The sequence below is a fragment of the Dasypus novemcinctus genome, chromosome 2 (assembly GCF_030445035.2).
Source record: "Dasypus novemcinctus isolate mDasNov1 chromosome 2, mDasNov1.1.hap2, whole genome shotgun sequence".
NCBI classification, from domain to species: domain Eukaryota; kingdom Metazoa; phylum Chordata; class Mammalia; order Cingulata; family Dasypodidae; genus Dasypus; species Dasypus novemcinctus.
Window position 1 is genome coordinate 31,685,500 of NC_080674.1, and position 72,089 is coordinate 31,757,588.

At 35.1% G+C, this 72,089-nt stretch overlaps 1 non-coding gene and 2 pseudogenes across 1 annotated transcript; 1 reads left to right on the forward strand and 2 right to left on the reverse strand.

Moving 5' to 3' along the window:
• Nucleotides 1-38,781: 38,781 nt before the first annotated feature.
• Nucleotides 38,782-38,889, reverse strand: LOC111763800 (U6 spliceosomal RNA). Its single transcript, XR_002796603.1, has one exon. It is a non-coding gene; the product is annotated as a U6 spliceosomal RNA (small nuclear RNA).
• Nucleotides 38,890-40,248: 1,359 nt separating this feature from the next.
• LOC101414406 (nuclear cap-binding protein subunit 2 pseudogene) lies at nucleotides 40,249-40,731 on the reverse strand (annotated as a pseudogene).
• A 3,043-nt stretch (nucleotides 40,732-43,774) lies between these two features.
• LOC101414852 (small ribosomal subunit protein eS24 pseudogene) lies at nucleotides 43,775-44,110 on the forward strand (annotated as a pseudogene).
• Nucleotides 44,111-72,089: the final 27,979 nt, after the last annotated feature.

Below are 72,089 nucleotides of genomic sequence, written 5' to 3' on the forward strand. Positions count from 1 at the left end.
GGGCTATTCCTTGCTTCCAGAAGTCTTTGTTCTGGATAGCAGAACCTTGTGGGTGAGGGTTTTCCAGCAGCCATCTTGGGGGTTACTGATGTCCATGTGCACTCTTTGCTAAGTCACATCCATCTATTAATTCCCTATCTTACTAGCCTGCTTCACATTGTTGTAGAAGCAGAGAGTTTAATGATCGCATAATAAAGGCCAAGACTCAGGAATATATTCTCGAGAAGGAAAAATTTATTAACGACCAGTCCGGCCTGGGAACTCCTGTCCAAAAACTGGAGCCCCGGGTAGGATTTTTGGGTCCCTTTTATATAGAGGGTGTAGGTGTGGGGGAGTCTAATCGTGCTTTTATGAAAAAAAGGACTTTTCTTTGTTAGTTTCTTAGAATATTAAGTGTTTGTCTGAGTACCAGATGGTTTTGAATTAACATATCCCCCACATTCCAGGTAAGCTTGAATTAGCATATCATCTACATTCCATCTGTATTTAACTTTGAATACACATTGAGTCTACATCCTTTTTGAAAATTAAACCCTATAGGGTCTATATTACTTAATTGACTTTTTAGAAACTAGGCACACTTAGATATAGAATTAGATAATTTTAAATTCATGCACAGACTAATATTAACATCCATAGTTAAGTTTATTCCTAAATATTGGTTATTTTAGTCACTATTATAAATGGATTTTTTTCCCTGACTTCCACCTCAGATTGTGTGTTACAATTGTATAGAAACACCACTGATTTTTGCAAATTGATTTGGTATCTTGACATTCTACTCAAATTATTTATTAACTCTAGCAGCTTGTTTAGATTTTTCAGGGCTATCTAGGTATAAGATCATAACATCTGTGAATAGCAAAAGTTTAACTTCTTCCTTTCTAATTTGGATTCATTTTATTTCTTGTTTTTTGTCTGATTATTCTACCTAGAACATCTAGCATTATATTTAACAACAGTGGTGACAGTGGGCATCCTTGTCTTTTTCCTGATCTCAGTGGAGCTTTCAGTCTTTTGCCATGTGTGCTGTGGGGTTTTCATATACGGCCTTTATCATAATGAGAAAGTTTCCTTCAATTCCTATCTTTTGTAGTATTTTTATTAAGAAAAGATGCTGTATTTTCTCAAAGTCTTTTCTGAATCAATCTATAGGGTCATGTGATTTTTCTTCTTTGATTTATTAATGTTGTGTATTTACGCTGATTGATTTTCTTGTGTTGAACCACGCTTACATGCCTGGTACGAAACCCACTTGATCATGATGAATAATTCTTTTAAGGTACTCCTGGATTCAATTAGCAGGTATTTTGTTGAGGAGTTTTGCATCAATATTCATTAAGGAAATGAGTCTATAATTTTCTTCTTTTGGTAATATCATTATCTGGTTTTGGTATTAGGGTGATATTAGCTTCACGGAATAAGTTTGGCAGTGTTCCTTCTTGATCAATTTTTTGGAAGAGCTTGGGTAATACTGGTATTAAATCTTTGGATGCTTGGTAGAACTCGCCTGTGAAACCATCTGGTTCTGGGCTTTTCATTTTAGGGAGTGGTTTAACGACTATTTCAGCTCTTTACTCATGATTAGTTTGTTGAGTTCTACACTATACTTACGATGTAACTTTTCTGTAATCTAAAACTTCTCTAAAAATAAAGTTTAATATTAAAAACTCATAAACTCCAAGTTTTTAGTTTTTTTTTAAAATAACTTAAATATGTACATAATTAACTTCATCAAAATTTGGGTAAAGATTTAGCAAACACAAGATAAATAATCCCCATTTAATAAAATTGTTAAAAGATAACAATAAACCAAACCATTTCCCTTTCTATTCTTTACATTTTGGACACTTTGATAAATACTACCATCTCTTGAATTCCTCCTTTTCATGTTTAAATTCCCAGCTGTTATTTTAATTAAGTCTGCCACAGGCAAGAATCTGGCTGTCTATACCTGTGGAGAAGATTGTCATGGTATTTTAATGACATAACAGAGCCTAAGGAAATTAATGCTGGTGTGAATGTGAGCAATGATTAGTTCAAATTAGTGCCAAAGCTGTCAATTTCCAATTAAGAAATATATTTGTTCCTCAGCAATGTACCACCACAAATTGGGTTTTGACACTGTAAATTCATCTTTTGTTACCTGACAAAGTAAATCAAATGGCTTCCAGTAATTGCAGATAGAGAATAATTGAAGTTAAGCACAGCTGAAAATCAAGTTTAAAACTAAAGAAAATAAATTATGTACAGCAGTGAATATATATGAAAAAATAATATTTCTCTGTGGTAATATCCCCATCTTATGGCTTAACTGCATTCTAAGGATTACAGAATCTACTTGTAAGCATAGAACATTCTATTTCATAAGGATTCTTGGGTAGTTTATGTGCATAGATAAAAAGGAAAGAAAATAAGGGTGCTACGGTGACCAGTGATGAAAAATCATTAGTCATAGAAGACAACATAGATACAAATTAGCCCAAATTAGCATCAATCTATTTATGGTATGTGTGCGTATTTCTACACAGGTATGGCATAGAAATTTGGTAGGAAGGTCATAGTAAACATGATAAAGATAGATAAATTATAAAAAGAATACATTTTAACTTAACAATATTTTTTTCCCTAAAGAAGCAGAATATTTCTGCTCTACTTAGTAGTAGTAAGTATGACTTAATAATACTGAATTATATTAAAGTGCTCTGTGATAGAGAATCAAGAAAATCTATAAAGAGCAATGAATGTACCCACTACACCAAAATTGTATTTTCTGGATATAATACCATTATTATCATCATCATCAACACCACTATCATTCCTGCTATTTATAAACTACTATCTATGGGCTGTGTATTGGAATGGCTACATTTTTACATATATTGTCTCATTTAATTCCCACAATTCCCAAACAGATTAATGGCTAGTATTATTATTTTTCTATCTTACAGATGATGGAAGTGAAACTAAGAAAAACTAAGTGAATGGCTTAAGGTAAAAAGGTTAGAGAGGACTATGCTATCAAAATGAACTGTATGTCCTTCTGACATACATGACTATGCTATTTGTCTAAAGACTATCCAAAGTTATTTGAGGTGTTGATTCTCTTTGCTAATACTGGTGATTCATCTATATAGGTTATATTCTATATTTACCATCAATAGTATAAGTTATCTCTTGCCATATAACACTTCCATCCTAAAATTTGGTGGCTCAAAATTTCACAAATTAGGCTGATCTTGGTGGGACACTTCATCTATATTCTACTTAGTCTCAGCTGGTACATCTTGATTGGACCTGTAGGATACAATTCCAAGATGGCTTACTCATTACTTAGCTGGGAGCTTCTCTGGGGTCATTGGCCACAAGCTTCAATTCTCCTGTAAGTGGGGGCCTCTTTCTCTGATGGCTTGATTTTCCATATGGTATGACAATTGTTTTCTGAGAAAGAACACTAATACAGAACAAATTCAATATGAGAGCTTTTAGGAGACTTTGCTTACATCATTCTTGCTTATGTCCCATTCACCAAAGCCAATCACACAGACAAGCTCACTGTCAAAATGTGAGAAGACTGTTCGAGAGCATGAGCACTGGGAAGTATGGATCACTGGGAGCATCAAAACAAGAATCAACCAGAATATCGTATTTCCAACTTTGGTGTCAAAGAAATGAGTAACAATAATCCCTTTATTTATGGAGGGACCATATGGAATGAAGTATTCTCTTCCATTGTAATACAAAGTAAGCATTTAATAACTACAGTTAAAATACCACTTTTTTTGGATTAAATGTTTTACTAGAGGGTGTGATCTATTAAATTAATATTTAAAATATTTGTAAATATAATTTTTAAAGATTAAGATTTTCTTTTGAGCAAAGTGCCTTAGTTGAAATTCTCACTGGAAAAACAAGAAAAAACCTATAAAAAATAAAATACTGAAATATTAAAAACATTCCTTTAAATATAATTAATGAATTAATGCAGTTGATAAAATAATAAGGAATATTTAAGTATCAAAACTAAGTGATTATGGTTCTCAATTCTGGCTGTTTCATAAGGGATCTTTAAAAACAAGGTAAACTTAAGTTTCAATTTTCTTGGCCTTAAGTGATACGAGAGTAGTTGGCAAAACCCTGTGCTTGCCAAGCTGAGAAATCCAATGGAGGATATGTTGCAGTTTGAAGTTTTTGTGAACCACAGAAAATCATGACTTTAGTATTAGTCTATTCCTATGTGTGTAAGGCTATTGTAGGTTGGAACTTTTGATTAAATAACTTCAGTTTAGGACCTTTGATTGGATTGCATGACCCAAGGTAAGTCTTAATCTGCTTACTGGAGTCCTTAATAAACAAAGGAATAAAAAGTTAAAGATGTAGAAACAAGCTGCAGAGACAGAGTGGTCTTCAAAAGCTGAAATCAATGAAACCAGGGAAGAGAAAAGTCACAGATGGAGCAACCCAGAGCTGAAAGCACTGAGGCCCAGAGGAGAAGGGAGAGACAAGCGGATGCCACCATGTGCCTTATCCCTCATAACTGCAGCTTAGGAAGAAAGCATCTCCTGAGGATGGCTTGATTTGTACACTTTCATTGCATCAGACTGTAAGCTTACAGGTTCATAAATTCCCACTGTAAAAGCTAACCAATTTCTGGTATGTTGCCTTGACAGCCTTTAGCAAATTAGAATTAGGTAACTCACAAAAAGCTGAAACTCCAAATTTCTAACTACTCAGTATATAAATCTGTCCACCCCCAGAAAAATGAAAGAAAAATCCTTAGTCTCCAATCATGGTAGTAAGAGCTGATAAAATAATAGTTCCTTGAGAATTTATAAATAGATATATTATTTATAATAATTTGTTCACATCTAAATTCGAATTCGCTCTATAAAATCATAGGGGGCATTAATATCTAAGTATTGGAAGTCATGACTATATCATGACTCTATCATGACCATACTATATCAACTTTGTACCTCTTGAGTTCTGTGAAAGAAGAGGAATCTCCATGGAAATAAAATAACTGATATCAGACCAGAGAAAGTAAGTCAGAAACAAAATAAAGTAGTGAAGGGTCTTCAATATACTTCTCTTCATTAAAGGACAATTGAGTAATTTTTGCAGAGATTACTTAAGAACATCTGACAGCTATACTGAACATCCTAATCTATTTATTAAAAATACATATTTTCCACATACATTCTTCAACTCACTTGAAGAAAAAATCATGGGCAAATATTTAATTTTATAAAAAGGGAAATCCACAGTAAGAAAGACTAGGATACTACTCAAACTCACAACTCCTTGCAAATATTTGTGTGTATTTAAGAGATTATGTTACATTCAATGGTTTATAATTGGTTATTTCTTAACTACTCCTTGGCTTACCTTATCTCTCACCATAGACAATTGAACTCTAATATTTGCCAGATATATGACATGCAGTTTATGATGCTTACAATGATAATAGCATAACTCAAAAAGTAATTCTTGCACTAAAGGTAAATGCACTTTCACAGCTCCTGATTTCCATTGAAAGAAACTTTTCCAAAGCTTGGTATAAACATCCCATGCTGCCTTTGGCAATGGGTAGACAATTTACTACTAAACTTGGAAGTGTGGTAGTTGGCTTTCCTATAGTTAGCTTGACTTCTCCTTTTTGCCTCCATTTTCTCCAAGATTGCATATATGAGAAGAAAACCTGTGTCCAGTATCATCCAGAAAAGGGATATATCTATCAATTCAGGAGTTCACTTAACAGACCCTTGTTTTTTCACATAATATTGTGCTCTACAACTCTGATATGTGACCAATTTGCTATTTATATTTTTTCTCAATTATTTAGAAACCAGGGGTAGTGGTGGGATTTTGTTAATTGAAGGACCCCTGAAAGATGCCAATAATATTATTAATAGCATTAAAATAATATTAAAAGTGTATGAAATGAAATTATTAAGTTAGAGTTTTGGAACATAAGATAGATTATCCATCCAATTACCAATAGCCATATAATTTTTTTTTATTCCCCCCACCTTGTGGATTTTTGAGCACTGTCTACTCTCTGAATCCATTCACTGTGCGTTCTTCTGCCTGCTCTTCTGTGTTTTTGCTTGTCTCCCTTTTTTGTTGCATCACCTTGCTGAGTTGGCTTTCCATGGCACTTGCAGGTGGGGGGGGCTCTCCACAGCTTGTGGGGGAGCCTACCTTCACAAGGAGGCCCTGGGATGTGAACCCAGGTCCTCCCATATGGTAGATGGGAACACAACTTATTGAGCCACAGCTGCATTCCATTAAAAAGTTTAATAAAAAAATTAAAGCTGTGCAATTTATTTGAAAAAGATCTTGAGATTAGTAACCAGGTATTTAAATGACAACCATATTTTGAATCATCATCTGAAGAAATATTTTAATATAAATTCATATGCCATTTGATTATTTCATACAATAAAAGAATGAGCCAAAATATCTACATCTTTAACTTAACTCATATAAAAGGCATAACAAAATCATTTGGTGGAAATAAAGTTGTTGAATAACTTACTAGGAAATAAACCCAGAGAAATAAGTGATAATATATTTACATAAGCTTTCAACTCTTAGTGCAATTTTTGTTTATATTGTCATCTGTTTGTTCTCCTAGATCAGAAAACCTTGCTCAGAAAAATGAAAAGAAGACGAGGAATTTTTCAGTCATCTATATGCCACATTTACAACATGAATCAATAGGGCCTTCAAAATTTGCAATTGATTGGAAGAACAAGGCATTTTGCTGTTAAAGCCATCTTGAACTACTTGTGCATTTACTTCTTTATGATTTGGGCTAATCATTTTAACTTTCTGATCCCTTTTTTTCTCATCAGAAAAATGGAAATAATAATCCCTGACTACCCTCAAGCACGACTAGGAGCCCCTGGAGCCCAGAGGCTGTGGGAGAGGGCTCTATTCCCCCAGCATCCAGGCTTCTGCCTGAGCCGCTCCAGCCGGGAGGCATCTTTCTAACTGCCATCTTGTAGCTCTCTAACAAGCCCTGAACCAAGTGTAAACAATAAAGCTTTTGGCAGCAGAAAAAAAAAAAATAATAATAATCCCTGACTAATAGGGATACCAAGGACTAAAAGCATAGGAATAAAACTGCATAAGTTATATAATTTTTAACATATGTATGTTTTTTATTTCTTTATGTGTTCCTTTCTGTATGCATCGTTTTTCCTAATTAGCGGTAGACTTTTATTTTGCCTTTGAAAAGATAAGGACTATGGTAAAACAAAATAAAAATGATATAAAAGAGAATATAGAATCAAAATATCAGGGACAATAAGGCATTTTTTAATTTGGAAAGTCTTTTTCTGAATCTTTTAGATTTACAAACATAAAGAACTCAGAATATGACATACAGGAAATGCACCCCTATCTAAACTGCTTATGTAGAGGCTTTCTGATGGGAAATCAAAATTCACGTGAAGGGGATTGGTAAAGCATCAGTTGTCTTTGCTCCCTAATGATTCATGGTGAAAAGTTGACTCAATAATGGTAAGATGACTGACTAGAGGATGGAAACAGTGAAATCACATGTCAGTTTGTGTATATCTGTCTGGTAAAGATGCTAATAATTTCTGCCTGGTGAAAATAACTCCCCCCAAAATATACTGCCCTATGACATATTAAGCAATTTTGCATTCATTTAAGTAATCTTTTCTTAACACTCTTAAATTAAATTGTTGATAAATATTTAAATACCTAGCCCCCCAAATTCTCCAGTTTACATTCTCTGATAGAAAAAAATAAAATGAAAACTTCTATCTATTCCTTTCAAAAAGCCAATGGCCAGAACAAGAGAAACAAATATTTTTTAAAAACCCAACCAACAAAACAAACAAAATCTCCCCATATAGAAATATTAATACAGTAAGCTTTATCCAAGACAAATTTATTTATTTTGTGAAAATAACAAAGGAGAGAGTTGACTTAAAAGGATTAAATGCTAATTCTTTTGCTACTTAAAAGAGAATTCTACACATCGCATTTCTCTAGTAGTCTTATTAACACCACTTCAGGCCAAATACAATATCCATGTATCATCAAAGAATGCACAAGCATTTTCAGTTTTCTCAAATGTATTAACTGCTTTAATCATTGAATAATCTTTTTTTTTCATTCACATATGGATTGATTACAAGCTATAGTTCATGTTATTAGTCTTTTATTCCAATTCTTATCTTTATTGCCCATGTCACATCTGCAGTGGGAAATGTCATGTAACTTGAAGTTTTTATATATGCATGCTGATGTTATCTTCTGCACCTTCTGATTTTAATTATCATAATTATTTAATTTAACAAAGCTATACCACAACACCTCCATAGAATGTGCTTGAATTCATGCTTCAGTCATTATCTATTGGCTTATTACCATAGAATTTGATGACTTAACTTTCTTTCCTTCTCCCAGTCCCAGAATATGGAGACACATTTCCTGTTGGCCATCCTCCCCGAATGAGCACACCGTCATATTGGTGTTTTAGTTTGCTAAAAGCTTCTGGGAACAATATACTAGAAATGGGTTGGCTTTTATGATGGGAATTTATTAGGCTAAAAACTTGCAGTACTGAGGTTGTAAAAATGTCCACATCAAGGCATTATCAGAGCTGCTGTCTCATGGAAAGTTGGCTGCTGTCAAAGCACACCCGTCCTCCCCCACCAGGGTGTGGAAGAAGCTGAAGGTGGGCGCAACAATCTAGTCTGTGCAGGCCAAAAGTGGTTACCAGGAGACACTGATGCCGCTCTGTCCACCTTCCTTCCCTGTCAGGGGCCAGAATGGAGCCCCTGGTGTGGGTAATCGTCTAAGCAGTGTGGGCCAAATTGACCAAATTGTCCACAGAGACTGGTACAGCTCTGTCCACCTTCCTTGTTTGTTGGGGGCAGGACCAGAGTCCAGGCTGGGGCAGCAATAAGACCTGGGTGTAAAGAAATCTGTCCTTACCTTCCAGAAAGTCACCCTGATTTTCAATTAGCCCCTCCTGCTTTCCCTTATGATAGGAGAGGAGTTAAAATGAGGCTATAGGCTCTTTCTGACTTGGACAGATTCAAATTTCAATGGTACTTACAAATGGATTTTACCCAGCAGATCTTACTAATGAATAGCTGATATCAGTACCTGACCATCTCTCCAACCCCTGTTTTTGGGAAATGGAGCTTTCAAGTCCTGCCAGGAGTAGTGCGTCAGGCATTCTGTCCCATGAGTGGGGATGGGCACTGGCCCCTCAGCATGGAGTGCTCTGCTCATGAAACTTCACTGCAGATGACCATTCTCCTCCTTCTGTTCTTCCAAGGTGGTTGCGGGAGGTCTCCTGTTCCCCCCAAACAGGTGATATAGATAGCTTCTGGCTTATTACTAGCTGCACTGTAGAATGAGCTGATCCTTGGAGCTCCCTTCTCTGCTACCTTCTTGCCTCCTTCTTCAATAGCTTTCTTAAGAGCACACAGAACAAATATACAACATAGTCCCTGAGTAGATCAATTACTTTTAGTTCCAAGTGATTCTTTGAATGATTTATTAAATGAAAACTCTGTTCTTAAAGGCAGACATATATATATATATATATATATATATATTTAGAATATGTTGTAATCTTAAATTTGGCCTATTATTATTTGGTTTCTTTACTCTGAAAATGGATATATATATATATATATATATGATAAAACACCGGAATTAGGGGAAAAAGTGATTGGCAAAATTAATGAAAGAATTGAGTAAATAAAGGAATGCTTTATCTGTTGGTTGAGTCACCATTTCTCAGGGGAAAAGAATACTAAAAATGATTGATCTTGGTATAACAAGTTGTGATGGTGAGACTCATGTGTCCACTTGCCAGCTAATGGTACCCAGTTGTTTGGTCAGGCAGAACTAACCTAATTGTACTGTGAAGACATTCCATGGACTTAAATCATCAGTGAATTGATTGCATCTATGGCTGATTACATCTACGATTAACTGAAGAGATTGCCTTCAAGAATGAATGATGTCTCATCCTGTCATTTGAAGGCCTTAAAAGGAGAAGTGATTTCAGCAGTCAGAGAGAGAATTCCCATCTCTACTTCAGGCAGGCTGCATCTCCTGGGAAACTCATTGAGGACCTTCATCAGAATTCCTGGCTTGCAGACTGTCCTACAGAATTTGAACTCATGCATCCCCAAGGTTGTGTGAAACAATTTTACAAAATCTTGTAATATTTGCTGATACCTTCTGTTGGTTCTATCTCCCTAGAGAACCCTAATAAACACACTAGTATATTGACATTATATGGTATACCAAATATAAAGACTTAGCCCTGTTACCATTCAGGAAAATAAAACAATGCTGTCCTCAGTATTGTTCTAAGCAGTATTAGGTGTCAGAAAAAAAAAATAGAATTTTGTCCTGAATCAAACAACTTCTAGAAATTGTAACTGAATTTAACAACTTTATGTAATACAAAATTAATGTACAAAAACCAAATGAATTTCTATATTCTTACAAAAAAATCAAATATATTTGATAACAAGATCACAATGACAGTAAATTTTTGAAGGTGAGTAAAGTATTGCCATAAAACAATGTATGTGAGAGTTATAATATCAGAATAGTCACCAGTCAAGCTCTCAAGCACATGTATTTACATTTAGCTACATTTGTGCCATATATATTACATTTTATGTTTTTATCTAAGTCTGGGATATCAAAACATGTGTTTGATCTAGCTAATAGAGTTACTCTTGCCTAGTTCATAAATGCCCTTCTTTTTTATCGCACCATATTTTAGAAATAGTAAGGTCTCTATTGTCATATTCCTGAAACCAAAATCTAGGAGAACCCAACCACCAAAAAAAACACTAAGCCTCATAAAATATGCTATTATAGACATTCACATAAAATTTCTGTTGTTCCAGAGCATCTCTGTGCTGACCTTAGATACTGATATAATTCTGTTGTCAGGGTATAGCTTATGGACAGTCATGAGTTCTAAGAAACAAGGATAAGAATAGTTTGGAGATAATGAAGAATATCCAGAGATGGTTGTCTTCTAGAGTATTATTTAGGATGTTTTATTCCAAGTAACAGGAAACAAAAACAACTTGAAATGGTTTAAAACAGAGTAAATTTACAATTTCCATTAAAAGGAAGAATGAAAAAGAAGACAATTTTAGGGTTGATTAATGAAACATCTCAAAAATATCACCAGGTAAATGATTATATCAATCATTCACATCTACCATCCCTAGCAGGTTGACTCTTGTTCCCAGATTTAGCTTCCCATGTTTATAAAATGGACAAAGCATATCCGATAATTTCATAACACTGAAAAGTCTAATGCCATAGGGTAAGAGAACATGCTCTTTCCACATATCCATTTTTCAGAGAAATGAAAACTTTGAGAAGTGTTTCACCCTGAAGCATATTATTTCAACTATTAACAATGCCTGTCAAAAATCCAAAGAGGTATGCAAAATACCTGTGGGTTATCAATAAAATGAAAGCATAAGAGGTATATATGTAATATGCTTTTAAATTTGGATAATAGTAATTTTATAAACTTGAGATATTTTTAAATATGAAAAGATTGAATGTATTCAAAACAATACTTTAGGCCTTTTGTTACATTGACAAGAGCAAAAAATTCATTCTTTGCAGTTGACATGTCTAACTTCTGTTGTGAATTCTTGTTTCATAATGGTATTTTAAAAGGATGTCAGTTTTAAGTTATCTTTTCTTGAATTAATTCAAACCATCAAGCACTTCACTTTTATATTTGTTTTTCTGTTCTTTTTGTATGACACCTTATGTTGCTATAGACAATATATTTTGGAATCCAAAACAGAAAAAAAGTTAGTGAATCTTTTATTTATTCCTATAAATATCCAGTATTAAATATCTAAGTGAACATAAAGATCACTAGATTGTTCATTCAAATATATTTTTCAATTTTATGAATCATATATGTCTGACTAAATCTTATATAACTGCTTAAAACTAGCAGTATCTAGCTAGAAATTTTAAGCGGTCAGTTCCATCGTTATCTAGACAGTTCTTAAACATTAGACATTATTAAAATATTTATTTAGTAAGAATTGAGTAATTCTATGGAATAATAATGGATAATAATAAATAATCAGCATGTATATTCTAAATGCTTTATATGTACCCTCTCAGATAATCTTCCCCAAACAACTATTTTCATGCATTTTTGGTTGAGGAAGCTTATATTTGATAGTGTTATATATTTTTCCAGATTCACACAAGGTGGTGATTTCTGGAACACAGAATCCACAGTTTGTGTTCTTTACCACCATACTTTACCACTATACTTACCAGTTATGGTGGATTGCACAGAGGATTACTTGGTATGAAAACAAACTAATTATGAAAGCATCACTTATGTATGTTGATGTCCATTTACAAATCAATGAGTTATTATCTCTGATAGAAAAAGCCAAGACTTTGACTCTACTTCATAAAGTCATAATCCCAGGAATGGAAGGATATTTAATGTGTTTAAAAGTTTAAGGACATACATCTACAGTTACATATTGATTTGAATCATGGGCATGTCATTTACTTGCTTGTGTAATCTAGAGCAATTTGCTTAATCTAAGTGCTTTTACCACAACTGTTAATTTGGATAACAATAACTACCACTTTAATATAATTTTAACATTTATTGCATACAAAACACCTACACACTACTGGGTCCAAAATAAACTTTAACTCCTATGATTATACTTATTATTATTCAGTTTCAAAGACTGTGCTCAATTTGTCTTCTAACAGGCCTCTTTAACTTCTCCTAACCTGTGTTTTAGTAAAGAAACATCTTTAACTCTCTTTAACCCAGTTTCCTTTCTTATAAACCAATCTCTTTGAATTTGTAAACTTTTAATTCTTTTCTTTTTTAATTAATTTCTTTTTTTATATATAACATGCTTTCAGAACCCTGCTCTGCCCAACTTCCATGATCTTTTGGCTCATATCTCAGTATGCTCAATGATAAAAAATGTTTCTATCTTAAGTAATCTGTTCATCATCCAATATTTATATTGATTTAAATATACTACTCATCCTTTTATATGACATTTGAGTTTAGCTGATTATGGAAGGTCCTGAAATGGAAGAATGTCTGAAATTGTTCCATATAAAATTTTCACTATATGTATGCATGCTACTCTTATGATAAAAACAAAAGAACAAAAAAACTTTTGTACCCTCAGTCCTACTGTCCTAAACTTGGTTTGCCACACTTTATTTTAACTTTACATTACCCTGATTTGGCCCCATTTCCCCCAAAGTATGCTGAAGGGGGATTGAAAATATATTCTTAAACAACAACAACTCTGTATAGTACAAACAGAGAACCCTAGGTTACATCATGGAATATAGTTCACTAATGCAAGGCCTTAATAACAGGGTAGTAAATGGGAACTCCGTATTCTATGATTTTTTGTAAACTTACAACATCTCTACTATTTTTTAAAAGTTTACAAATATTTGAAAACATTTTTTGAGCTTTTTGAGCCTCTTTCACCATAAGTAAAAAAAGAAAAGAAAAAAATTACTATTGTGTTTGGGTCAGTGAGAGTGTGAGAAAGAGAATGTGTCTAAACATTGCCCAACGTCTTGCCATTTAGGAGACACTAACTAAATTTGAGCCTTCTTTCTTGTCTTTCTTTCAAATACCCTCAAAACTGCGTTTTATAGTTGTCCTCCTGCAATTCCCATTCCACCACAGGTCTTATATCGTCATCTCAGCAGGCAGTATTTATCCAGACATAGTCATTGAGTCAATCCTTTCTCTCTAAAGAACCCTTCTGGTGGATTTCAGCACTATTCACTGTTAAAATTTACTACACTGACAGCACTGGGAACACTTGGAGGTGACCAAAAGACTTTCATGATCAGTATTTATCTTACACCAACTACTACATGTATATTTTATCAAGTCAATTGATTCTTCTGAAGTGATGCTATTCCTGTTCTTAGTACACTTGGGTGGGAGTTAGGATTATATATCTAAATAATTTAGAAATGTAAATATATATGCCAATGTATTGAGATGTTGTAGCTTTATCTTTCATTCATTCAATATACATTTGTTAGGAACCTTTCAGGTAATAGGTATTGCACTACAATGTGGGCATACATAATAGAAAACAAAGACTGCAATATTGGTTAAAAACTCATTGGGCCAGAGAGAAGAGCAATAAATTTAAGATATGACTTGATAAACAGCATGAAAGTTATATAAACTTTTCAGACATACATAATCCAGATAGCTGGGGCAATTCAGAGAATTTCCTATAAACAGCAACAGTATAACAGAAAAAGTAATTAGTTGGACAGACAGAGGTGGTTTAAGTAAAAACAACAAGCCAAAATTTGTGAAAGAATAAAAGGATATGACTTTTGTATCATTCAGTGTTGAATCAGTGAAATAGAACCAGTAGGAGATACATAGATTTTTTTTTTTTGCAAGAAATTAGCTTATAAGATTGAGGATTATAGCTAGGTAGTCAGAAATCCACAGAACAGGCAACCATGAAGGATAAACTGGAACTGTTGGGTAAGGGATGACGTGTTGCCAAAAGCAAAATTTATTTTTCTTCAGGGAAACCTGAACTCTGCTTTTCAGAGCATCCAACTGTGCATTCAGAGTGCTCAAATTACTTTCCTTAAACTGATAATTAACTTTACTTAAAGTAAACTGATTATTAACTTTAAATATCTAAAACATATTTCCTAGCAAAACATCGATTAGAGCTTGAATATAGAACTGGGAACTGTAGCCTAGCTAAGTTGACACATCAAACAACATAGCTGTTCCTTCATTTACTTGGCACCCACACATATTCTTGAAGCCATACTTATTCTTCTAATAAAGTAAACAGTAAAATTACAGTTTTTGCCTAATATGGTACAACTATTCTGCATAATACTGAAAACATGCCTTGACAGTTTCAAGTTCTTTTGTAAATTGCAAAAAGAAGAAGATTATGCTTTTGAACTAATCCATTGCTGTGGGTGTGGGACGCTTTCAATCGGACGATGCCAGTGAGGCATGACTCAGGTTTAATCTCTATCGTCTCGCTGGGTCTGCTATAAATGGAGAAACAGAGAGAGACAGACACACATGGAGGAAAAGGAAGCTGCCCTATTAATTCTGCCATGTGTGAAGAGAGAACTACAGGAAAACAGAGAAGCCTGGAGGACTGAGATGTTCCAGGGTCTGAAAGTAGCAGAGCACATAGGCATGGAAAGAGGCCCCTGAGAGGCTGGACCCTGACTGAGAGGAGGTCTACTAAGAGACAAACCTTGCCTGGTTGACCACGGCTTTGCTCCAGGAGATTGCAGATTCTGAAGGGAAGGCAGAGATCTTGACCAAGATCAGTGGTCATCTTCACCACTTGACAGAACCCAGAATCAACAGTAGCAGACCTTGGTGAGAAAGCATCTCTGATGGTGCCTTGATTTGGACATATCACAGCCTCAGAAATATAAGCTTTTATCCCAAATAAATCCCCTTTATGAAAGACAGCCCATTTCTCATACCTTACATCTGCAACTTTTTAGCTAAGACACATGCTAAACCATTCTCAACCAGAGGATGTAATATCCTTTGGTGAAATTCACTCTTCTTATTTAATGTAATGTAACCTAAAGAATGTGACATAAATTTAGCTATTACTAATATATATTATGTTACATGATAAGGGACTACGAGAGGGAATACAAAATCAGATACTATACATAAACACATTCATAACAAAATATGGAAGATATACTTATGACTATTATAGTCCTCATTTCTGCAACTAACCTGGTCTTAGCTGGTATTTATAACTTCCACTTCCATGACCAGCCAGGAAAACCATTTGCCACAGCCTATTACTGATATAAACTCTTACCTCTGACCATTTACCCTTTCAAGCAAAATCAGGTGCCCTGTACAAAGTTTTACCCTGTAGGAGGATTTCCCCTCATCACTGTTTTCCAGGGATATTCTAGAGAGGGCCTTTAGTGCTACAGTTGTCTGCTTTCAGGTAGTATCTGAATATTATTCAGAACTGTCTGTAAAACAAACACAAATTTTCTATTTCTCTGTCAACTGGTTGAAGGAAACTCCTGATGATGTCATAGGTACGGACTGTGAGACATTGTTATAACAACAGTATAAGCCTGCTATAATGTAGGTGTTTGGGCCACTCTATTTTTTTAAGATTTATTTTATTTTTTTATTCCCCCATCCCTTTGTTTGTACATGCGATCTGCTTTCTGTATATACTTGTCTTTTTTTTAAGCAGGCACCAGGAATTGAACCTGGAACTTCACATGTGAGAGGGAGGTGTACAATCACTTGAGCTAACCCTGCTCCCTGCTTGTATCTCTCATTGCGTTTCCTTGTTGTATCTCCTTATGGATTCATCTTGCTATGTCATCTTTTTACCTCATCTTATTGCATCAGCTTTTGGGACAGCTCCCTGTCTTGCTTGCATTCTTTAGGAGGCACCGGGAACTGAACCCAGGACATCCCATGTGGTAGGCAGGTACCCAACTGCTTGAGCCACACCCACTTCTCTGAGTCACTTTTTGTGCAACTTGTGTCTTCAGGCCCAGATCAAGCCTGATATCATATATCACATACATCACTTTGATCTGATATTCAAGTGATGATTTCCTTGCCAAAATCTATGGCTTGGTTCATCAGACAATATCCAGTTCATGATAAGCAGCTCACCATTTTGTCTCTACTAAAGATGAGTTACAAACAAAGAGTAGCTTATCAAAAGAAAAGAGAAGAGCACCTTGTCACAAAATCCTGAAGGTTTTCACTCTGATTCTCCTATAGGGGTCTGCCACATAGCTTCTCTAGCTATGAATGACAGTTGAAGAAATACTGGAACTGCTAGATCATATGGTCCAAGCAACACACATCTTGTACAGCAGAATGGTCTGCTTGCAGAGACTTCTCTTGATTTGAGCCCCAGGTAAAGCTAGCAGATTTTGGGTCACTCAGTAAGTGGGCCAGGGTATAACACCCAAATGAATCCTACATTACCTCTAAAATCCAAAGAAGCCCACTAAGTTTTGCAGTTTTTTTTGGTTATAGAAAAGGCCAGATGCAACAATTTATCCTTCACCTTAAATGGAATATGTTGACATGCCCAAAATATTGAATGTCTAGAAATTTTTCTGAGGCAGAAGTCTTCCGAAATTTTGTTAAATGTATTTCCCATCTTCTGATATACAAAAGTGTTACCAATAAATCTAAAGTAGTTGTTAGTTCTTGCTCCCTATGTCCAATCAGCATAATGTCATCAATGTAATGGAACAGGGTGGTGTTTTGTGGAACTTAAAGGCAATTATGTTCCCTATGGACTAAATTATGTCATAGGGCTTGATAGTTAATATACCCCTGGTATAAGAGAGTGAAGGTGTATTGCTGGCCATGACAACTGAAAGTAAACTACCTCTGGTGTTTTTCACTAATAGATACTGAGAAAAAAGCATATACAAGATCAGTAGCTGCATACAAAATATCAGGGGAGGTGTGCATATGCAATGAAACCACATCTGGAACAGCAGATGCAATTGGAGTCAACACCTGGTTACATTTATGATAATCCACTACCATTATCCAAGATCAATTTATTCTCCACACAGACCAAATAGGTGAGTTGAATGGGGATGTCGTGGGAATTAACTCTGCAAATTTCAAGCCCTTCTTGGAGGCACTAATCTCTGCAATACCTCCAGGGATGCAGTGTGGATTTTCATTTATTATTTTCCAAGGTGGAAACAGTTCTACTGGCTTCCACTTATTCTTTTATTTTCCAATTCCTTTTTTTTTTTTAAAGATTTTATTTATTTCTCTCCCCTTCCCCCCCACCCCAGTTGTCTGTTCTCTTTGTCTATTTGCTGTGTCTTTGTCCGCTTCTGTTGTCAGCAGGAGGGGAATCTTTTTGTTGCGTCATCTTGTGTCAGCTCTCCATGTGCACGGCACCATTCCTGGGCAGTCTGCACTTTCTTTCATGCTAGGTGGTTTCCCTATGCGGGGGCACCCTGCGTGGCAGGGCACTACTTGTGCGCATCAGCACTGCACATGGACCAGCTGCACACGAGTCAAGGAGGCCCAGGGTTTGAACCGTGGACCTCCCATGTGGTAGACAAATGCCCTAACCACTGGGCCAAGTCTGCTGACCCTCCATTTATTCTTTACTCTCATAACGGTCCCCACCCACAGGTCAGGAAACAAATGTAGGGATTCTTAATTTCTGAGTATGTTTACTTCAATTATGCATTGAGAAACTTGGGAAATAATGATGTTTTGATTATGGTAACACACTGCGCTCACTGTTGGACAGACTTTGGCTAAAATACCATTAACCACCTGATTTCCATTACCACCTACTCTGATTGGTATACCACAGTAAAATTTTGTTCCTCCAGAAATTTGTAGGCAGTTGAGAGTCAGTGTCCAATAGTCCCTAAAAAGTTTGATTATATCACTTCCCTCCCCTCTCCCCCACCCCCCCAAAAAAAAACCCTGGTTAAGGGGGCCATTCCCTTTTGGGAAGGCTTAGAGAAAATGCTGGCAGTGTATCAAGGTCCTTCCTCAAGAAACCCTTCATTCATAGTGTTCTGGGTCTATAAACTGACTCAAGTCTAGAGAACCTTGATTCCTTGTTTGGGTATTTCAAGTTTGAATTCTATTCATTAGAGCTAGAACTCTTCTGCTTATGCAGATCAATTAAGAATTTAGTAGACTATTCATTATTTCTTTTTTAAGGACAACTTGAACCAAGAGCCAATGGGAAAGGTCTTTGTGAGCCAGACTATCGCTATTTCTCTGACACTTCTGTCCATTACTATAATCACAACCACTTTGTCTTGGCAATTCAGTCCCATCACTTGGTTTCTGCAATCCCAGGATTACATTATCCCCATTACATGTAGGGATCCATGATCAATGGCAGTAATTCTTAATGTAATTTCCAATCTACAAAGAAATTACCACAGAGAGCTTCAATGATGCAGATGTTCCACTAATAAAAATTCCCCACAGTACTGGTGAAAATAGTGTCCTGTGGACTCACCTGTGAAGGAGGAGGATTGTCTTTCAAATTAAATCCATTTTAATATTACAATCTCCTTAATCCTTTGGGTCCTTTCTTCTATAGTACACCAATGCAGTTCAAACATTTCAAACATTTCAATTTGATTTAGAATAGGTCACCTGTGATGGTTAGTCTCATGTGTTGACTGAGCCAGGTAATTGTACCCAGTTGTTTGGTCAAGCAAGCACTGAGCTAATTGTAATACAAGGGCATTTATGGACTTTAGTCACCATTGACTTTACTGCATAGATAGCTGATTACAATTACATCAGTCAGGGAGATTGCCATCAGCAATGAGCGATGCTTTATTGAATCAGTTGAATGCCTTAAAGGGGAAGTAATTCCAGCATTCCCAATATGTCTTTGGACAGCCAATGTCTCCCAGAAACTCATCAAGGACATCTATTGAACTTCCATTGGAACCCCTAATTGCACCCTGCCTTTGCAATCTGGACTTGTGCACCCCCACGGTCATATGAGACACTCTGATAAGATCTCTTACTATTGATAGATATTTCTTGTTGATTCTGTTTCCCTAGAGAACCCTGACTAATACATCACCTTAGATCCACGTTATGGCCAATTAAAGTCTTAGAGTCCTTTCTAACCTCTGAAGCTAAAACATTTAATTTAGAATCTCAGCTGAGTCCACACCAATAAATTTTAGCTATCTAAGCTTGTATTACATCCACCATTATCCTACATCTCTAAGATCTATTTCCATATTTGATCCCCCATTTGCATCTGTGTAAATTGAAAAAAATCATGCAGTTTTCTTGGGGGGTAACACACATCCTCATGGATTACCATTTGTACCTACTCTTTGGGACATGCTGGGATTTGAATTTAGTTAAAGGTCTAGAAGCAAAGAGAAATGACAGGGATTCATCTTGAGCAGAATCAACAGTGATTGTGAAAAAAATAAAAGTGAGATGAAATCATTACAGTATCTCAAGGAATGGAGGGAAAATATCCCTGGCAGTGGTCATTGGGAAAGAAGACTGTTGGAATTTAGAGTTTCCATGACAGAGCATCATTGGGATCAATGCATATGGCCCCATTCTAGTTTTCAAAACACGTTAATTCACAGTCAATGCCTTCACTTTACAGAAAACCTTCTGTGAGATTGGGGACACTATTTGTATTTCAATTCAACTACTCACAGGATGAGACTCAGGATTTGGTTTTCAGAAACCAAATATGACACTGGCTTTCCCTAAAGGTAGACAGGAAATCTTTCAGTCCATTAATGTGGAGCTTGAACTGGGAAACTGAAGCCCTTTGCTCATCCTTTTTTCCCCACTTTCTCCAGAAAAATTAGGAACAACTAACCAATGTTGTTATGCACCTACATTAACTAAAATGCTCTCATGTAGCAAATGCATGTTCACCAAGAACTTTACCTTATATAGGTTATTTGATTAAGAGTTTCTAATGGAAATAATTTATATATTGGTATTGCTGCTCCATGCCATGGTCTATCAGTGCTCTTCTTACCACTGGAAATAGAGTCATTTAAATGATGAAAGAAAGTCTTTAAATCTAATTCCATAAAATAAGGAATAAATTCATAAAATACATCTTTAAGATTTTATTCCTCTATAACTACTCTTGGTACCAAAATCTGCAACACTCAAGGTTCAATGAGAGAAGCAGAAAAAAGTAGAAGATATATATTAAGAAACTTATTGAAATGAGTTCGATCTTAAGATTGTGGGGACTGGCTATGTAAATCCACAATCTACAGGGCAGGTTATCAAGAATGGCAGACTTAAACTCAGGCACAAGCTGAAACTCCTGCCCGTAGGTAGAATTTCTTCTTCAGAGAGTCTTAGACCATTTAACTGATTAAGAGATTTTCAGGCCTTTCAAAGGTTAGCAATCCTAGAGAATGTGAAGGATTCTAGGGGTGGAGATGAGTGTGAGCAAAGATACAGAGGCCATGTCAATTGCTAGGAAGAATATAGCTCTAGATTGGAAATGATTGTATGGCCCTGAATAGAGTTTATCCTTATCCTTTGGGGAGAGGGAGAAAGCTTGAGGGGAACTCAGCAGCTTGCACTCCCAATTCAGGAAAATACCACTGACTTCTTGGAGTATGTGGTAGACCTGAACTTTGAGCTGAGGGTCACCCTGGACCAGAAGCTGAAATGGCCTCCAAGACCTATAACAAGGACTGCAGTGATTGCATTGGCTGCCTGAACATTGTGGAGGTCGGTGTCTGACTGTGGCACCCAAGAACCTGGGCACTTGAGCACTGCTGGGACTCTGCAAGCTGCCTGCAGGTGGCAAAATGAAGTGGAGCTTTCCCTGGGGCTTGGGCTGAAGATTGAAATTATTCAGAGTGTTGTTTTCTGACCACAGTAGAATTAAGCTAGAAATCAATATCAAAAATGAGAAGTAGAAAATACCCACATGCTTGGAAACTAAGCAGGGTCTCAGATCAATCCAGCTAGGTTTTCTCCCACAGACTATTAGAAAAAACATTAGGCCTACCCAGATTATCTAGGATAATCTCCTTCACTTGAAGTCACTTGACTTTAATCACATTTGCAAAATACCTTCACAGTCACTACTAGATTAGTGTTTGAGTGAATAACTAGGGACTGCAGCCTAACCAAGTTGACACATCTAAGAGACCATTACAATGGCATAGAAGAAGTGCACGCATTTGTAGGCAGATATCAGAAAATGAATACATTTGTATTCCCTGTTAGGGGGTTGGATTTTATCCTATGGATGGAGATGCTGGAAGACCTTAAGCAGGAAATTGTCAATATTTGAGCTTCATTTTATAGTGATAACTCAGTGCCTGATGTGGTTAATGACATGAGACATCTTTCAGAAAGTGGTATGGGATGGAAAAGATAAAGAATTCACAAGAATAGAAGTGGTTGGGATGTTTGCCATGGAAGTAGCTAATATCACTTCTTAATCAATTAATTTAATATATTATTTAAAATCACACTATTGAGTGCTTGTGATATATCTAAAACTATGTTAGTAATTATTGATGAAGATCCTGCTCCTGTCCACAAGGCTCCCAAGCACAGAGGCACTAAATGTGTAAAGGGGAAATACCAAAAAACCACTGAGATAGAGTGTAAGAGATATGCCCAGGATACTATGGGTGTGGCAGAGGAATGCCAGGGTGCAAGGGGTAAGGGAGAGTTCCAGAAACATAATGAATAGATTGAAAAAGATAAGAGACCTGAGGCAGAAACACTCTCTTTAACAAAATAGACAAAGCTAAAGAAATTGAAAGTTAATGTTGAGCTTAAATACTCAGGGGAATTGAGAGAAAACCAGTAGAGAGTAGTGCCACAGAAACTAAGAAAGGACATTTTCAAGAAGAAATTAATGGACCACTGATTGAATAGTGCAGTGAGGTCAAGTGAGACAAGAACTGAAAAGACTTCATTATATTTTGAAATCCAGAGGTCACTGTTGAACTGAGGAAAAACAGTTTTATTAGAAATGTAGAGGGTAGAGCTCTTATATAGCATGTTGAGGAGTTAATGAGAGGTCATAGAAATGATGATAATATTTTCAGACTACAGAAGCTGGGCTCTAAAATAAACTATATTAGACAAAGGAAAACAGAGACATGGTGAGTTTTGCTTCTGGATGGTAATTTAATACATTTTTAGGCTAAGTTAAAAGTAAATCAGTGGTCTGGAAGAGATGAAAGGAGCAGGAAAGCACCCATCTGCAAAATCAAAAGCTCCAAGAGGACATGGATTTTCCATTTGTTTTGCTTATAGTTCCTATGTATAGTAGAGGGAAATATTTGTAGATTGAATTAATTATTTGATAAACCCCTTTAAAAATAAAGGGTTAATAATATATTCTTTCTACAGCTGAGTAATATTTCATTTTATGTATATACTGCAATTTGCTTCTCCATTCATCTATTGATGGACATTTGGGCAGCAATGATAAATAACACAGCTATGAATATTGGTGTGCATATATCTGTTCATGTCCCTGCTTTTAATTCTTATATATATATACCCAGTAGTGGGATTGCTAGATCATATGGCAGTTCTATGGTTATCTTCCTGAGGAACCACCAAACTGTCTTTCACAATGCCTGCACGATCTACATTCCCACCAAGGGGTAAGTGTTCCCTTTCCTCCACATTCTCCTCCAAAACTTGTAGTCTTTTGTTTTTTAATGGCCACCAGTTTAATGGGTGTAAGGTGATATCTCATTGTAGTTTTGGAATCCTGAACATCAGCAGAGTTGCAAAACCAATTCTCCAATTCATTGGAGTCACCCAGGACAACTAACAAGGCGATGATGATAGAAATGCCCATCCCAAGGAATAGAGAAAGTCTGTAATTGCAAGCAAGATAGTTCTGTCCATCTACCCCATATGATCGAAGTCCCCTTACCCTAAAGATTGGGGAATGAAAAATGGACTTAAGTAGACTTAATATTCTTACTGACATTGTTATTCCAGCAATGGAAGAATTTGTATTATTGATACAAAGGCAGTGGCCACCAGAGATTCTGAGGGGAAGGAAAGCAAAAATTGATGCAATACGGGGGCATTTGGGGTAATTGGAATTATCCTGAATGAGGTTGTAATGATGGGCACAGGTGATTATATATTTTGTCCTAGCTTACAAAATTGTGTGGGACAGAGTGTAAACTATAATACAAACTATAATCCACAGTTAGTGGCAATGCTTGTATTCTTGTAACAGAGGTATCACACTAAAGAAGATGTTGTTAATGTGGGAAATTGTGTGAGGGGGAGGAAGTGGGGCATATGGGAATCCCCTATATATAATTTTTATGTACCATTTATGTAATCTAAAGTTTCTTTAAAATAGGTAATTAAGTTGATAGATAAATAAATTGTAACAACCTCTAATGCCAAAATAAGGTTAACAAATATCATAATTATCAGCATGTATGAAGACCACTATCACCCAGGTAAGAGAATGGACAGAAAATTATGCATCATGCAATATCTGCCTTTTTGCTATAGTCTGACATGTCTTTTAATTTAGTGTAGCCCTTGGAAAGTCCTGTTATTTAAATAGCATTTTCTGCCATCACTAATCATAAAATTGAAATTCAGAGAATTTAACAAACTGGAAAATTCAGAAATTTGAATCTTGATCATTCTTATTTCTCATTCTGTGTACTGAGTGCAATATATATATGCTATTAATCAATAGCTTGCATTTATTTCCCCTTCATTGTTTTAGATGGGAAAAATGCAAAGCACACTTATTGGGTAAAGTAAATCATAATTATGTCTTCATTATTTTCTGGTTTTAAAGATAATATATAAATAATCAGGCATATATGTCACCTAACATTGAGTATCATATATTTGATTTTGATCCATCTGTCCCTTTGGCAGAGAAGTCTTCTCGATCCTTGTACTGTGGTAGGAAACTATCTTAAATCCCAAACACAAGGATAGGTAACTCTCTTACATAGCACAATTTTCTTAAAGGATTGTCTGAGATGACAAATGGAATATCTTTACCTTTGTGTTTTAGATCTAGTTTCCTTGAAAGCAATGCCAAAACTAGGCTTAAGAGTGCATACTTTTGGTTTTTATTTGGGGGGTTGTAGGGTTGGAGCACTTGCAAATCAGGGAGAGTGAAGGAGACAGATACTGAGGCAGAGAAAGAAGGGAAACAAATGTACTAGTCAAAGCTTCATAAGCTGTCGATGGTTTGAGCTGGTTGCTGGGCAAGTGTGCTCTCTATTGATGTCTTCTGACAGACTGTGGCAGTTTGGTATTATTTATGAATTCCAAAAAGAAATAGATTATGTTTGTAAATTAGTCTGTTATTCTGGGTGTGATGCCCCGTGATTGTATTAAATTCAGTGGTTTTACTTTTACTCAAGACTAGGGTTTTGATTCAACCACATCTTTAGGGAATGCATGGTTGAGTCCCCAGCTCCAAAGACACAGCTGAGGCCCCAGGAAGAGAGATGAGACTGACAGCATTCAGCTGCAGCTTAGCCCAGAGAGCAAAATGCCCCTGGGAAAGAAATGGGTCTCATGTTAGCTTATAGCTGAGATCTGAAGAAGCTGGGACCATGGAGCCTTAAGAGGAAGAGGAAGACTAAACCCTTGCAGAGACTGGCAGCCATCTTGCTCCAAATGTGGCACCAGACTTTGGTGAGGAATGCAACTTATTCTTGTAAATTTAAGCTTTTACCCCAATAAATAGCCTTTATAAAAGCTAACAGATTTCTGGTACTTTGCATCAGCACTCCTTTGACTGACTAATATACAGGCCATACAAAAACTTGCCTCTAAATTGTCCACTGCAAGAAGGAATGGAGAATAATTTGTCTTTTTTTTCCCCTTTTCTTCCTCTTCATGGAAGTTTCTCCATGAGGAATTGACTCAGCCACCACCACCATGATACCACATACCAGGTACCATCACCTGATTTCAGGAAGCTTCTGGGGAAGCCAGATACCTTGCACTGTGTAGTGTTTTAACCAAGTTCTAGTCCCAGAACTTTGTTTAGTTACTCTCAGATTGTGGAATAATGTGGCTCTTCACAGTGGCTTGCACTGCTTATTCAGTGAAGAGAAAGTGGAAAAGAAGCAGGAGACAAGTGAGAATGAGGGAAACTGAGGAGAGGCAAGATATGTGTATAATAAAATTTATCTTATGTGTTTCATAAACAGTTATTTTACATATTTATTTGCTAAAAGGAGACACTATAGGGAGGGAGGGATCTGAATAGATTTCTTCTCTCCTTGCTGCAAAAGAAGGTATGCTATCAGCTTTAAGAAAGCAAAAGCAATAAACAGACATAATTATTATATTTGTAATTTTTTGGATAAATTCTATCATGCTTACATATGAAAATATGAAACAGATCTGAGGGAAGCATAAAGCTTATATGGAAAATATGATTCTGAAATAATTTTCCTTCATTAAACCAAACTGTGTTTAAATTATTTCAATACATAGTAGATTGAAATCTAATAAAAATTTCTGTTTAAATGATGGCCTCAATACCTACCTAATGTCTCTGGACAGAAAAAGGCCATTTAGTAGAAATCTAGTGCAGTTAAATCATGAATCATGAGAGAAGATTAGATAGACACTTATCATCAGCCATATTCATCTGGAGGATAAGAATCCTGAAAGCATAAAATTCTTCCATCCTGTGAATAAGATAAATTAATACAGATAATGGGCATTTAATACCACATCCTCTACTTTGTAGTTCAATCAATAAATTAAACATTGAAATTATTTTTGCTCATATTTGTTCAATTCAAATGGACCTCATGATTGAGTCAGAAATTATTAAAATATTGTGTCTTTTATATCTATTGTTAAAAGAAAATCTCTATAAGATGGTTCTCACACATTTTCCTCATGTTATACTGTCTGCCTTCTGATTTGAAGGAAAACAGAGATATAACAGCTGTCAGGTTCTTTGTCCAAATTTAATCAGGAATCAGCCAGAGAAAAAAGTCCTAATCCATCAACACCTGCTTGGGATAAGCAATAAACCCATCAGAGACAGAACCAAATATAGTGATTTAATTAATTGAAAAGCTTTGGCAACTCATCAACATGCTGTGTTCCAAAACAAGTTCTGGTATTCATCTAAGGTAAGACAGAATCCGTGTATGAATATCTCAAAACTTTAGTTTAATTTATTTAATTTATTAGGAATTTATTTTTAAAAGCTAATTTAGAACGATTTCAAAATGCCAGGTAGCCATACAGAAAAATATATACTTGATTTTTGTTTTAACTTGATGTTTGCTTTTCCTTACAAATTTTATATTATGAATTTCTGTAAATACTCATAGTTTGATGCAGGGCTATATTTTCATATGAAAGGCATATTTATGCTGCTAAAATAATACTGATTAAATTGATGAGTAGATATTCTAAGTCAAAACTATATTTATAGCTATTCAGGAGTCCATATGGATTTCTCTAAGAAAAATTATTTTAGTTTGTCTGGTTGCAAATCAAACTCATCATTTAGAAGTCTTTCTTATTTTTTTCCCTTATAGCCACTTGGCTGCTGAGTTATGTTACACTAATCCATAAAAGTTTTATCACATATTCCCTTGTTTTATTTCCAAGTAATCATTCAAATCATTTCTTCATTATTTCTTTCCTATATAAATAATACATTAATCACCCTTTTCTTGTCCTGGTCTAGGGTCACTCTTTTCTCCAATACACCTTATACGGCCAGAATTTCACTAACTAATTACTTGTATTAATCTCCCTAAAATTCAATAAATTATGAAGATATAACTAATTCCTATTGTTTTTGGAAAAATGATCCATAATTAGAGATCTACTTACATATTTTATTTTCCATTAAGACTTTTGTAATACCAGCAAGAAAAATCTGCTGAAGCTCACATAGAAATATGCTCTTTGCTTTTGGAGTCTAGCCTCCATTTTTGTTTGTTTTGTTTGCTTTCTTCAAAAATTTTGTTGTTTGTTTCGTTGGATGGATGAGGCTCTTAAATATATCTACTTTTGTTATCTCCCAGAAACATTGCAATCTTGGAAGACCAAGTTATTTTAAACTTCTTTTTGATATTCAGCTTTGTATCTCCACAACCTAGCACTGCCCATTACACAAACCACAATTTTATTATATTTTTAAATCTTTTGTGGCATATGATTGCAAATTCAATCCCAAATAATATGATAGAAAGTTCATATCACCTAAATATTTTTCACGAGCTTTTAAAACTGCCTTTCTCTAAAGAATATACAAATATACTAGTACATTAGTTCAAAATTTCATTTTTCCATTTTTCACTATTCAAAAATATTACAGTCATACATCTGAAAGTCACCTTAGCAGTTCCCTCATTCTGTCTATAACCAATTCCTCTAACATTATTTTCTTTTACTATCTTTTGGTTTTAAAGAATAGGTGTGTGTATAAATATATGGAATTAACTTGCAGTTAGATCTTTAAAATGTATTCTTAATCCTCGTTTAGTTCCTTAGTGCTCTTTTACTTTTCTCTGTATGTTTCCACCTGTCTAAAGGTTCTTATTCTTTCCCTCAACCAACTGACACAGTCTTCACTCATAATAGAATGTTCACTCACAATAAGAATGAACATATTACTTGATTGAACATTTTATACACATCTGTTCCACCTTGCAATTCTCTTTCTGAGCCAATTATTCTTCCTTTATTGCTTTAAAGAATAATGCAACTTTCATACTTTCTAATCTGGGCCCAGTTACTTGTACTCTTTTTAAAATCCCTATCATCTTCTCCAGTATCTTGCACAACTGAGTATTGCCTGATTTTCCCCATACTGTCATATTTTGTACATTTATTGAATTCTTCCTGTAGATGTAAAATTATGCTAAATTTTTAAATAACATTTATTGCATGGAACAAACATTTACAGAAAACTTGTATATATTTCAAAATATATAGTGAATATCTGTAAATTCATAATAGCTCCTAAGTTCATATATTTATAACTAATATATTCTCTTACTGTTTTTCATTTTTATAGACATGCCACTTATCAGATAAACAAGACTAGATTACAAGAATCATTTTCAACTTTTCTCTCCTACTCTACCCTCATCACTTATTTTAACATTTTACTAAATATACTTCTTAAATACCTCTTATATTGATCCTGTTTTCCTCAGTTTTAATGTTCCTGTACTAGTTAAAATGTTCATCATTTCATTCAGTCAATACAAATAACTTCCTGGTCTCTTTTCTCATCTTTTAATTCCTACTTCCAGTTATCTCATTGTTCTGACTTTCCAAGAATTAAATGAGAACTTTTTTTTCCTGAAAAATACTAAAAACTCAATTTGTGTGTAAATACCCAACGGGTTAACATCCAATGCAAAAATCTTCAACAACTGAGATTTCTGGGGAAGATGGTGGAGTAGCGTGCTCAGGACTCATTATTATTTTTTAATTATTTAGTGATGTGTACCACTCATACATAAATATACATAAACAATAAGTGTATAATAATAGTTGTGAACTTTCAAAACAAACATATATAACATCCTACAGGATTTTCATAACTCACCTTACCACCAATAACTTGCATTGTTGTTGAACCTTTTTAACTAATGATTAAAGAGCATTGTCAAAATATTACTACTAACCAAACTATTTTCCCCCAACCAACCCTACTATTATTATATTTATATCATTTATATATGAATATACATAAACAATTAAATGTATAGCAAAAGTTGTGAACTTACAAAGCAAACATGCATAACATCATAGATGTGCCCCATACATCAACCCTTCACCAGCACCTTGTATGATCGTGAGGATTATGATTAGTAGTAAGGACTTATTCTTTCTACTCAAATAACTATTAAACAAGTAGGATCTGTCTGACACAATTATTTTGAAATTCCAAATTCCAGGAGAACACTGTACAGCATCCAGGGAAGAGCAGGAGGAGAATGATTAAAAATTCCAGTAAAAAATATGGTAAATTACTGTTACCATGTGGTGACTACTGGTACCCATCCCCCACTATAGCAGCAGGCTGCTGCAGTGTCCAGTTCCTGGGTCTTTGTTGCTGATAGAAAGTGGCATAAGAGTCCTCCTATCCATGAACAAGGGTGTGCATTGTCCATCACTGACCACAGTTGTTGTTTTTTTTTTAAGAATATGATACTTTATATTTAGATATTAAAGACTGGGAAAGTATGATTTCAAAGGATTTGGTGGACTCGACTGGGAGGGGAGTGAATTTCAATTGATGAAGAGAGCAGTGCATGGTAGGGTAGGAACTTTCTAGTGCAATTCTGATACCTACTGAAACTTTGTCCAAAGCTGTGGTTTTCAAAGTGGGGTAAACACAGCTCTTGATAAGAAATTAAGATCCAGCTTTGCTAGCTATTGCTTCAACTTACTCAGACAAGTCAGTAACAGCCATGGTTTCAACCCAACTAAGAGAGGGTTAATGTTAGTACAGATTGAAAGATGCAGAGCTCCTCAGAGATATGGAAGAAAGTTAGCTGAAGGGCTGCATTTGCTTTGACTTCAGGCAAAATCAACATGAGACAATGAAAGGTATGTAAAATACTATAGAGTCAGATCATCTGGGACAAAGACTTGCAAGCTTCAGTTACCTGGGGCGGGGAGGGAGGTGAGGAGGGATGTACCCTTAGAAACAGAAAGTACAACCAAGGTCCTATAAACAGGACAACTCCAAAACAACCAATAAGCAAAAACCCAGAAAAAGATATAAGAAAGGAAAAACACAATGCATTCACCTTTGGCAAAATGGATTGATAGGAGGGTTAAAGCTCAAGAAAATCTGTTTTATCACCAACTGGCTACAAAATCAAGAAACAGAAATACAAGGTAATAAATCCCAGAGTTAACATTCTAAAATATTAAAAAGCATAATGTGCAAAAAAAAGAGTACAAGACAAATAAGGAAACAGGAAATGATTGCCCTCCCAAAAGAAGAGGACAAAAATATAGAAAATACCAATAAAAAAGATGAGGATGTGAAATAACAAACAAAGCCTCTTAAAAATGATCTAAAAATGTTTAAAGAGGTGTCAGAAAGTGCTGAGAGATAAACACTGGATATCAGAAAAACAATGAGTGAATATTGTGAGAGTCCAACTAAAGGCATAGAGATTTTAAAAGGAAACAAGTAGGACTACTGAATTTGAAGACCACAATAACTGAACTGAAAAATGCCTCAGAGAGTTTCAAAAGCAGAATGTAGCTGACAGAAGAAAAAATCATTGAACTTGAAGATAAGACACTTGAAATAAAGGCAAAATATCTTATCATAGCTATGGAATACCATCAAGCATACCAATATACACATTATGGTAGTCCCAGAAGGAGAAAAAAGAGAGAAAGGGAAGAAGGAATAGTCAGAGAAATAATGACAGAGAACTTCCCAAATTTAGCAAAAGACATGGATATGCATATAACAGAGTTCAGAGAAAAACCAGTATAAACATGAAGAAGTAAATAGCCCATAATATATTGATGGCACTATCAAATACAAAAGACAAGGAGAGATTACTGAAAGCTACAAGATAAAAGCAATGTATTTCATACAAGGGAATCCTAATATGATTGACTATTGTTTTCTCATCACAAACTATGGAGTCAAGAAAACAGTGGATTTAAATTCTTGAAGTGGTGAAAGAAAACATCTGTCAGACAAGACTTTTATATCAGGCTATACTCTCTTTAAAATTAGGATGAGACTAAGACATTCTCAGATAAACAAAAGCTGAGGAGGACACCACCATTAGATCTGCCTTAAATGCAATGCTAAATGGAGTTCTACAGATTCTAATGAAAGGACACTAGACAGTGGTTCAAAGCAGCATTCAGAAATAAGATGTGGTTAAGGTAACCATTTGGGCACCTATATATGCTAGTATTATTGTATTGTATTGTTTAGTATATAACGCCACTTCTCTCTTCCTACAGGTGTTAAAATGCAAATGCATAAATTATAATGATAAATCTTGGTTTTTGGACATACAATATACAAATATAAGTGATAACAATTCCAAAAAAATGATGGGGGTACAAAGTAGTATAGGAAAATTATATGTTCATGTTATCAAACTTAAGTAGGTATCAAAACAAATGTAACTATTATATATTGAAGATATTAAATGTTAACCTTATGGTACCACAAGGAAAACAGATGAAAAATATATCTAGATAGTAATGAGAAGGCAGTCAATATGGTACATCATAAGAAAGCAAACTAATAGAAAAATAGGCTTTCTTGGAACCGAGGGACAAACAGACATGAGAAATACAAAGGATAATTAGCAAAATGGCTATTATCAGTAGTGCCTTTAAATGTAAATGGATTAAACTCCAGTCTAAAGGCAGAGATTGGATGAATAGATAAAAAAGCATGGCCCAAATCAATGTTATATGAAAGAACCACCTTACAGCAAAAAATGCAAGTAGGTTGAAAGGGGATGAGAGGATGGAAAAATATATCATGCAACTGGTATCCAAAGAGAACCAGGATGGATTTACTAATATCAGATAAGTGGACTTTAAGTAAAAAATGTTATGAGATACAAAGATGATCATTATATTATGATAAAAGGTTCAATTCACAAAGAAAATGTAACAAATATAAATATATGCACTTCACAGCAGAGCCCCAGATACATATGAATAAAAAACTGACAGAATAAGAGGCAGAAATTGATGGTTCAACATTAATAGTAAGAAATTTTAACATACCACTCTCAATAATAGAAAAAACTAGTGGGAAGAATTAATAAGGAATTAAGTTAAACAAATTAGACCTACGTAAAACACTGCACCCAATGAAAAGAGAATACACATTCTTCTAGAGTGTACATGGATCATTCTCCAAGCTAGATTATATGTAGCATTACATAACAAGTCTTAATAAATGAAAAAATAAAACCTGAAATCATACAATGCATATACTCCAACCACTACAGAATGAAGTTAGAAATAAATAACAGAGGGAGAAAGGGAAAATTCACAAATACGTGGAAATTAAAACAAAAAAACGTAATCTTAAACAGCAAATTGGTTAAAGAGGAAGGCAGAAGCAAAATTAGGAAATATATTGAGGTGAATGAAAATGAAAATACAGCATACCAAACCTTATGGGATGCAGAAAAGGCATTACTGAGAGGAAATTTATAGCTATAAATGCTAACCTTAAAATTGGAAGAACTAGATTAAGAAGAGAAAACTAAATCCAAAGCAAGCAGAAAGGAGGAAATAACAGATTAGTGCAGAGATAAATGAAATAAAACTTAAAAAAAAATAGATTCAACAAAACCAATAATTGGTTCTTTGAAGAGTTAACATAATCAACAAAACTTTAACTAGACTGACAATGAAAAAAGAGATAAAGTACAAATAATGAGAATAAGATATGAAATTGGGAATATTTCTACTGACCCACTGAAATGAAATGGATTATAACTAAATACCATAAGCAACCATATGCCAACAAAATTTATTTTAGATGAAATGGGCAAATTCTTAGAAACACACAAACTACCTACATTAAATCAAGAAGAAATAGAACCAACAAACCAATGACAGGTAAGTAGATTGAATCAGCAATCAAAAACTTCCCCCAAAAAGAAATACCAGGTAGGTCCAGATGGAATCACAGTGGAATTCTTTTTTTTTTAAGATTTATTTTTATTTATTTCTCTCCCTTCCCCCCCCCCGCCCCCACTCCAGCTGTCTGCTCTCTGTGTCCACTTGTATTCTTGTCGGCGGCATCGGGAATCTGTGTTTCTTTTTGTTGTGTCATCTTGCTGTGCCAGATAGCCGTGTGTGTGGCCCCAGTCCTGGGCAGCCTGCACTTTTTTCATGCGGGGTGGTTCTCCTTACAGGGCTCACTCCTTGCTCTTGGGGCTCCCCTATGTGGAGAACACCCCTGTGTGACATGGCACTCCTTGCTCTCATCAGCACTGCATGCGGGCCAAATTCACCACATGGGTCAGGAGGCCCTGGGCCAAATATTCCAACATGATTTAACTCTAACTTTGCTCAAAATCCTCCAAAATGTTGAAGAGAAGGGAATACTCCCTACCTCATTCTATGAGGCCACCATTACCCTCATACCAAACCAAGATAGTTATCAAAAGTATAAAGATATGATAAGAAAATAAAAGTAGAGACCAATAACTCTTTAAAGTGTAGATGCAAATTTCCTCAACAGAAACCTATCAATCTGAATCCAAAAACATATGAAATTACTATACATGATGATCAAGGGGAATTTATCCAATATATGCAAGGTTGGTACAACATAGGCAAATCAAGTAATGTAATACACTGCAATAACAGAATGAAGAAAAAAAAAACGTGGTCATTTCAATCCACACAGAATAGGTATTTGACAAAATACAGTACATATTCTTGATAAAAAACATTTTGAAAGATAGCAGTAGAAGGAAACTTCCTCAACATGATAAAGGGCATATATGAAAAGCCCACAGCTAACACACTAATTAATGGTTCTAAGATCAGGAACAAGACAAGGATGTGCATTGTCACCACTGTTATTTACCATTGTACTGGAAGTTCTAGCTAGAGCATTTAGGCAAGAAGAAGAAATAAAACTCATCCACATTGGAAAGAAGAAAGTAAAACTTTCCCTATTTGCAGATGATGTAATCCTATAAACAGAAAATCCTGAAAAATCCACAACAAAGCACCTAGAACTAATAACTGAATTCAACAAAGTAGTGGGGAATAAGATCAATACCCCAAATCAGTAGTGTCTTTGAATATAAGCAATGAACAATTGGAATAAGAAAGCAAGAAAAATTTCCATTCACAGTAGTAACTAAAAGAATCAAATATCTAGGAATAGATCAGGACTTGTACAAATATAACTACAAAACACTGTTAAAATAACTTAAAGAAGACCTAAATAAATGGAAGGATATTCCATATTCATGGACTGGAAGACTAAATATCATTAAGATGTCAATACTACCCAAAGCAATTTATAGATTCAATGCAATCCCGGTCAAAATTCCAGCAATCTTCTTTGAAGAAATGGAAAAGCCAATCATCAAATTTATATGAAAGGATAAGAGGCCCTGAATTGCTAAAGCCATGTTGAATGAAGTTAGAAGACTCACACTTATAGGTCTTAAAACTTATTACAAAGTCATTGTAATCAAACAGCATGATACTGAAACAAGTGCAGGCATATAGAACAATGGAATAAAATTATGAGCTAAGAAATCAACCCTCACTCTTATGGCCAACTGACTTTTGTCAAGATGGCAAAAAAAAAGTCAATTGGGAAAGAATAGTCTCTTCAATAAATGGTGCTAGAAAACTGGTTCTCCTTTGGCAAAAAAAAAGAAGAGGAAAAGGAAGAGGAAGAGGAAGAAGAAGAAGAAGAAGGAGGCGGAGGAGGAGGAGGAGTCCCACATAATACTATGTACAAAAACCAACTAAAAATGGATCATAGACTTAAATATAAGAGACATAATTATCAAACTCCTAGAAGAACACATAGGGAATCATCTTCTGGACCTCGTGTTAGGCACAAGGTTTTTAAAGAAACTTTAGATTGCATAAATATTACATAAAAATATAGGTGATTCCATAAGCCTCACACCCTCCCCCTGCCTCACTTTCCCACATTAACAACATCTTTCATTAGTTTGGTACATTTGTTACAATTGATGAGCACATATTAAAGTATTGCTACTAACTGTGGACTTAGCTTACATTGTAGTTTACATTCTTCCCTGCACAATTTTATAGGTAAAGGCAAGGCAATATCTTCTTAAACGTTATAACCAAAGTACAGCCACAAAAGAAAAAAAAAAATAAATGGGAATTTGTCATATACCAAAAAACCTCAAAGGACTTTATCATGAAAATAAAAAGACAATTTATAAAATATGAGAAAATATTTGGAGACCATGTATCTGACAAAGGACTAAAATCCATTATGTATAAAGAAAACCTTCAACTTAACAAAAAACAAGCAAACAATTTGAATTTAAAAGAGGTAAAAGACCTGAACTGACTTCTCTTTAAAGAAGGTATAAAAACGGAAAGAAAGCACATGAAAGGATGCTCAACATCACCATCTATCAGGGAAATGCAAATCAAAACCACAATGAGGTACCATTTCACACACATTAGAATGGCTGCTACTAAATTTAAAAAATCACAAAAAACAGAAAATAGCAAGTGTTGAAGAAGATGCAGAGAAATAAGAACAACAATTGGTTGTGGGTGACAATGTAAAATGGTACATTCACCATGGAAGACAGTTTGGCAGTTCCTCAGAAAGCTAAGTATATATCTACAATATGACCCAGCAATCCTGCTTTTAGGTATATACCCAAAAGATTTGAAAGCAGACATTTGAACAGATATTTATATACCACTTGTATAAGTCAGCCAAAGGGGTGCTGATGCAAAATACCAGAAATTGGTTGATTTTATAAAGGGTATTTATTTGGGGTAGGGGCTTACAGATACCAGGCCATAAAGCATAAGTTACTTCCTTCACCAAAGTTTATTTTCACGTGTTGGAACAATATAGCTGCCAAACATCTGCAAAGGTTCAGGCTTCCTGGGTTACTCTGGGCTCAGTTCCTCTGTTTTCTCCACAAGGTCAGTTGTAGACTATCAGGTAAATGGCTGTGTCTTTCTCTCCCTGGGTTCCAGCTTCAGCATCAAACTCCAACATTAAAAGCCCTCAACTCTGTCCTTCGCCATGCCTTTTATCTTTGAGTCCCCGCCCAACAAGGGATGGGGACGCAACACCCTAATGGCATGGTCCAAAATCAAAGCCCTGATCATAACTCAATCACACCCAGGTACAGACCAGAGTACAAACATAATCCAATATCTATTTTTGGAATTCATAACCATATCAAACTTCTATACCACTGTTCATAGCAGCATTATTCACAATTGCCAAAATGTGGAAGCAACCAAAATGTCAATCATCTGATGGATACATGAAATACGTTATATGCTTCAATGGAATATTGTTGAGTTGTGAAAATGAGTGAAGTCCTGATACATTTGACAACAGGGATGAGAATTGAAGACATTAGGTAGAGTGAAGTAAGCCAGATACAAAGGAAAAATCTTGCAGATCTTAATGACTTAAAACAATCATAGTCTGAATATAGAATATTGGTTACGGGGATGAGGTAGGGTTAGGGAATGGGAAGTTAAGGCTTAAAATGTATAGGGTCCTATTCGGAATTTTGGAATTTTTATGTTGATACAACTTTATTGAAAAGTGACCTGCCACAGAAAAGTCAGTAAAATATGAACCAACCTGTGTTTTTAAGGTCTGATGAAATCTCACGTTAAATACAAAATAGTATAAAATATACTAATTGAAACTATAGTTAAATTAGAAAAAAATAATATATTACCAATAAATTAAGCATTTACAAATGGTTTCTTCCTAAGCACTTACAACTAGTTATAGTTCTTTTAAAAATTCTAATAAACAGTTTGAAGTTCATGAGCAAACCTAGTTACTATAACATGAAAGAAAGATGTTCACATGAAATTACTTCAACCCCAACTTTCACAAACTCTTTCACTTTTATCAGGGAAAATTATACTAGACCAATGTTTTTAAGTGAGCAACAGCTCACGTAGAGTTTTACAGGCAAATAACTCATTACCCTACAAATACATAATAAATTTGCTAGATTCCCCTCTCTGTAGAGAACATCAGCTCTGAATGTATGTAAGTACAATTCATTTGAAATAGCATAAAAACAAAATAGACTTCAATGAAAGAGTTGGCTAAAAAAGACAATTGCCTGAGGGAAAATTATCTAATCATTTTTCTTAAACATCTTCTCTATCTTCAAGCTTTTGTTAAACCCACTCCATTCCCTAGATCATTCTGAAAATGAAAATCATATACCTAATGGACCTCTCAGCAGCCTTCATAATTTCAAGGCAATGTTTTAATTTATCCTTTGTTATTTCATCACATTTCCTACCAACAGTGCAAACACTTTGGAACAGTTGAAGTTCTCAGTAATATGGACTCTTGCTTTCTTTAGATTTAGGTATAACTTGTATCTCTTTTGAAGAAAAGAGTGTGTTTAGTAACTATCCCCTGAGTCCTGAACCTGAATTTCCTCATGATGCACATAAAGCACAGAAGCAAGTGGTGACTTCTCAGGACTAAGTTTTAACTTTTTTTAAAAGTAACTGACCCAGCAGAAAGTTTTATTGATATTTCGTTTAAAATAGTATAAATTTAATAGTGTTCTTACAGAAAGTCGATATTTGAACAAAAAATAAAAAATAAAAATGTATCAAAATACAAAGGAAAACTTTTGTAAATGAAGATGCATTTTAAAAGTTGTTTTTAATTTCTAAGTGAAATTTATTTATATATAAAACAACAACGTGGACCACTGTCCATGTGGTGCTGCAGTGCTCCAGAATGTATTCCCCAGGTGCAGTGGATGTGCTGCAATGATGGAAGAGGTTGTTGATGTGGGAGGGGTGGGGTGGGGGATATATGGGGACCTCATATTTTTTGAATGTAACATTTAAAAGAAAATAAAGAAGAAAAAAATTAATTTTAAAAACTTTCAAAAAGCTATAGCATAATAAATGTCTTCTTGGGAAATACAATAATCCCTCAAACTTTAAATTCCATTTCATGAACATGAATCACTAGAAATCCTTTATTTTTGATAGTCAAATTCAATATAAATAAGTGAAAATCAGTCCTTACCTTTCGTTAATCCTCTGTGAAAGATTCAAAGCTACTGTTCAGTCAAATGTAGTAAATTCAGAAACACAATAAATCTTCTCTAAAAGTATCAATTATTATAACACAGGGTAAATGCAGCATACTTTGAGGTTTCTTATTCTTCCTAAATGCTTTACAATAAACCAAAAACTGCACCAAAACTTCATTACAGAATCACATATATTGCTTACTTATATAGTCTTTCTCCAAGCATTTGAATGTCCTGGAAGTTAAAGTCATAAAACAGTTTTGTAAAGTAGTCAAAAATGAAAAGATAAATTATTTCATACAAAGCAAAATGATTACTGAAAAATAAAGGTGATAAATCTATTTAGTTATAGTAACATTTAGTCAAATTGTGGAATGTTTCACACAACTTGCCTGTCAAACTTGCTCTGGGACCATGCTAATCTTATCTGTACTATTTCAAATTTAGTATATGTGCTGCCAAAGTGAGCACCTAAGGCTTAACTTTGGACCGTACATTTAGGTAGGTCCCTTGATTCAAGGTTGCCTTTAGAGGTTAGAAATTCAACATAGAAACCCCACTCTCTAGTTCACTGGACTCAGCCAGGAAAACTAACAAGGAAATGATGATGAGCAACGACTATCCCAAGGAAGAGAGAGCATCTACAACTGTAGGCAAGATAGTCCCATCCATCTGCCTCCATGGTATCTAAGTTCCCTCTCAATTAGAGGTGGAGTAGGCACCATCATCCCTGAATTCTCAGGATTGGGGAATGAACAATGGACTAGAGTAGACTTACTGATATTCTACTGTAGACATACAGTTATTCTAGCAATGGAAGAAATTTTTACATTGATATGCAGGCAATGGTCACTGGAGGTTCTGAGGAGAGGGAGAAGGGAAAAATAGACATAATATGGTGGCATTTTTGGGACATTGGAATTACCCTGAATGATGTTACAATGACAGATATAGGACATTGTATATCTTATCATACCTTACAAAATTGTGTGGTAGAGAGTTATAATATAAACAATAATCCACACTTAGTGGCAATGTTCCAATATGAGTTCATCAATTATAAAAAATGTACCACACTAATAAAGGATGTGGTAGAGAGTTATAATATAAACAATAATCCACACTTAGTGGCAGTGCTCCAATATGAGTTCATCAATTATAAAAAATGTACCACACTAATAAAGGATGTTGCTAACATAGGAAAATGTGGGAGGGGTAGGGAGGGGGGCATATGTGAATCTCCTATATTTTTTATGTAACATTTATGTAAATCTAAGTATCTTCTTTAAAAAAGATTTTTTAAGTATTGCAAAATTAAAAAAAATCATTCCGTTTTCAGCCATCTGTTTCTAATATAGAGCAAAGGTATACTACATATCAAAACTCCATTTATTAAACTTTATCTTCTGCAAAATTAAAATTTTAAAAAATCCAAGCCCCAATGTAGATTATAAACCTATTCAGACTTAACCATGGTAAAGCAAATTTTTAAATTTTCTTGTCTTCCTAAAAGAATTGTGGTGTTTTCAGCTAACAGATTAAACAACTTTATAGATCTCATCTGTCATCAAGAAAACACAGTTTTTAACCTGGTAACAGAAAATCATTCTGGGAATCTGACACATGGTCAAGATTTTAAGACCAGAATTGAAAGCATTCTTTTAGATTCTGCCTGTAATAATTGTCAGAGAGGAAATTATTAAATGTCCAACTCAGTGAAGATGTAAATCAAAGGTTGGTAAAAATGGTCTGGTTTGTAGACCTTCAGTACTGCTCAACAAATTCGACAGGCCACAGTGTGAGGTTTTCAATGATGGGGCTCTCATCCACTCACTGATTTTTTGCCTGTCTTCCATAGCCTCCTCTCCCTGCATCATAGTCTTGCAGATACTAATCTCTTACTGGGCTACTAGGTCACTTGGTGTCATACTACCAGCCCGCATAAAAGCCTGCTTCCCATATGAGCGAATGATGCGGTCATCCAGAACTGTTCCATGTATGTACTGCATTACATTTTCTGCATCTGCTCTTGAATGGTACTTCACAAAACAGAATCCACATGCTGTTACTTTTTTATTTTATTTTATCCAGGCCCATAATGGTTTTCTTTATGTCACTATCACCACTATTGCTGAAGAATTCATAGATTTGTTCTTCAGTTGTGTAAAAGGAAAGATTTCTGACATACAACATAGACCTTTTCTTTGGTAATTTTTATTGTTCTTCATTGTCACTTCAGAAGTACTGATCCCATTACTGGCTCAGCTCCTCATAGGAGTCGATATGTAATACACACAGGAGGGCACAGGACATAGTGCAAAGTCGTCTTTTGGATGTTTTGGTAATGGATGATGATGGTAGTGTATCACTTGTGAATGCAATTAACAGCACTGAAATATATACCTGAATATGATTAAAATGGGAAAAGTTAGATTGCATATGTGATTATGGAATACAGATTAAAAAAAACATGTAAATATACTACACAAACAGTCAATCCTAAATTAAATTACAGACTTTAATTATTAAAATGTGCTACCATAAATTGTAAAAAATGTTCCATACCAATGCAAGGTATTGGTGGTTTTGTGGTATATGAGAACCTTGTATTTTATGCATGATTGTTCTGTAAACACACAACATCTCTAATTAGGGGGAAAATCATCACCATCTAACCACTACTTAATTGGCAAGACAATTCCCAAGTATTCTCTTATAAGTATAAGGAATTTCAGTTCCACTGAACTTACATGTCTCCATGACCTTAAAGTTTCCAATATTAGGAAAAAAATCATTTCTCACTTAATTTCCGAAGTTGAAATATGTAATAAGTTAAGAAATAGTGCCAAACAAAATAGTGAATCCTATTATCCCTGCGAATATATCAGATCTCCTACTTGTGTGTGTGTATTTGTACACACATACTCCTATCATACATATTTCAATTTCATTGAAAATTTTACTGCATCACATTGCAATTTATGATTGCAATTCTTGAAAATAGGGTGTTATTATTTATAGCTGAAGTCAGATGATGGCTGAGGTTAGAATGGTGAATGTTGACTGTCAGCTGAGATTCAGCATGGGCGCCATCCATTAGATCATATATATATGGACTTTACATCTGACCAGAGGTTATTCACAGCATGATGACATAATTCTAAGGGAAAGAATCTCAAAGAAAAGTAAAAAAAAAAGTTGCATTCACATTTTTAGACTTGACTTTGAGTGTCCTGAAGCACACCTTCCACCACATTCTACTTGTTAGAACTAAGTAACTAATTTGAACCTGCATTCAATAGGAGAAAATTATACTTCAACACCGAATAGAATGAATGTTATAAGAATTTGAATATTTATTTTAACTCCTCCACACATAATTTCTATGCCATCTGTGTATATATATTCGGTTCATCACATCTAACTTAGTCTAACAGCAGCCCCAAGGTTTTCTAGTGTCCATTCATTTATTGTACAATGTTTGAACAATGTGCCTCAAATTCCACTTTGCTCTCACACTACTGGAATATAGAATGGTTCATTCATTATTCATACAGTGAGTATTTATAGTTCACTTTGCCATTCAAATGTGTCTATAGGTTCCCCATCTTTGTTAATTATGCTTTATGGCTGAGTGCATAAATATATTTGCTAATATGCATTTCAAGTTCCTAGGTTCAGAGTGTTTAATTTATCTATTTTTTTTCTTTTAATTCTGACTCATTTCCAGTTTACACTTAACTATTTTCTCTTTTCAATTTTCCATTTTCAGTTTTCCATTTTCAAGAGCCTTCTATGTAGCAGTTTTACTATCAACCTGCCTGGCATTACCCAGAAAATAAATGTAATACAGAATTACACTACTTCACACTTAATAGCGTATCCCATATATGACTGTTTTGTTTTGATTTTCAATTTAATTTGTAATACTAAAAAAATTGTATTAATAGACTTACAGAAGCTTTTTATCTTAATGTTTGTCTACAACATGCCATTTCTGTCACTAATAATATTAAATACACATGATAAAATGATCTTAAGATGAATTCCTCTATCATATATAGACCAAAAAGAAAATAAGGCCCAACATTATTCTATGGGTTAATATTATACTTTTTCATCTCACAAATCTATTAAAAATCTTGACATATAATTGACATGCCATATAATTCACCCAATTAAAATGTACAATTTAATGGTTTTTAGTATAGTCAGTATTGGGTAACCATTAATACAATTAAATTTATAATATTTTTATAACCCTTCAAAAATGTTTTACCTATTAGCAGTCAATATGTTCCCAAAAAATCCCAGGCAATTTCTTTTCTAAGTCTATATATTTGCCTATTCTAAAAATTTAACATAAATGGAATTGTACAAATATGTGCTATTTTTTGTGACTGGATTCTTTCACATAGCATATTATGTTTAAGGTTCATCCATGAAGTAGCATATATCAGTATTTCATTCCTTTTTATGGCAAACTATTATCCTTATATGGACATTTTATTTATCTATCATTTGGACATTTGGAATTTTTCCATTTTATGGAAGAGTAACAATGCTATTCACATTCATGTACAGTTTTATATGTGGCATGTTTTAATTTCCTACAGGTGTACCCTAGGAATGAAACTGCTCAATCATATGAACGCTCTGTAATTAAATACTCAGGGATTATTAGCTTGTTTTCCAAAACAGATTCACAATTTTATATTCATACTAGCAGTGTAGGAAGATTCCAATGTCCCCATATTTTCACCAACACTTGGTTTTATATATCTTTTAATGGGATCCATTCTTCTGGATGTGAATTCATTTGTCATTCTGGTTGAGACCATTCTCTGATGATATATGATGTTAAATACCTCTTCAGTTCCTATTGTGTATTTATGTATCTTTGGAGAAATGTCCAGTCAGATCATTTGTTACATTTTAATTGATTTCTCTTTTTCATATTGAATTGTTAGAGTTCTCTCTACATTCTGGATACAAATCCCTTAAAGACATATGGTTTGAATGTATTTTCTCCCATTCTGTGGTCTGTATTTTTACTTTTCTTATGGTGTCTTTTGAAGCACAAAATCACTTTTGATAAAATTTTTGATGAAGTCTAATTGTTTAATTTTCTTTTTTTGTGTGCTTTTGTTGGAATATTTAAGATGTTTAACACAAGGTCACAAATATATACATATATATTTTATAGTTATAGCTCCTATATTTACATCATATATTTTGAGTTAATTTTTGTGCATAGTGTATAGCAGTGGTCAAACTTCATTCATTTACTTGTAGATATACAGTTGACCAAATAATATTTGTGATAAGAAAATATGGTGGAAGAACTCTAGCCATCATGAATGACACCGTAACTATCCAGACCAGGAAGTTCATGGCCAACAGACTACTTCAGTGGAAAAAAATCGTCATCAATGTCCTTCATCGTGGGAAGGCAACAGTACATAAGACAGAAATTAAGGAAAAACTAGGCAAAATGTACACACCTGATGTCATCTTTGTATTTGAATTCAGAATCCATTTTGGTGGTGGCAAGACAACTGGCTTTGGCGTGATATATGATTCCTTGGATTATGCAAAGAAAATGAACCCAAACACAGACTTGCAAGCCATGGACTGTATGAGAAGAAAAAGACCTCAAGAAAACAGCGAAAAGAACGCAAGAACAGAATGAAGAAAGTCAGGGGGAGTGCAAAGGCCAATGTTGGTGCTGGCAAAAAGTGAGCCAGAGATTGGATAACAGAAGGAGTAAAGATTCTTCAGTGACTCAATTGGTGATTGTGCAGATTTTTCACCAGATGATTAATAAAACTATAAAACTATAAAAACTTTGATATGTTTGGTTATTTGAAATATATTTGAAGTTTACTGGAAATGTCAGTCTGCTGCTTTGGCAGATTTAGATTGATGCTCAGGTTCAGGTATTGTCCCATTAAACATTCAGTGAAAAAGAAAAGAAAATAGGGTAACTTCCCCATCACATTTTCCAGGCAATTTCTACAGGTTCAATTGTTTCCTGCAAAAAGTATGTTGAAATCAGAACCCTGAGTACCTCAGTATGCAAACTTATTTAGAAATAGGGCCATTGGAGATGTAATTATTTAAATTAAGATGAAGACATATTACAATAGATTGGTCCTTCAATCCAATATGACTGGTACCCTTATAAGAAGAAAAAAGTCACCAAAACAAAAGACCATGTGAGGACAGAGGCAGAGACAGCAGTTATGCAGTGACAAGCCAGTCCCCCACAGAAGCTACTAAGAAACAAGAAAGCTTTCATCCATAGAGCCCTCAGAGAGAGTTTGGCCCTGCCAAAAACTTGATTTCAGACTTCTAGCCTCCACAACAGTGAGAGAATAAATTTTCATTGTTTTAAGTTACCAAGTTTATGGCTTATTAATTACAGGGAACTCAGGAAATTAATACAACAATTATGCTTAAATCAAATGAACATAAATACACTTATTTCTGCATTCCTAATACTATTCCTTTAAACTATGTATCTAAACTTATGCATGAGATACCTGTGGTGTTTTGTTAATTTTGATATTGAAAAGTGCAAATCATCAAATTTTGATTTTTTCCCAATGTTGTTTTTACTAGTCATGGTTCCTTAAATTTTATATATTTTTTAGCCTTTATTTGCACATTTTTACCAGAAGAAAAATAGCTGGTATTTTGACAGGGATCATACCCAAAATGTTTATCAATCTGGGGATAATTACCATCTTAACAGTATTAGAGGCTTTGACCCAAGAATACAGGATGTATTTTATTTACATTTCCTTTAATTTTTTTCCATTAGTTATATACTTTTGTTTTCATGAGTTTTAAATTTATTTTGTTACCTTTATACCTAATTATTTTAATGTTTTAGATTCTATTATAAAATTATTTTTTTCTTAATTTTATTTTGCGTTTGTTTATGGCTAATGTGTAGAAATATAACTGATTTTTCCTTTAACATTGGACCCTACAATTTTGCAGACCTATGTCTGTTTAAATAGTAGTTTTTTTAGATGATTAGTTAGTATTTTCCACATACAAAGATCATGTCAGCTATTTAAAAAAAAGGAAGTTTTATAATGCCAATTCTTTCTTGCACTTACCTAATTGTTTTGGCTCAGACTTACATTGTAATATTGAATAAAAGTAGTAAAAGTAGAAATCCTTGTCTTGTTCCTGGCCTTAGAGGGAAAGCATTCCATCATTCATCATTTTTATGTTAGCTATATGTAATTCATGGATGAACTTTAATAGTTAAGTAAGTTCCTTTCTATTTCTAGTTTGTTGAGTGTCTTCATTTTACAATTTCATTAGATTTCATCAGTTTTCCACATCAAATGAGATGATCATGTGTGCATTCTATTGAGATGGTGCATTACATTAATTGATTTTGGATGGTAAACTCACCTTACATTCCTGAAATAAATCCCTGTTGGTCATGGCATATAAATCTCTTACTTGTCATTGGATTCAGTTTGCTAGGATTTTGTTGAGGATTTTGTGTCTATATTCATAAAAGATATTGGTCTCTAGTTTTCTTGGGATTATTTTGTATAGTTTTTGATATTAGAATAATATAGATCATATATAATGTGTCTGCAAGTGTTCCTTTTTATTTTATTTTTGTAAGAGTTTGTGATGAATTGACATCTTCAAAATTTGGTAGACTTTAACAGCTAATCTATCTTTGCTGGAGCATTTCTTTGTGGAAAGTGTTGTGATTGCTACTTCAATATTTTTACTCATCATAAGTCTATTCATATGATCTCTTCTTTAGTTGATTTTGGTAATATATCTATTTCTAGAAATTGGTCCATTTCATCTAGGTTATCTAATTGATTTGTACACAATTGTTCATAGTTATCCCCTTAAAGTCAATTTTATTTTCTGTGTGGCAATTGAAATAGATCTTTTTTTCATTCCTGATATTAATAGTTTGAGTCTTCTCTATTTTTTTTTTCTGGTTGGTCTGGATAAAGTTTTTTTAAAAGTTGTTGACCTTTAAAAGAACAAAAATTGGTTTTGTTGATTTTCTCCATTGTTTTCTACTCTGTATTAATTTCTCATCTAATCTTTATTGTTTCCCTCCTGGTTGTTTTTTAATTAATTTGCTCTTCTTTCTTTTTTTATATAAGCTTTTTATTATTTTTTATTTTTTATTTTTATTGACTTTGTAATAATATTACATTAAAAATATATATATATGTGAGGTCCCATTCAACCCCACCCCCCCACCCCCCCTTTCTCCCCCCAACAACACTCGTTCCCATCATCATGACACATCCATTGGATTTGGTAAGTACATCTTTGGGCACCTCTGCACCTCATAGACAATGGTCCACATCATGGCCCATACTCTCCTCCATTCCATCCAGTGGGCCCTGTGAGGATTTACAATGTCCGGTGATTACCTCTGAGGCACCATCCAGGGCAGCTCCATGTCCCAAAGACGCCTCCACCTCTCATCTCTTCCTGCCTTTCCCCATACCCATCGTCCACCATGTCCACTTTTCCCAATCCAATGCCACCTCTTCTATGTGGACATTGGATTGGTTGTGTCCATTGCACCTCTATGTCAAGAGGAGGCTCAGATTCCACATGGATGCTGGATGCAATCCTCCCATTTTCAGTTGTAATCACTCTAGGCTCCATGGTGTGGTGATTGTCCTTCTTCAACTCCATCTTAGCTGAGTGTGGTAAGTCCAATAAATCAGATTGTAGGTGCTGGAGTCTGTTGAGGCTCAGGACCTGGCTATCACATTGTCAGTCCAGAGATTCAAATCCCCTAAATATATCTTAAACCCCAACATTAATTGCCCCTCCAGCACATTAGCATGAAAGTCTTATGAAGGGAGATCCCATCTGAGTCCAGATTCATCACACATAAACACCATTTCCAAAGAGGGGCCATCTGCCCTGGTAGTTAACCCCATCAGCCATGACCATAACTCTCATGGGTCTCTTTAGCCTTCAAAGGAACCAATATCTGGGGGTTGTATCTGCTTTATCTGTCTCTCTGACTCTGCTCAGTTGTGCATGAGGGCAATCCTTCTGCCAGCCTCCAGACTCTTTTTTAGAAACTCGTAGCCATATAAACTCATTTCTCCTTTCCATTTCCCCCTTACTTTAGGTCAAACAGCATTTTAAAGTCATGTTATTTTATGTAGACATGGATATTCTGCTGATCCGCATTGAACCTTCCGTATAAGGTCCTTTTCCAGTTGCATCATCAGTTGGTAGTTGATAGTGGTCCCTCGTTGCCAGGGAGGCTCATCCCCGGGTGTCATGTCCCACGCTGGGGGGAAGGCATTGCATTTACATGCTGAGTTTGGCTTCGAGACTGGCCACATTTGAGTAACATGAAGGCTGACAGGAGGAAATTCCCAGGCACAATGTTGCTCTAGGCCTTGTTCTTATTTTAGGTTTATCAGCTCACAAGCATAGTCATTAGCATCAGGGGCTCACTGTTGAACCCTCACTCCCTCCCGGTCCCCGCTGCTGTACCTGGGAGACTGTCGCTGCTCCCCTAGGGACCACGACAGAGCACCACTGGCCAGGAACCCAGTACCCCCCCTGCTGTGGTTTTTAATTGTTGCCACTATGAGTATATCCAATCATTACCATGCACCCTGGACATATGTTCTGTACAGCTCCCTGTCAGCCATATATCACCTGTCATTGGTATCCCATACCAGTATCCCTCCATTGCCATTGTTGAAACACTCTGTGGTCCAGAACTCCCCGAAATTTGAAGCCCAATATAATGTCATGGTCCCTTACTAGGGAATGGCATATAGCGATGGGTTTAAAGGATAGATAAAGAACTTGGATAAAGTTAGATAAAGAACTTAGATAAAGAATGTTGATTTGAAAAAATTCCACATCCTATCCTTTTTTTTTTTTTTTTTTTTTTCCCCCCCTAATTATTCAGCATTTCTTCACAGGAGTCCTAGACCACAGCAATGCATATATATAATATACAGCACTCCCACACATCCACCAGAAAACCTTTTCCCTTCCACAGTGATACTCTTACGCCCTATTCATATCATATTTACTTAAGGTGATGTACAGAGTCTGAGATATTAGCTTTCTAACAAGGTAACATCTGTGCTTACATTATGGTGCATACTTTAGGATACACAGTTCTTTACATTTTTAGTTATCCTATGTTTTATATTATGGTTTACATTATCAGTCTGTCATCTCCTTTATGTTATGGTGTAATATTACATGTTTTATATCCATCCTTGTGTACTCTCAAGAAACTCCTCTCTTGCCCCCCATTTACTTTGGTTCCACACATTTAACATCCATTTTCCCTTCCACCTTGGTGCCCACAGTGACAGCCAACCTCCGTTTCCTGAGGAGCCACTTCCAGAGATAGATGGAATAGTGTTCAGGGCCTAACTTGCTCAACTGCCCCAATGCCCTGGGAGCCACCCTTTCTCTCGAGGGATACAGTTCCCTCTATTTGATGGCATTAGTCCTCCCCAGGATGTGGGTCCACCCCCACTCTCACTACTTGGGATTCCACCCCATGGTGACACCCACTCTGGCAGAATGAGCATTTAGACATTCCCCAGGAGCCCGTCCTGCATCAGACCCTCCCCTCCGAGCATTCTAAACAGGTAACCCTCTTTATTATATTTTGATATGATTTTCTCGGCATTTTACTCTCCACCACCTCCTGACCCTCTCCTGTGTTCGTATGTTACCCCTCCCTCCCCCCACTTTTGGGCAACGTTACCCATCCGTCCCTCCCCAGCCACCCTCAAACCCGTAAAGCCCCAACCAAAGGCAACCCCTTGCCCCCCTTTTATCTCTTCTTTGTGTTCATACTTACCACCATCTCGTCTTAAATTCCACCCCTGCAGACATCGGCTCATATCCTTCCTCCACCCTCCGATTTCCTGTAAGCCTATCGTTCAGTCTCTTGCTATCTAGGGCAGCTTGTTTATTTCATATCATTGAGGTCATGTAGTATTTGTCCTTCAATGTCTGGGTTGCTTCACTCAACATAAGGTTCTCAAGATTCATCCATGTTATCACATGTGTTTGTAGTGTGTTTGTTCTTACAGCTGAGTAGTATTCCATTGTGTGTATATACCACATTTTATTGATCCACTCATCTGTTGATGGGCATTTGGGTTGATTCCAACTTTTGGCAATAGTGAACAATGCTGCTATGAACATTGGTGTACATATATTAGTTTGTGTCCTTGTTTTCAGTTCTGCTGGGTATATACCCAGCAGTGGTATTGCTGGGTCATATGGCAAATCTATGGCTAGTTTTTTGAGAAACTGCCATACTGTCCTCCAGAATGGTTGGATCCTTCTGCATTCCCACCAGCAGTGGATGAGTGTTCCCCTTCCTTCACATCCTCTCCAGCACTTGTATTCTTCTGTTTTTTTCATAGCTGCCAATCTTATGGGTGTAAGGTGGTATCTCATTGTAGTTTTGATTTGCATTTCCCTGATAGCTAGAGATTTGGAACATTTTTTCATGTGCTTTCTTGCCATTTGTATTTCTTCTTCAGAGAAGTGTCTGTTTAAGTCTTTTTCCCATTTTTTAAATGGGTGGTTTATCTTTTTATTTTCAAGATATAGGAGTTCTTTATATATGCAAGTTATAAGTTTCTTATCAGATATATGATTGCCAAATATTTTCTCCCACTGTGTGGGCTCCCTTTTTACTTTCTTGACAAACTCCTTTGAGGTGCAGAAGGCTTTAATTTTGAGGAAGTCCCATTTATCTATTAGTTCTTTTGCTGCTCATGCTTTTGGTGAGATATTCATAAATCCATTTCCTATTACAAGGTCCTGTAGATGTTTCCCTACACTGCTTTCTAAGGTTTTTATGGTCTTGGCTCTTATATTTACGTCTTTGATCCATCTTGAGTTGATCTTTGTATAAGGTGTGAGATGGTAATCCTCTTTCATTCTTCTACATATGGCTATCCAGTTCTCCAGACACCATTTGTTGAATAGGCCACTCTCTCCCAATTGAGAGGGTTTGGTGGCTTTATCGAATATTATGTGGCTGTATATGTGAGGTTCTATATCAGAGCTTTCAATTCGATTCCATTGGTCTATGTGTCTCTCCTTATGCCAATACCATGCTGTTTTCACCACCGTAGCTTTATAGTATGTTTTGAAGTCAGGTAGTGTGATTCCTCCAATTTCGTTTTTCTTTTTCAGTATGTCTTTGGCTATTCGGGTCTCTTTCCTTTCCAAATAAATTTCATAGTTAGTTTTTCTAGTTCCTTAAAGAAGGCTGCGCTGATTTTTATTGGGATTGCATTGAATGTGTATATCAGTTTTGGTAGGATAGACACCTTAATAATTTTCAGTCTTCCTATCCATGAACAAGGAATAGTCTTCCATTTATTTAGGTCTTCTTTGATTTCCTTGAACAATCTTGTATAGTTCTCGTTGTATAAGTTCTTTACCTCTTTAGTTAAATTTATTCCTAAGTATTTGATTTTTTTATTTACTATTGTGAATGGTATTTGTTTCTTGATTTCCTCCTGATCTTGCTCATTATTGGTGTACAGAAATGCTACTGATTTTTGCGCATTGATCTTATACCCTGAGACTTTACTAAACTCATTTATGAGTTCTAGAATCTTCATTGTAGATCTCTCAGGGTTTTCTATGTATAGGATCATGTCATCTGCAAATAATGAAATTTTGACTTCTTCCTTTCCAATTTGAATGCCTTTTATTTCTGGTTCTTGCCTCAGTGCTCGTGTAAGTACTTCTAAGACAATGTTAAATAGGAGCGGAGACAGTGGGCATCCTTGTCTTGTTCCTGAGTTTAGAGGGAAGGAGTCTAGGATTTCTCCATTGTAAACAATATTGGCTTTAGGTTTTTCATATATACTCTTTATCATGTTCAAAAAATTCCCTTGTATTCCAATCTTTTGGAGTGTTTTTATCAAGAAAGGGTGCTGTATTTTGTCAAATGCTTTTTCTGCATCAATAGATATAATCATGTGATTTTTTTCCTTCAATCTGTTTATATGGTGTATTACGTTGATTGATTTTCTTATGTTGAACCATCCTTGCATACCTGGGATGAATCCCACTTGGTCGTGGTGTATAATACGTTTAATGTGTTGTTGAATACGATTAGCAAGTATTTTGTTAAGTATTTTTGCGTCTAGGTTCATTAGAGAAATTGGTCTGTAATTTTCCTTTCTTGTGATGTCTTTGTTTGGCTTTGGTACTAGGGTAATGTTGGCATCATAGAAGGAGTTGGGTAATGTTCTTTCTGTTTCGATGGTTTGGAATAGTTTCAGCAGGATTGGTGTCAGTTCTTTCCGGAATGTTTTGTAGAATTCACCTGTGAAGCCATCTGGCCCTGGGCTCTTCTTAGTTGAGAGATTTTTGATAACTGATTCTATCTCTCTGCTTGTGATTGGTTTGTTAAGATCATCAATTTCTTCTTTCGTCAATATGGGCTGCTTATGTGTTTCTAGGAATTTGTCCATTTCCTCTAGATTGTCATTTTTGTTGGAATATAGTTTTTCAAAATATCCTCTTATGATAGTCTTTATTTCTGTGGGGTCAGTGGTGATATCGCCTTTCTCATTTCTTATTTTGTGTATTTGCATCTTCTCTCTTTTTTTCTTTGTTAGTGTTGCTAAAGGTTTGTCAATTTTGTTAATCTTCTCAAAAAACCAGCTCTTGGTCTTGTTTATCTGTTCAAGTGCTTTCTTATTTTCTATTTCATTTAGTTCTGCTCTTATCTTTGTTATTTCCTTCCTTCTTCTTCCTGTTGGGTTACTTTGTTGTTGTTTTTCTAATTCCTTCAAATGTGCAGTTAGTTCTTCAATTTTTGCTCTTTCTTCTTTTTTGATATATGAATTTATGGCTATAAACTTCCCATTCAGTACTGCTTTTGCTGCATCCCATAAATTTTGGTATGTTGTGTTATCATTATCATTTGTTTCAAGGTAGTCATTGATTTCTTTTGAGATTTCCTCTTTGACCCACTGTTTTTCTAAGAGTGTGCTGTTTAATTTCCAAATCGTGGTGTGAAATCTGGGCTTCTGTCCCTTGCAAATCTCCAGCTTGACTCCACTGTGGTCAGAGATAATGTTTTGTATGATTTCAATCTTTCTGAATTCGTTCAGCCTTTCTTTGTGTCCTAGCATATGATCTATCTTGGAGAATGATCCATGTGCGCTTGAGAAAAATGTATATCCTGCTGTGTTTGGGTGTAGCGATCTATATATGTCTATTAGATCGAGCTCCTCTAATATACTATTCAGATGTTTTGTTTCTTTGGTGATTCTCTTTTGAGATGTTCTGTCCAGAGTTGATAGTGGTGTATTAAAATCCCCCACTATAATTGTAGATGTATCTATTCTTTCACTTAGTTTTTCCAGCGTTTGCCTGACGTATTTAGAGGCACCCTTGTTAGGGGCATAGATATTATGATTGTTCGATCTTCTTGACAGATTTTCCCTTTCACTAAAATGTATTATCCTTCTTTGTCTCTCACAATTGTTTCACATTTAAAGTCTATTTTGTCTGATATTAATATAGCTACTCCTGCCTTTTTTTGGTTATTGTTAGCTTGTATGATTGTTTTCCAGCCATTCACTTTCAATCTCCATGCGTCTCTGGGTCTAAGATGTGTCTCTTGTAGACAGCATATGGATGGGTCATATTTCCTTATCCAATGTCCCAGTCTGAATCTTTTGATAGGTGAGTTTAATCCATTGACATTCAGTGTTATTACTATCAAGGAATTATTTGTGTTAGCCATATTTTGATTGGATTTGTGTTTGTCATATTTTGTTTGTTTATTTTTTTTGTCTTTTTTGTTGTTGTTGTTGGTCTTATACTCTCCTCCAACTTTGCCTTTCCTGTTTTTTCCTTTCTTCCTGCAGAACTCCCTTTAGAATTTCTTGAAGGGGAGGTTTCTTGTTGGTATACTCTTTCAGTTTCTGTTTGTCTGTGAATATTTTGAACTCTCCATCATGTTTGAATGCTAGTTTAGCTGGATAGAGTATTCTTGGTTGGAAGTTTTTTTCCTTTAGTACCTTGACTATACACATACCACTGTCTTCTTGCCTCCATGGTTTCAGAAGAGAAATCAGCACTTAATCAAATTGAGCTTCCCTTGTATGTGATGGTTTTCTTTTCTCTTGCTGCTTTTAGGATTTTCTCTTTGTCTTGAGCCTTGGATAATTTGATAAGTATATGTCTTGGGGTGGGCCTGTTGGGGTTTATGACTTGTGGAGTGCGCTGTGCTTCTTGGATATGGACATCTGTCTCTTTCAGTAGATTTGGGAAGTTTTCAGCCATTATTTCCTGCAACACTCCTTCTGACCCCTTTCCCTTCTCTTCACCTTCTGGAATGCCTATAATACGTATGTTTGAGCGTTTTGCATTGTCATTCAGGTCCCTAAATCCTAATTGGATTTTTTCTATCTTCTTATTGACCCCTTCTACTATCTGTTTGATTTCTGATGTACTGTCTTCCACATCACTAATTCTCTGCTCTGTCTCTTCTAGTCTGCTGATATTTGCTGCAAGTGTATTTTTGATTTCTTGAACTGTGGTGTTCATTCCCATCATATCTGTTATGTTTTTGCGTATGTCTGCAATTTCCCCTCCAAGTGATGTCTTCATGTTGTTAACATCTTTCATTACTGCATCAAATTTGTCGGTGATAAATGTTCTGAGTTCTTTCATTGCTTGTGCCAAGTTTTGCTCCCCTTCGTGATTATTGGTTTGTTGATTGGATTCAGTCATGTTTTCCTGATTATTGGTTTGGTTTGTAGATTTTTGTTGCTTTCTGGTCATCTCTTTATTTTGACGAATTTAATCAGTTCCTTAGCTTCTTTGTCTGCTTTTGGAGGTTAATTAGTTGTTATTTTTGCATAGGTGTTATATCTTCTCTTTGTCACTTTTTTCTTCTTATTCTAGTTACTTGTTGTTGGTTAAGTTCACTTTAGAGGAAAGTATTAGTGTTGGGGAAAGGCAATTGTGTAAGCAAGGGAAAAGTGTAAAGTAGTATTGGTAATGTATGTTAACAAAGCAAGAATATGAGATCTGGGAGGCTGGAGGTTAGATTCATGTAGATTGTATAGAGTTATAGCTGTAGGTAGAGTACCTTTTATGAAGTAGATGACTGAATATGGGCGGAATATGGTATGAACTACAAAGCTATTGTTTTCATGAGAGAGGGAAAAAGAAAAGAAAGGTAATAGTTTCAAGAGTGGATAACAGACAGAAAACAGAACAAAGGTATTAGAAATTAAGAGTTAGACACTTTGTGGATCAAAGAACGGGAGGTGGGGGGTGGAATATAGGAGAGACAGTAGATGATAGTGGATATCAAGATGCAGGGGAAGGGGGATAGTGTAGGTAGCCTAAATCAGTTCACACAGAAATGAGGCAGTGGAGGATGGGAAAACCCAGCAAATGTGAGGTGTTCCCTGTAGCACCTATTGTGTACTTGAATTAAAATAAAATAAGTGGAAAATGAGGGACAAGAGGGAAAGAGAAAACCGAGAAAAAAAATCTAATTATAATAAAGAAAAAAAGAAAGTGAAGAAGAAAGGAAGAAAGAAAAAGAGGATAGGCAAACGGTGGGGAACAGATAGGGGGAAGAGAGATACAGGTATACACATGTCACAATTGCAACACTATCTAAAACAACAACCAAAAAAAACCCTAAATAACTGTATTAAAAAAAAAAGGACTTTGGGGACACGCTAGGAGAAAAGACTAGGGGATAATGCAATATTAGCAATCAGGGCGTCAAAAAGAGTAAAAAATAAGATAAAGTGAAAATAAAAAAAAAACAATATGAACCAATAAAGATAAAATGCAAACGTTAAGGTCCAGGGCACTCATGGACCCCAGGGCGTGATGGATTCAGGGGTGGAAAGTCTGAGACACTGAAGACTCAAGAGGTGTGAGTCTGGGGTGTGGACCACCAGAGTCCAGGGGACCCAGACCTGGCAACCTCAAATCTGGTCCACAGAAAGCTTAGGAGCCCCGCAGTGCAACACAGCCCTCAGGGATCCCCGTAGCTGGGTGCCAGCCCCGTGGGGGAAGCCAGATCCGCGAATTCTATATTGAATGTCTGATCCCTGAAATTCACCTACTCCTCAGGGTTTCAGCCTTTGGATAGCTCCCTCCCTGTGCTCCCATGCAACGGCCACTTGAGGGCGCCTCTACACCACAGCCAGTTCAATGACCCAGATCCCAAGCCCCGCCGGGTGGGGTGGGCTTCAGCTGGAAACTCCGAAAACAGACTCTAAGATCCGAAATCCCAAACTTCGCAAAATATTACCCAATCAGCTTCCAGACGTGTCCTCCCTCACTGCACCCTACAACAGTCTCCCAATTGTGTCCCCTTATTGCCCAAAATCCAATTCCGTTGCAGATCGGCAGCCGGACCTGTGGGGATGGAGCTCCAGGCGGAAGCGCTTCCCCCCCTGTCCGGAGACCAAAAACGTCCCCCGCTTCACAACAAAGCACCGTCTGTCTCCCCAAATCGATCTGCAAAGGAGAATATGCTTTTCTTCTTTTTATAAACTTACCAACAACCCAGTGTTATACCATATTGCAATATAGTAGTGAATGTAACCTGAAAACTATTAATAAGAAACAAAATGTAACTGGCACACTATGAGAGTTTCACAAAGTCATTAATAATTGGTCCATGTCATCATCTTATAGTATGATCAAAATGTCTCTCCAAGTGATGTCATGCAGGTGTGATTGCATTCATTCTATCTTCTCAAGTGGCAACATATGGTTTCATCTTTTGGTTATAGTTGTGATAAGAGAAAATATTACACTTTGCTACTGGGCAGTTCTCATCAGCTTTTGTCATGATACCCAACCTGTTATCCACACAAGATATGGTACAGAATCTCCTTTTGTCCACCAAGTATCTTACACTGCTTTAAAGTATTAATCTTTTTGGCTCAGGTTAACTTAAATATTCTCATTTAACAGGTACAAACAATTTTGCATTAAAGGTAGATATAGGGGAAATGTACCAAAGTCAGATACAATAACCATTCCCATAATGCACTTAGACAAAGGAGGCATCAATTCTTCACATGAAATCCATTCAAACCTTCTGATTTTCATTCAGACATTCACATTAATCCCATTAACCATCATATTACCATATTTTCCCAATCAAATGTAATCCCATTAAAATTTCACTGACGGTATTTAGAATCAGGGCACATCGATCTTCCTTTCAAGGAGTCCCAGAAGAATCTCTTCTCCACCCCTGATCATTTTACCCCTTATGTGAATATTTGGTTCCCACTGGGGGACAAGCTAAGGGACCCTGACCCATCCATCGATCTTTATATTGATTTGATTCAATTTTAGGTCAGGTTTCTCATTTTCATTTTTGTCTTCCAGTTTGTTTGTTTTTTAACTCCTCCGAACTAAGATAAATAGAACATATTTGTTTAAGGTCTTTTAATGTTGGGAAACCAGCAGGGTCTCCCTTCTTTCCACCCAACCTCAGGAAATGCTGTCTAAAGACATTTGTTTTTACTCGACGGTGTTCACTTCATTCATCTCATTTCTTAATAACTGCTTAAAGTTTTCCACTTTTCTAGGATGACTCTTCACACATTTTCCTGCAAATCACTCTAAACTTTTTAGCACTCTGTTTTTGCTGCATAACTTTTCCCTTTGGTAGCAAAAATCTGAGCTTGGCAGTTTCAAAATCTCCCCAACACTCTGTTTGCCAGGACTGCTGGATAAATATTATAGAATCGCTTGGCTTAAACAACAGACATTTATTTTTCAGTTTTGGAGGCTAGAAATCTAAGAACAAGGTATGGCAGGACTTGCTTTCTCCTGGAGTTTGTAGAACCAGCAATCTTTTGTCACATGGCAATTTCTCCTTGTAACTGATCTTCTGGTTGCACTTACTTATGGCTTCTGCTGAAATAGCTTCTTTGACCTGGCTGAATCATGGTTTCTTCTGCCTTAAAAGGCTTCTATTCATATGGATTAAGGCCCAGTTTGATTCAATTTGGCCACATGTAAACCGAACAATAACATATCTGAAGGTCTTATTTACAAATGACTGCATAATCACAGGAATGTGATGGATATGGGTGAATATATCTTTGAATTTATGTTATGGAGTATATTGAACTTTTTTGGTGTGTAAATGAATGTTTTTCCTAATAACTTGGGCAATTTTCAGCCATTGTTTCTTCAAAAATTTTTTGCTCTTTTCTGCTCTTCTTTATACTTCTCTCATGCATATATTGGTGCACTTAAGTTTCTCACATTTTGCTGAGGCTCTGCTCATTTTTCTTCGTTTATTTCCCCTTTTATTCAGATTGGATAATCTCTATCGATCTATCCACAAACTCATTGATTCTTTCTCTGATATCTCACATCTACAGTTAAGAACTCCAGTGAAATTTTCAGGTTTATTATTTCACTTTTCAATTATATATTTTTTGTTTCTTTTTTATAAATTCTACATGTTTTACTAATATCCTTTATTTGATGAGACATTGTCACCATACCTTATTTTACTTCTTAAAGTATGATTTGCTTTTGTTATTTACAGCTATTTATAAGAACTACTCTGAAGTCTTTGCTAATTCTAAATCTGGATATTTTCCAATGCATTTTCTGTCACCTAATTTATTTCCTCAATAAGGAGAACAATTTCTGTTTATTTGTATGTCTCAAATTTTTCATGAAAGTTTGGATATATTAGCTAGTATATTGTAGCAATTCTTGATTCTGATACATCTCAGAGTTTTTCTTTTTGATTTTTGATTGTTTTGTTTATTGATTGGGTAGACTATTGCAGTTTAATGAATTTTTATAGCAGATTGTATATTCAGATGCCACTCTCCAGAGCATGCATTTTTGGGTTTATGCACAGTCACCGTGTTATAACAGTGGTTTTCACTGCCTTTGACTGTCTCTTTCTCTGACATCTCTGTTCATCTCTCTCACTCTTTTGGTATCATAACCATTTGTTAATCTCCACTAATTTGGGCAGATTTTTCCATTGTTTTTGAAAATTCCCTCAGGTATAAATTGCTCTACAACCTGATCCAACTCAATTAAAATCTCTATTATGAATATTCTTTTGGGTTCAGTCTGGTTTGCTCTGATTCCAGGAGGGTACTAGGCATCTCTTTCCTTGGTCCTTTCCAATAAATTTCTAACTCATGTAAACTCAGTTACCTGGAGGGAGAGCTTCAGAGCTGTTTCTAGTACATGCCTAATCCCCTGGGCTACACCTCTTGTGCCACCATTTATTGCTGGGATGTATATCTGAACATTTTGAATTCTGTCAATCTTGTGCCAGAAGGAGTGTGGGCCAACAGGTTCTCAGCTGGGAAATGGTACTTATTGACCATTTCATTTCTCCTGTTCAGCACATTTTCAAATGAGAAGCCTAATTCTATAAAGGAATATTGCACAACACTAGTTCAATGATACCAGTGTTTTTCAATGAATATATGAGCAATTTGGGCATGATATTTTAGTTTATTAGGTTTGAAGAGAAAAATGATATTTCACTTTGTTAGTCATTTTATTAAAGCAATTAATATTATGTTATTATATTTAATCCATTATCCCCAAAGTAAATCTACCTAAAATCATGTGTTTTAATTTACTGTAAGTCTATTATAAAATCTAATGATGCTCTATATACCAATGTGAGAAGAGTAAAGAGTCATAAGGTATGATTGTGTAATACCTGCAAATTTAGAAAATAAAAATATAGACAAATTGTTACACAGATTAGTAAATTGAGGTGCAGAAAGATGAACTGCTTTGCCCAAGGTGAGATATCTAGTTAGTAACTGAAAATATGAGCTTCAGAATTTAGGATATGTTCTCTTCCCACTATATCACTCTTTTTAACAAAATATAGAACCACTTCTCTTTCAAAGGAACAAAAATAATTCTGTCATTGTTGCCTTTTAGAAAATATAGAGATGACATTTTGTCTAATTTATTGGCTCAAGGGAGTAATCCATCATTAAGAGAAAAGAACCATGTAGCTTCATGAGATTACACATATTGTGATCAATAGCTTCTGGCTACTTTATTTCTTTCACTTTTATTGCTCTGAGTATTACTGGAGAAGTCAAAAGATTGTAATTTATTGGCAGCAGAGAAGGGATACTTTATTCTGCATCTCTTGGTAGTTTATGATGTTATACTATAAAACTATGATTGGTGAGTTTGGAGGGAATTTTGGAAGGTACAACAAAATGCCTATGAAGTACTAAATTCCTTTTTAGGAAATTCGGAGGTAAGAACCTGTCTGTTGATATATTATTTCTCACAGATTTAATCTATAAATGTAGAGTGACATAAAAAGTGAATGATATACTTTGTTAAATGATACAATGAGTTTAAGTGGAAGAATGTTTGAAGCTGCATTTATCCCAGAAAATATGTGTTCTGAAATGTGGCCCTTTCCTGTGAGTATGATCCCGTTGTAAAAGGACCATTTGACAAGGTTACTTCTGTTAAGGTGTGGCCCACCTCAGTCAGGATGGGTCTTAATCTTATTATCGGAGTCCTTTATAAGTGAAATGAAATTCAGACAGAGAGAGAGAAAGTCTCAGGGAGCAGCCAGAAGCTGAACATCAGTGGAACTCAGAAGAGAAGGGAAAGACCAGGGACACATCCACATGCCTTGCCATTTGACAAGTTAAGGACCAAGGAGCCTCAAAATCCAGCCCCAGAATGCCACAGTTTTGTAAAAGAAAGCCTCACCTTGATTGTTTAACCTGACCCATTTCAAAGTATTTGATTGGGCAGCCAAGGAAACTAAATTATGTGGCTATTTAATTCAGTAAATCAATACCCTCTGTTTCTTTCTTTCATATTTTAAGAGGCGGAATCCTATGTTCTTATCAAATTGAATTTCTAAAAAAATTAATTCAACTTCACATCACTCTTCCACACTGTCACTTTAGTCTTTGTCATATTCATGTTTCAGTCTCTATCTTTCCAAATAGGTCAGCATTCAATATTTCCTCTACTTTCATTCATATCAATTAAGTATGTCTTCCTAGTATACCCCATGTTTAGAATAAAACTCAATATAACAAATGATTTCCATTATTATATAAGGCATTATTTGAGTAAAACCCTTTTTTTTTTTTTGTAACAAGATGGGTAGTATATGTGTTGGAAGGAATAATCCTAGAAGCCAGAAAAGAATGTGCACCACATAAGCATGCCCTTTTAAAATACCCCAAAAGTAAAATTCTATGTATCCTTCCTTTACCATTATTGATATCCAGAAGATACCTGTAGCCCAAGCAAAATGTGTTTGTGGAAAAATACTGGCAGAAAGAAATAGCAGTATTAGCTAAATGAAGTTACAAAAGGTTATTTTGTAAAATACGCAAAGCTTATGACCTTGTGAACACATAATCAATGCCCCTCCTACTCCATGAAAGAGAGAAATATTAATACTAAAGCTTAATCTTTATTATCTTTCTGCTAAATCTGCTTCTGCTTCTTTTCCCTCCTTGAAACAGTGGAATCTTTATTATCTTTCTGCTAAATCTGCTTCTGCTTCAATTCCCTCCTTGACACATCTATATTCTTCTTCAGGCTAACTGATGAATCCTATCTTCTTTCAGGTACCTTAGGAATTTGACTTCTTGAGTTGTCTTCAATCAAAATGTATTGTTCTCTCTGTTCACAGGTGTTAACCAAGCAGCAAATATGTATGCCTTCTATTGTTCATCTTTAAAATTATATGTATCATGTCATATATTATTTCATTTTCTTGCTTTTACATTTCCATGATGTTTACTGTTATCAAAATAAATCTAAATTCCTTTTCACTGTTTGCAAATCCTAGAATGATCTGGCTTCTTCTATCCTTACAACTTCATCTCCTACTCATCATATCCCTTATTAATTATTCCCCTCGTACTAGTCATCTTTATGCTCTGTGAAAAACCCAAATTTGTCTCTATCTTCTGTTTTTCTATTTTATTTTGTATTTAATACTTTTGCTTCTACTGCTCTGGAATTCTCTCCCCAGTAGTTCACAAATCAGGTTTCTCTTTGCTTTTCATACCTAAGCATTAATGCCCTCCTAGGAAATGCTTTTATGATTAACACTCCAATTATCCTCTATTAATTTATGTTAAATAGTTCTTAGACTAATTTGAAATTATTTTTGTTTATGTATTTATTTTTATTTTTATTGTAATGACCAGGCATTTTTTGTCTTGGCCTGTGTCTCTCTAGGACCCACATCAGTGCCTTGAACTCTGTTGGCTCTTGATAGTTGTGATTTGAATGAATGAATGATTTGGCTTGGAAATTTAGAGAATGGAGGATGGTGTAATACCTGGTGAAAATGAGTGGAAGAAAGCAAAGTTGAGAAGACTTTTATAAGACAGAGAGAAAGAGAAAAGGTACTACTATGAGTAGTACGAGTGTTAAACAAGTGTGCCAAGTTTTACCATTTTTCTATAGTACAACCTTTTTTCTTGCTAGTTCAAAATGAATCAGATAAATTAATAGGAAATTATAAGAAATAACTTGTGGTCTTCTGAAACTAAATTTTAAACTGTATGGATGAGATTAAATGGAGAATGATATGAACTGAGATTTACAACTTTGAGATCAGATAATGAATTAATAATCAATTAATTTTAGGACTTTCTTAATTATTTTGAATTTTAAATGCCTAAATAAGAGTTTAGGAGCAGGAATTGGTACTTGTGGAATCTGTGAAACTTATTCTCATTTCAATGGATCTGATTATTGCATTAGAAGTTTTCTAAATTGATTTTTTTCCTCCAAAGTCATATGAGAAACGAGAAATTAGATTTTCAGAAAAACAAAAATCACATGTGAACTTTGTAAAGATTATAAAACAGGCAGGCAGTTATACATAGAAGAAATATGAAGACAGTTATCATATGATATTAAAACCTGTATAATAAATTAAGGTTATGATCAATTCAGCCACCTGCAAACTGAAACAAATAGGAATTTAAAGTTCATGAAGTTCAAGAAAGTATATTTTTTAATTTGTTGTGGTGCTTGGTTGCTTTCTTGTTTGTTAGTTTGATTTTTGCCATAAAGAAACTATTAATTATTCAACATTAATACCATTACTATATCTGTAGAGTGTTATTGAAGATGTTCTCATTGATTATCAAAATTGTTAATAGAAGAGCATAATTCTTTCCCTCCTTAAGAAAAAAGTATGGATATAAGTTTCCATCTACCATAATATTCATCCATTGTAGCTTTTTTTTTTTTGTACTTTGAAATTCCCAGGCAGAAAAGCCTTCTGTATTAAAATTTACCTGCACTTACACTTCTCATTTATGAAAAGTTGATTCTTTGTCAAATTAATTTGCAATTCCTCCTACATTATAATGTTCCTAAAGTGTAGATCTTTTCAATGGTCCATACTCTCATTAAGTGGTTTGCTTTTCTTTTCCACTTCTGGCACTGCATTGTTCCAATGGATATGGATTCATAAGGTCTTACTCTCTGAAACAGTGACTATCTTACATTGCTTTTCATTTTAAACAGTGGTTTAGATATTTCGCAGCTTTATATTTTTATTTAAATTTTAAAATCAGCCTATCAGTTCACATTTGCAAAGAAAAATGGTATTGATTGGTATCACAGTAAATCTGTAGGTCAATATGAAGAGAAGTCATTTATGCAAATTTGCAGTTTGTTAATTCATGACTGTGGAAAATGTCTCCATTTATCATTTATTTAGATTTTCTTTAAGGTCCTCTGATAAAGGTTTAATTTACTTACACACACATGCACATGGTCTTACATATAATTTATTAGAATTAATAATTGATAATTGAGATTGTTGGGAAAAAATTGAAAGACTCTATGGTCTCAGAGGATGTGAATGCAATAACTTCAGGAGGTGCTAGTTCCAACAGCAATTTTATTAAAAATATACCTGGGAGATTTGCAGCTCTGGAAAATAGGTATCTTCCTAAAAATATTCAATGTCTATATGTTTGTTCCTGGTATATTGAAATGTAATTGATTTGTTATATTGTATGTTTCTCTATCAGCAATTTGCTCAATATTTTAATAATGATAAGTTCCTATAGAAGATTCTTCTGAATATTATAGTTATGCAATCATAACCTATAATTGTGAAAAGATTAAAAATGCATACATTTTATTCATGCTTTCCTCCTTGGGACTGGGTGTCAAACTTGTGTTATCCTTAGCAAAAATAGTATTAATAATATTTTAAATTATTATTTTCCTTTCTAATCTGTATTTTTTTTCTTTTTTTCTTTTTTACCCTGACTAGTACTTCAATGACAATATCAAATAGGAGTGGTAAGAGTGGATATCTTTGCCTTATTTTCAATTTTGGGTAAAATCCTCCAGTTAGTTATCATTAAATACGATGTGAGAACTAAGTTTGGTTGTTTGTTCTAATTCTAGTTTACCATTCTAATTCTAGTTTAGTGACAGTTTTATCTTATCAAGAATGGATGAATTTTCAAATTCCTTTTTAGCGCTCATTATTTTATCTTGTTATTTTCTTCTGTAGACTGATGGATTAAACTGATTGATGTTATAAAGCCTTTCATTTCCTGAATAAATTTCAATAGGTAATAGTGTATTACTATTTTTATATTTTGTTGGATCCAAATTTCTAACATTTTTTCAGGATTTCTTCATGCAGATTCATGAAGGACATTGGACACAAATTTTCCTTTTTGTAATATTTTTTGTCTGATTTTGGAATTAGGTTAATACTGGACATTTTAAATGAGTTGTGAAGTGTTCTCTCTTCTATTTACTGGAAGTAATTGTGTAGAATTGGTGTTATTTCATCTGGAAAAGTTTGGTAGAATTTGTTGGTAACACTTTGGACCTGAGGTGCTCTCCTTTTAAATGTTCAAAATTAAACTCTCATTTTTTAAAAAAATTAATTTTATTGATACATATTAATAAAGCATAAATTTGTCCAAAGTGTACAATCAATGGTATTCGGTATAATCACATAATAGTGCATTCATCACATTTTTAGAGCATTTTCATTATTTCAATAATAATAATTATGATTAAAAAAGCAACTCATCATTCCTGAATCTCTCTATGCTTCCGCTGCTGTACATAGCTGCTATTCTTTTTCCTTCTCTCTATTATATTTATATTTATAGTTTGTAAAAACTGTCATATATATGCAATATCACTCATATTTATATTTACATGAGGTTGCACTGTTATACAGTCCCATGTCACATTTTTTTTTTACTTTTCTTCTAATAATATACATGACTTTAGACTTCCCTTTCAACCACTGTCATACTCATATAATAGCCCTACACATACTATGGTGTGCTTTCACAATTTCTATTCATTTCCAAAGATTTTAAAACAATGTTTATACTAATTCTGCACAGACTAACCCTCAGTTTTCCATTTTCAACTCACATTCAATTTTCTGGTGACCTATTGATATTACTTATGAATCCCCAAAAGATAGAAAAATTAAGTTTATAAACTGGTCTGTTCCTCTGGGTGGGATATCTTTTGGGTATATTAAATTCAATGGTTTTTAGTTTACTTGATGAAAGATTAGGACTTCGATTTGACCCTGTCGTTAGAGTATTCTGTTGGTTGGTGGGCTGATAGAAAGACACTCACAGCAGAAGAAGAGAGAACTTTGTCAGTTTTCATCCTAGAGCAAATGAGCCTTTTTCCTGATAGTTTGCAGCTGACATATGGAGACAAGTCCTATGCCAGCCTATACCTGAGATCAGAAGCTGGGTCCATGGAGCCTTAAGAGAAAGAAGTAAGGAGAAACCAGGCAGAGATTGCCAGCCATCTTGCTTCAACCTGTGGTAACATGCTTTGGTGAGAAAGCAGTCCTTCATTGGACTCTTTAGGGTCTTTTAACTGTAAGCCTTGTCCCCACATAAATACCCTTTTTAAAAGCCAAGAAATTTCTGGTACTTTGCATCTGCACCCCTTTGGCTGCTGAATAAACTTGTATTCTAACAATTAACTTCATGAGTTTATGTAATACATTTAATAGCTCATAGTACAATCATACAGTGTTCATCCTTTTGTGTGGAGTTTGCTTCACTCAGCATAATGTCCTCCAGGTATATCTATGTTGTCAGATGCTTCATGACTTCATTTCTTTCTATCACTGTATAATATCCCATTGTGCGTATACACTGCAATGCTTATCCATTCTTCAGTTGATGGATACATGGATTGTTTCCATCTTTTGGCAATCGTGAATGGCACCACTATGAACATTGGTGTGCAGATGTCTGTTTCTTTCTCTGCACTCAGTCCTTTTGGGTATAGACCTAGCAATGGTATTGCTGGGCCAAATGACATGTCTATTCAAATTCTTTAGGAACTGCCAAACAGTCCTCCACAGTGGTTTTACCATTCCACATTCCCACCAACAGTAAATAAGCATTCCTTTCTCTCCATATCATCTCCAACATTTAAAGTTTCCTGACCTTTTAATAGTGGTCTGTCTAGTAGGTGTGAAATGATATCTCACTGTAGTTTTGATTTTTATTTTTTTAATCATTAGTGATGTTAAACATTTTATCTTGTGTTTCCTCACTATTTGTATTTCTTCTTTGGACAATGGTGTTTCCAAGTTTTTTGCCCATTTTTTAAACGGGTACTTTGTCTTTTTACTGTTGAATTGTAGTACTCATTATATTTCATAGATATTAAACCCTTATTGGATATATGATTGCGAAATATTTTCTCCCATTGAGTTTGTTGCCTTTTCACCCTTTTCACAAATTCCTTTGAGGTGCAAAACTGTTCACTTTTGAGGAAATCCCATTTATCTGTTTTTTTCTTTTGTTTCTTTTTTTTTTTTTTTTTACTGTTTTGGGTGTAAGTTTTAAGAAACTACCCCTACCACAAGATCTTGAAGATGTTTTCCTACATTTTCTTCTAGGAATTTTAAGGTTGTCACTTTTATGTCCTTGATCCATTTTGAGTTTTTGTTCAAGATGTGAAGTATGGATTAGCTTTTTCTTCTCTTTTTAGTGTTGACATTGAGGGCTATAAATTTCCTTCTCAGCACTGCTTTTCCCATGTCCCATAGTTTTTGCTATGTTGTATTCACATTTTCATTTGACATAAAATGTTTCCTGGATTGTCTTGCAATTTATTTTTTGATCCATTGATTGTTTAGAAGTAGCTTGTTTAATCTCCTTATATTTATGAATTTCCTTTTTTGGTTTATTACTTTTTTCCAGCTTCTTTCAAATTGTGATCAGAGAAAATGTTTTGCATAATTTCAATCTTTTTAAATTTATTGACTCTTGTCTTTTGGCTCACCACATTGTATATCCTGGAAAAGGATACATGAATGCTTGAAAAGAATGTATTTCCTGCTGTTTAATAGTGCAATATTCCATAGACATCTGTTAGGTCTAGTTCACTTCTCATATTATTTAAGTTCTCTGTTTCTTTATCCTCTGTCCAGACGTTCTATCCAATACTGAGAGTGGTGTATTGAAGTTTCCAACTATTATTGTAGAGATATCTATTCCTCCCTTAGTTTTGCCAGTGTGTGCCTCATGCATCTGGGGGCACTCAGGTTAGGTGTGTAAATCTTTATTATAATCATTCCTTCTTGTTGAATTTTCCCTTTTATTAATATATAATGACATTCTTTATCCCTTATAGCAGTTTTGTATTCAAAATCTATTTTGTGCAATATTAATACTGCTAGCCCAGCTCATTTTTGCTTCCTATTTGCATGGCATATCTTTTTCCAATTTTTCACTTTAACCAGGTTGTGTTCTTATGAGCTTCTTGTTATCAGCATACAGGCTTTTAAACAAATTTACTGAAGTATACGATTCATACATAAACAATAAATATATAGTAATTTTTGTGAACTTACAAAACAGAAATATATAACACCATACAGGACTCTTGTACCTCACCCTACCACCAATACCTTACATTGTTGTTAAACATTTTTAACTAATGATTAGAAAGGATTGTCAAAATATTACTACTAACCAAAGTATTTTCCTCCAACCCACCCTATTATTATTATCTTTATATCACATATATATGAACATATATAAACAATAAGCATATAATAAAAGTTGTGAACTTACAAAGCAAACATGCATAATATCATACAAGGGTCCCATATATCAACTCTCCACCAACACCTTGCCTTGTCATGAGACGTTTGTTACAAATTATGAAAGAATATTGTCAAAATCTTACCACTAATTATAGTCCTTATCTTACATTTGATGTATTTTCCCCCAACCCACCCTATTATTTTTTTGTATTTTTTATCTTTTTTTAAAGATACATAGATTACACAAAAAGTTACATTAAAAAATATAAGAGGTTCCCATATACCCCACTTCCCACACCCCCACTCTTCCCTCTTCATCAGTGTGGCACGTTCACTGCATTTGATGAATACATTTGGGAGCACTGCTAAGCAGCATGGATTATAGTTTACATTGTAGTTTACACTCTCCCAGTCCATTCAGTGGGTTATGGAAAGATATATAATGCCTTATATCTGTCCTTGCAATATCATTCAGGACAATTCCAAGTCTGAATATGCCACCATATCACACCTCTTCTTCCCTTTCCCTGCCTTCAGTAACTCCTGTGGCCACTGTCTCCACACCAATGATACATTTTCTTCCATTGCTGGAGTCCCAATAATTCCACAGTAGAATAACAGTAAGACCACACTAATCCATATAGTATTCCTCCATCCTGAGGACCCTGGGATGTCTACTCCACCTCCAAATTGAGAGGTGGCTTGGACGGGATTCTCCTGCTCATAGTTGTAGACTCTCTCAGTTCCCTGGTGTGGTGGTTGACCATTCTCACATCCCTGTTAGCTGACCTGGGTAAGTCCAATGAACCGGAAAGCAGGTTTTGCAACTCTGCTGAGACTCAGTGCCCAGCTGGCACATGGACAATCCAGAGATTCAAGTCTCCTGAACATACACCAACCCTAGCACCAAACACAGGTTCAGTAAAAGTGACAAAAAAGTACCTGGGGTTGCATCTACTTTGGCTGTCTCTGAGATCCTGCTAAGACATATATAAGCATGACCCCTTTGATGACCTCCCAACTCATTTGTCTTTACCATTTCCCCCTTTTATTCAAGGTCTTTTTCTAGTTGCATCACCATGCAGTGCTTGATAGTAATGTCTCAGTGCCAAGGATACTCATCCCCAGAAGTCATGTCTCTTTCTGGGGGGAAGGTAATGCATTTACATATTGAGTTTGGCTTAGAAACTGGCCACATTTGAGCAACATGGAAGCTCTCAGGAACTAACTCTTAGGGACCCTGCAGCTCTAAGGTTTAGTTCAAATTTCAAGCACACAGGCTCATAAGCATACTAATCAGTCTCAATGGCCCATTATTGGACCATCCTTCTTCACTGGTCTTTGCCCTTGCACTAGGGAATTGTTGCTGCTGCATTGGGGAGTATGACAGAGTTCCCTGGAATGGGAACTCAGCACTCCCTTAGTTTTTGTGTGAAACTCTACTCCCTATGTCAATACCCAATGAATATCCAAACATATCTATACACCCTTTATGCATGCCCTGGAGAACTCCCTCCCACCCATACATCCCCCATCAATAACACCCCACAGCGGTACTCCACCCCCTGCCATAGTTGAACCCCTCTGTGATCCAAAACTTCTTAAAAAATGAAGTCTAATATATTGCAAATTCAATTAATAGTAAAATAAAATAGTAATGATAGGTTTAAAGATTAGAAATAGAATACATAATACTTAAGAAAGAAATAAGGTGGAAAATAAAATGAGGTATTAAAAAATGAAAAATACCAAATTTTTTTGACATTTTGCCTTTCATCAATCACTGTAATAGGTATTGCCTTGTATATACAGTGACAAGGCAATCCCCTCCATTTCTTCCTCACTGTCTGCATCCTTTTATAATTATGTCTTTGAAAAAGTTTTTATTATGTTTTAAATATATATATTTTATTACAGAAGTTGTAAACTTATAAAACAATCATACACATGTGCATAATTCCCAAACAACACCCCTCTATCAACACACCACACTGTGGTGGAGCATTTGTTACAGATAAAATAATAAAATCTGATTATTGTCATGTCCATAGTGTAGATTTGGCACACATTTTCCATGCTGCCCCATCATTAACATATATGCAAGAATATATGGCATATTCTTTGGCATATATGCAAGAATATTATATTATTACTGATAACTACAGTCCATAGATCACTCCAGTTGTATTTTTCCCATGCTTCTCCACATTCCCACCATCATTCAATAGTGATATACATTTGCTCTAGTTAACAAAGGACACCCTTGATTCTGTACCATCAACCACAATTCTTATCCACGTCTTAGTGGAAGTGCTATTCACTTCCTAGATTATTCTGTGAATTGGCATTTACATCCCTAGACTACTATTTTCAGTGACATCCCCGCTTATAAATCAGTTGTTTTTGTATGTTACCATCCACTCTATACATTTCCACACTTTTACAGTAAAGCTCATTAAAACTTCTACATACTTTAAACATCAGTAGTCCATTTTAGTCCTCTACTTATCTCCTTTAAGAATCCACCACCTACCACCAGGTCGTGAAGATATTTTCCTGCAATTTCTTTTAGGAAATTTATGGTTCTTGCTTTTATTTTTAGGTTTTTCATCCATTTTGAGTTAATTTTTTGGTAAGGTGTGAGATAGGGGTCCTCTTTCCTTCTTTTGGCTATGGACATCAGTTCTTTCAGCACTATTTGTTGAATGGACTGTTCTGCTTAGCTGTGTGGTTTTGACAGGATAGTAAAAAATCATTTGACCGTACATGTGAGAGTCTGTTTCTGAAACATCCATTCAGTTCTACTGATTTATATGTCTGTTTTTATGCCACTACCATGTTGTTTTTACAACTATAGTAGGTAATATGATTAAAAGTCTGGAGATGAGAGTTCTCTTTTCCTTTTTAAGATGTTTCTGGCTATTCAGTACCCCTTACCCTTACAAATAAATTTGATAATTATGTTTTCAATTAAGAAAAATGCTGGTGGACTTTTTATCATGGTTGTATTGAATCTGTATATCAATTTGAGTAGAATTAACATTGTAATGATATTTAGTCTTCCAATCCATGAGCATGGAATGTTCTTCCAGTTATTTAGACATTTTAAAGTTTCTTTTAACACTGAGTTGTTGTTTTCTGAATACAAGTACTTTACATTATTGGTTAAGTTTATTCATGACTGAGTTTTATCTGTCAAATATTGTTTACACCACTCTTTGACACTTTTAGTTACTTTTATCGATATAATCCTCATTTCTAGACTCTCTTCTAGGCCTCTCTTTCCTGTCTTTTCCTTTCAGCTCTAGCACACCCTTTAGTATTTCCTGAAAACCTCATCTTTTTCTTCAAAATTCTTTCAGTTTCTGTTTATCTGTGAATTTTCTAAACTCACCCTCATTTTTGAAAGACAATCTTGTCAGATATAAGATTCTTACTGTGAAGCTTTTTTTCCTATAGTACTTTAAATATATCATACCACTGTCTCCTTGCCTCCATGGTTTTTGGTGAGAAATCAGCACTTAATTGTATTGGGTATCCCTATATGTTGCATTGCTTTTCTCTTGCTGTCTCAGAATCCTCTCTTTGTCTTTGGCATCTGACATTCTGATTAGTATATGATTCAGAGTTGGTCTCTTCATATTTTTTCAGATTTGAGTATGTTGTTCTTCTTGGATATGGATATCTATGTCCTTCAATACAGTTGGGAAATTCTCTACCATTATTTCTTCAAATATTTATTCTTCCCCTTTTCCCTTCTATTCTCTTTCTGGGACACCCATGGCATATATGTCTGCATGTTTTTTGCTGTCATTTAGTTCCCTGAAACCTTGTTCAATTATTTCCATTCTATTCTTCATCTGTTCTTTACTATATTAACTTTCAGAGACCATTCTTCAAGCTCACCTATCCTTTCTTCTGTTTCCTCAAATCTGCTATTATATGATTCCAGTGTATTTTTAATTTCATTTATTGCACCTTTCATTCCCATAAGCTCTGCTATTTTTCTATGTATGCTTTCAAATTCTTCTCTGTGCTCATCCAACGACTTCTTAATATCCTTAATCTTTTTGCCATCTCATTGAATTTATTAAGGAGATTTGTTTGAACATCTATGATTATTTGTCTCCACTCCTTTTAGTTGTCTGGAAGCTTATCTTGCTCCTTTAACTGAGCCATATCTTCCTGTTCCTTGGTGTGGATTGTAATTTTTTGTTGTTGTCTTGGTAACTGGTTTACTATTTATTCGGGTGCAGTTTTTTCTCTTTACTTTAGGGCTTCCTGCCCTTTCATCCTTGCTGGTTGTGCTTTAGGAGCCAAGGATGTAGTTGGTCCTATAAGCTATGGAGGCTCAAGGTTCCCTCATTGCTCCAGGGATCAATGACACTTTTCCCAACTTTCTCCTTTGCCTGGGTTTGGGAGAGGGTCTCAGCTGTGTGAATAACCCAAGGACTGCAGGCCTAGACTGTATTTTCCTAGAGAAACTAATGAAACTTCCTGCCCCTCTCTCCCCTGC